The sequence below is a fragment of the Poecilia reticulata genome, chromosome 18 (genome assembly GCF_904066995.2).
Source record: "Poecilia reticulata chromosome 18, P_reticulata-male-v2, whole genome shotgun sequence".
In the NCBI taxonomy this organism is placed as follows: Eukaryota; Metazoa; Chordata; class Actinopteri; order Cyprinodontiformes; family Poeciliidae; genus Poecilia; species Poecilia reticulata.
In genome coordinates this window covers 7,102,549-7,163,662 of record NC_088847.1, presented here as the reverse complement: position 1 = coordinate 7,163,662, position 61,114 = coordinate 7,102,549, and the positions used below count along the sequence as shown (strand labels likewise).

General features: G+C 38.1%; 3 protein-coding genes and 1 long non-coding RNA gene across 4 annotated transcripts in view; 3 read left to right on the top strand and 1 right to left on the bottom strand.

The window, feature by feature from the left end:
• The window catches only part of LOC103480278 (solute carrier family 12 member 3-like), a 19,306-nt gene extending 1,079 nt beyond the window's left edge, over window positions 1-18,227 (top strand). Inside the window, exons 3-28 of the mRNA XM_008435171.3 lie at window positions 1,901-2,057; window positions 2,918-3,052; window positions 3,228-3,303; window positions 4,164-4,259; window positions 5,309-5,448; window positions 7,842-7,952; window positions 8,068-8,179; window positions 8,270-8,400; window positions 8,477-8,561; window positions 8,801-8,958; window positions 9,080-9,187; window positions 9,281-9,404; window positions 9,517-9,618; window positions 10,926-11,081; window positions 11,195-11,294; window positions 12,596-12,707; window positions 12,875-13,009; window positions 13,327-13,433; window positions 13,593-13,675; window positions 13,777-13,845; window positions 14,889-14,993; window positions 15,871-15,982; window positions 16,152-16,238; window positions 16,496-16,631; window positions 16,715-16,782; window positions 16,893-18,227. Of these exons, the coding sequence (XP_008433393.2) occupies window positions 1,901-2,057; window positions 2,918-3,052; window positions 3,228-3,303; window positions 4,164-4,259; window positions 5,309-5,448; window positions 7,842-7,952; window positions 8,068-8,179; window positions 8,270-8,400; window positions 8,477-8,561; window positions 8,801-8,958; window positions 9,080-9,187; window positions 9,281-9,404; window positions 9,517-9,618; window positions 10,926-11,081; window positions 11,195-11,294; window positions 12,596-12,707; window positions 12,875-13,009; window positions 13,327-13,433; window positions 13,593-13,675; window positions 13,777-13,845; window positions 14,889-14,993; window positions 15,871-15,982; window positions 16,152-16,238; window positions 16,496-16,631; window positions 16,715-16,782; window positions 16,893-17,031 (2,944 nt within the window). The 3' untranslated portion in view covers window positions 17,032-18,227. The remainder of the gene's footprint in view (window positions 1-1,900; window positions 2,058-2,917; window positions 3,053-3,227; window positions 3,304-4,163; window positions 4,260-5,308; window positions 5,449-7,841; window positions 7,953-8,067; window positions 8,180-8,269; window positions 8,401-8,476; window positions 8,562-8,800; window positions 8,959-9,079; window positions 9,188-9,280; window positions 9,405-9,516; window positions 9,619-10,925; window positions 11,082-11,194; window positions 11,295-12,595; window positions 12,708-12,874; window positions 13,010-13,326; window positions 13,434-13,592; window positions 13,676-13,776; window positions 13,846-14,888; window positions 14,994-15,870; window positions 15,983-16,151; window positions 16,239-16,495; window positions 16,632-16,714; window positions 16,783-16,892) is intronic.
• Window positions 3,430-16,518, bottom strand: LOC145548838 (uncharacterized). Its single transcript, XR_014084828.1, has 3 exons — window positions 16,404-16,518; window positions 15,894-16,007; window positions 3,430-4,229 (listed from the first exon to the last, which is right to left on the bottom strand). It is a non-coding gene; the product is annotated as an uncharacterized LOC145548838 (long non-coding RNA).
• A 7,883-nt stretch (window positions 18,228-26,110) lies between the features above and the next one.
• On the top strand, window positions 26,111-43,360 carry LOC103480277 (solute carrier family 12 member 3-like). Its single transcript, XM_081599855.1, has 27 exons — window positions 26,111-27,034; window positions 27,942-28,098; window positions 28,955-29,089; window positions 29,264-29,339; window positions 29,814-29,909; window positions 31,374-31,513; window positions 31,775-31,885; window positions 31,961-32,072; window positions 32,163-32,293; window positions 32,364-32,448; window positions 32,691-32,848; window positions 32,974-33,081; window positions 33,176-33,299; window positions 33,402-33,503; window positions 35,103-35,258; window positions 36,532-36,631; window positions 37,482-37,593; window positions 37,765-37,899; window positions 38,217-38,323; window positions 38,477-38,559; window positions 38,659-38,727; window positions 39,764-39,868; window positions 40,395-40,506; window positions 40,682-40,768; window positions 41,026-41,161; window positions 41,244-41,311; window positions 41,422-43,360. Exons 1-27 carry the CDS (start codon window positions 26,865-26,867, stop codon window positions 41,558-41,560), a joined length of 3,114 nt encoding a protein of 1,037 aa, XP_081455981.1. The 5' UTR covers window positions 26,111-26,864; the 3' UTR covers window positions 41,561-43,360.
• Window positions 43,361-52,587: 9,227 nt separating this feature from the next.
• Window positions 52,588-58,283, top strand: LOC103480317 (C-type mannose receptor 2-like). Its single transcript, XM_081599950.1, has 3 exons — window positions 52,588-52,997; window positions 53,068-53,501; window positions 56,892-58,283. Exons 1-3 carry the CDS (start codon window positions 52,588-52,590, stop codon window positions 57,227-57,229), a joined length of 1,182 nt encoding a protein of 393 aa, XP_081456076.1. The 3' UTR covers window positions 57,230-58,283.
• Window positions 58,284-61,114: the final 2,831 nt, after the last annotated feature.

Below are 61,114 nucleotides of genomic sequence, written 5' to 3'. Positions count from 1 at the left end.
CCACCCTGCTGTGTTTTACTTCCTATTGTCATGATTTGTGGTTGCGGCGGTGAGGAAAGACGCAGGAAGGCCAAGGTAGACATGAAGAAAATAATGGTTTAATGATAAATCCAAGTAGCTGATTCAGGAACACACGGTGTCAGAAGACACACACGACAAAGCACGACAAGGTCCCGACAAGAGACAAAGACAACAAGTGGGTTTAAATACACAAGGAGGATAATCAGGGAACGAGAAACACCTGGGAACAACCAGGACAGGACTCACAGGGGAACAGAACTAAATAAGCACAGCAAAAACCTCAAACTAAATACACAGAAAACACAGATCACAACAGTTACCCCCCCACCCCCACCCCCCTCTCCACACACACACCCAAGGGCAGCTACCAGATACCCAAACAACAAAAAGTAAACAAAAGAACAACTCATCACGGTGGGTGGAGGGACGATGGACAGAGAGCAAGAGTCCACAGCGAACAACACGGAAGAAATTCCAAACAAAAAAGAAAATCAGCATGGCCAAAGCAGGGTCTGCCATGGATAATCCAGGGCGGACCCCTAGAGGCGGGTCCGGCGGGCGTGGCCGTAGCTGGAGCCGCGGGGGGCGGCGACCTTTTGGGCCCAACCCCGGGCTCGGGAGTGCTGGCAGGGGGCGGAGACTCGGTAGCACCGGAAGGGGGCGGAGACTCAGGAGCCACATCAGCAAACTCCGGGGGCGGAGCCACAGGAGACTCGGGAGGAGCACAGGGAGGCGGAGACTCGGGAGGAGCACAGGGAGGCGGAAACTCGGGAGGAGCACAGGGAGGCGGAGACTCGGGAGGAGCACAGGGAGGCGGAGACTCGGGAGGAGCACAGGGAGGCGGAGACTCAGGAAGAGCACAGGGAGGCAGAGACTCGGGAGCGCCGGCAGGGTGCGGAGACTCAGGAGCCACATCAGCAAACTCCGGAGGCGGAGCCACAGGAGACTCGGGAGGAGCACCGGGAGGCGGAGAGTCGGGAGCACTGGCCGGGGGCGGAGACTCAGGAGCCACATCAGCAAACTCCGGGGGCGGACCCACAGGAGACTCGGGAGGAGCACCGGGAGGCGGAGAGTCGGGAGCACTGGCCGGGGGCGGAGACTCAGGAGCCACATCAGCAAACGCCCCCGGAGACTCGGGAGGAGCACAGGGAGGCAGGGAAGCAGCAGACGCCCAGGGGCCAGGATATTTGGTGGCTCAGGGGAGCAGTAATGGCGGGGTCCAACTCCGGGCGGGCAGATCGCCAGCCGCGATCCCCTCAACAGCCTCGGGCTGGGAGAAGCTCCTCCAAAAAACTCCTCTTTAGACCTCTGCCACGCCCTCAGTCTTTTGGCTGGGTCTTTTTTTTCTGCGTTCCTCACCTTGATCTGGTCGGGTCCTTCTGTCATGATTTGTGGTTGTGGTGGTGAGGAAAGATGCAGGAAGGCCCAGGTAGACATGAAAAAAAATAATGGTTTAATGCAGTGTTTCTCAATTCCGGTCCTCACGCCCCCCTGCCCTGCATGTTTTAGGTATTTCCCTTGTGCCACACACCTGGATTGAATCTGTGGGTGATTAACAGGCTTCTGCAGCACTTGATGGCCATGCAGTCATTTGAGTCATTTCATAGTGTAATTTTAATAACTTTACAGAGGAAACTAAATGAGAATGCCCAATAGAAGGTTGTGTTAATCTTCTGTTAATCTTCAGCAAGTAGTTTACTATGTTGAAAAGAGAAAGTTGTGGGTGTTTAACAGACTTTAACAAGCACCCATCAGTCACGCATCCTAGAAGATTTGCTCTTTACTCACCCTGTGCTTACAACAAACAGCATAATGGAGCTGGAAGATATCAAACAAAAGCCACAGTTTGACAGACATGGTTCTGCATCTTGTCATGCAGCACATCAGAGCGTCGCGGCTCCAGGGCAGAGCTGCGCAGGTCCTCCGTCTACAGTACCATGGACCTGGTGCCCCAGCTGGAACATTACGCCAATACTTTGCCACGCCAGACGACAAAGAGCAGGCCGACTCTTGAAACCCTGCGCAAGACATTTGAGGTACGTTTGTCCTTCAGTTTGTGCCATTTGGCAAATTTTTCCATTTTATTAAAGCATTGTTCTGCTATGTGTACTGAATTTCTTTACATCAGTGGCAGCATATGGGAGAACATAAGGAGTGCAACCGATGAAATGTAGCCCCTTTAAATGAAATATGATAAATAAGCTTTAAAAATGTATTATTCAGACTACTGCAGTATTATGTAAAATGTACTTTTTTTTTTGCTTTACATTATGTTATAATCAAAGTCATACTTTAAGTGTTGCCTTGAATCTTTCATGCATTTTTATGAAATCCTTGAACCTCTCATGGGAACCATTCAGATGTACAAAATGTGATCTGAACCTTTCTCCGCCTTCGAGGCGTGGCTCCTTTTTGGAGCTGAAGTTTCCAAGCTTCCACCTCACAAAGCAGCCCTCTATGTGACTCCCCCACTCAGCTCCTTCAGACTAGCCAGAGGCAATTAGCAAACACTTGATGGAGCATCTGCTAAGCTCATTATAGGAGCTACTAGTGCAACGGTGGTAAAAATGCTGTTAAAGGTTTAATAGAGGAGCCATGTTCTAATGACTTCCTGAAGGCAGATTGTTGGGAAGAGAAGAACTTTCTTAAAGAGACAGAGGCCACATTTTAAGGTGTTACCCAGAAATGTTTGATACACATAACACTTTCATAACAACTGAAGGTTGTTTCAACAATTGAATCTGTTGGAGCATGACAGATTTTAGAGCGTCTGTCATGCTCTAAAATATTTTGATGTACCTGGAAAACACCTAATATCACCCCTGTAAACAAATTATTTAACAGTTTAAGCCTGTCAGACGGTTTAGTTTCACTGGTTCTTTCCTTTGCATTAAAGGTTGTGGAGATCGGAATGGACGGAATGTCCACCTCTGACTCAGGCAGCCTGCCGGAACCAGATATGGAAAACGAAGAGTCTGATGGTTCTAAGGGATCAGCTCCAATTAGATTTGGCTGGATAATCGGCGTCAAGGTCAGATTTTGTTTCTTAATACTGAATTTAATCCGGGTAAAGGAAATGTTAAACATGCTACGTTCATGAAAAAAAAAAAAAATCACATTTCTGAATTGGCAGCTAAATTATCAGCACATTCACCTGGTCACTATGCAAATATCACCTGGTTGTTTTCATTGGTCTTTGGAAACAGATGCGCTGCATGCTGAATATTTGGGGCGTTATCATGTTCCTGCGTCTGTCATGGATCACGTCTCAGGCCGGCATTGGTGAGTCATCGCTTCCGGGTTTCTGGAACTCAGTTTATTTGATGGTCTAGCACTCACCGCACTAAATTTCTTCTTTCTTGTCTTGAGAATATATTGATTTTCTGGTAACACTTTATTTGAATAAACATGACATAACACCTGTCATAAACATGACATAACACCTGTCATGAACATAAAGAAGTCTTTATGAATGTTTATGACAGTTGTTATAAAGTGTCGTTCTGTAAATAATGACACTTTGAATGCAAAGTTGCTCTAAAAGTTGCACTGAAATTCCATTTAAAATACCAACTTTGCATGAAATTGTCATTATTTACAAAACCATGCAAAGTTGGCATTTTTAATGGACTTTTAATCTTATGCACACCCCTTCAAATAAAGTGTTACCGATTTATTTTATTGTTTAATTCATTTTACCATTGATATTACTGGAACTTTCCATGTTATCACAGGTAAATAAATCTGGGAATTTCTACAAAATCTTTCATATTCCATTTAAAAATGTAAGACTTAATTAACCCTTGTGTTTACAAATGGGTTCCAACCGACCCCACTCCTGTAAAACGTGTATCATTTGCCACAGTCCTCTATGTTTGCCTCAGTCCTTGCACGCACAAGGAAATGTAGGGCAGAAAACCCAAACACAATGTGGTAAAATGGTGTTACACATTTTTTAAAACTGTGAATGAATTATGTTTAATAATATGGATACTTGATTTGGCATGTACATCTTGGAAAGAAAAACAAAAAATGACAAAACAGGAACAGATTTGCTAAGTTGTTATTTTCTGAACATGTTCAAGAAGGAAATAAAATAAGTTATAATTATGACTAATAAATATGCATTCCTCTGATGACAGTGTTGACTTGCGTAATTATCCTGATGTCCGTGGTGGTGACCTCTGTGACTGCACTGTCCATCTCTGCTATTGCCACCAATGGGAGGGTGAGATCAGGTGAGTCCATGTGCAAAGAAATGAAATGTAAACATTAATTTGCATTATTGTAAATTAAAAATGATGCACACTTTGGGGAATACATAGCTTGGGCCATGAGTACAAACAAATTATACATCACTTTACTGACTGAATTTGGTGGACGCTTGAAATTTTTGTACTCAGCACAGAAATATGATGGGAACAATGGAATGATGCACAAAATGTATCTGTGTAAATAGAGTAAACAAAAACACTATTATTAATTAAATTTGTTATACAACAAAGTTAGCAATGGAATACAGAAATGCTTGAGAATTGCCTTGCAAAGATCCTTACTCTGTTTTATTCTGACAACCTGCTTTTACTGCTAATGAATGATAACAACAAAGACAAAAGTACTCACTTTCTTGTACAAATTTATATAAATTGGCAATGGCTGCCTTTCCATTGACTTGAAATTTGAGCAAATTCCGAAAATAAATTTCCCAATGTAAACATTAATTTAAAAAATTGGGTTCTTTTGGGTTCTTTTCATAAAAAACACTTATTACATTAAGACATTTTTTGAGCTGGGTTGAAGTGTGTGTCATTTAACAACTTATCGCATGACCAAACCTATTCACGTGATTTTAACTGTACTTCTTATTTAATAGAAACATTCAACAGTAGTGGTACATCAGCAAAGTTTTGCTCTCATTTGTTGTGGGATTTAGAAATAATGCAGGAGGTGCATTTACAAATCTGCCAGCAGTTCCATTTGTCGAACTAGACATCCTGATAAAACTCGGGTTCTTTTACTCTCTGGTCATTTTTGTTACCAGAAAAAAAATCTTTCTTTCCAATTCACAGATCTACACTATTTTGTGTATTTCAATCACACAAAATCGAAATAAGACACATTAAAGACTGACATGGCAAAGTGTAAACATAAGCAAAAGGATAGGAACAACTTTGAGAAGCAACGCAAATCTTATAGCTATAAACTGTTTTATTATTTTTGTATTCTTTTGTTAGTTTTCATAAAAATAATATTTTTTGTGTGTGTGTGTGTGTGAAACATTTTGCAGGCGGAGCATATTTCATGATCTCTCGTACGCTGGGTCCTGAAATCGGAGGACCAATTGGACTGGTGTTTGCCTTAGCAAACGCGATGGCCTGTGCGCTCCACACTGTTGGTTTTTCATTGGTGGTTCGTGATTTGACGCATGTATGTGGATCTGTTTCATCTTGTGTCCATACTTGTTTTACAAACAGGATTCCAAAAACGTTGGGACACTATGCAATGATGTGGAGGTGCCAACATCTAATATTTTATTCACAATAGAACACAAATCACAGATCAAAAGTTTAAACTGAGAGAATCTATCATTTTAAGCGAAAAATATGTTGTTTCAAAATTTTATGACGTCAACAAATCCCAAAAAAGTTGTGAGAAGGTCATTTTAACCACTGTGTGGCATCTCCCCTCCTTACAACACTCAGACGTCGGTGGAGAGACGAGACCAGTTTCTCAAGTGTAGAAATAGGAATGCTCTCCCATTCATGTCTAATACAGGCCTCTAACTGTTCAATCGTCTTGGGCCTTTTTTGTTGCACTTTCCTCTTTATGATGCGCCAAATGTTCTCTATACGTGAAAGATCTGGGCTGCAGGCTGGACATTTCAGTACCCGGATCCTCCTCCTACGTAGCCATGATGTTGTGATTGCTGCAGAATGTGGTCTGGCATTATCTTGTTGAAAAATGCAGGGTCTTCCCTGAAAGAGACGACGACATCTAGATGGGAGCATATGTTGTTCTAGAACCTGAACATAGTTCTCTGCATTAATGGGGCCTTCCCAGACGTGCAAGCTGCCCAGGCCACCAGCACTCATGCAGCCCCAGAACATCAGTGATGCAGCTTCTGAACGGAGCGTTGATAACAACTTGGGTTATCCTTGTCCTCTCTGGTCTGGATGACATGGCGTCCCAGTGTTCCATAAAGAACTTCAAATCGTGACTCCATTTTGCCTCACTCCATTTTAAATGACTCCTGGTTCCCAATCCGACCCGCCTCCACATTTGGTCCGGCCCCCTGTACAATACCAGAGAGCATTCATATTTTTTTTCATATATTGTAAATATGTGGATTTTTCTTCAACCACCTTTAGCAGGAAGTGGTGTGTCCTATAAACTGTGGGTGTTTTGTTTTGCATAGTGCATTGCTGCCATCTGTTGGACTTTTAGGGAACTGCTTGACTTTTATGTTATTTAATCAGTACGGTTGTTTGCTAGCGGTAGAGCAGATGAACACACGTGTTTGTTATGAACGCCGTATTCCAGGTCGAATTCTTCGAAGCAATGCCTGTAAGTAGCAGCTTATACTTCAAAACAAGCATTTATGTTAACATATGAGAAATTCATATGTTAAAGTTACTTTCCCTCAATGGAATATATGCTAGTCAGTCCCAGTGACCATTTCACTAACGGTTTTTGCTCATGTGCTTTCTGGGTAAAAATCAATCGAGTAAGGCTCACTCCCCCCCACCCCTCTTAAACAATTTCCGGCAGCGCAGGTGATAACCGTGTAACACTTTTTCTGTTACAAACTGACTCCGGCCCCCCACCAGAGAAGGGAAAAGTTATGTGGCCCTCACAGGAAAATTGGTCCCCCAAATTGGGGACCACTGCTATAGAGTTTCAGCTGGCAGCGGCGGATGGCACAGTGGATTGTGTTCACTGACGATGCTTTCTGGAAGTATTCCTGAGCCCATGCTGTTATTTCCTTGACAGTGGCATTCCTGTTTGAGGTGCAGTGACGTTTAAGGGCCCGAAGATCACGAGCATCCAGTAGAGTTTTATGGCTTTGACCCTTACGCACAGCGATTGTTCCAGAGTTTCTGAATCTTTTGACGACGTTATCCACTGTTGATGATGATAACTTAAAAGTCTTTGCTATTTTACGCTGGGTAACACCATTCTGGTATTGCTGCACTATCTTTCTGCCCAACAATGGTGGAATTGGTGATCCTCTTACCATCTTGGCTTCAGAGAGACACTGACACTCTAAGAAGCTCTTTTTATACCCAATCATGTCGTCAATTGACCTAATTGGTGTTAATTGGTCATCCAGCTGTTTGTTATATGTTCAGTTTCCTTTTTCCAGCCACTTATTTCTACTTGTCCCAACTTTTTTGGGATTTGTAGACACTGTGAAATTTGGAATCAACATATTTTTCCTTAAAAATGTTACATTTACTCAGATTAAACTTTTGATCTGCCATCTATTTTCTATTACGAATAAAATATTGACATTTGCCACCTCCACATTATTGCATTCAGTTTTTATTCACAATTTGTTTAGTGTCCCAACTTTTTTGGAATACAATTTGTATTCAGAGAGAGAAAAAAAAAATCATATTTCTAAGTTCAGTGAGTATGTTTTAAGGTGATTTTAGTGTATGGCAAAAGAATATCTGTGAAGGTTTTCATGCATATATTTTGGAAAATGATTTAAACACACATACAGGTAAGTATTTACATAAATGTTTTCATCATATTGCTTTCATATAAAACCCCAATGTGTTGTATAGCTTTTTTGAGAATCATGTCACTCATTTTAGGAATTTGGTGCCGTCATGGTGGATCCAATCAATGATGTTCGCATTATAGGCGTAGTCACAGTCACGATTCTTCTCATGATTACTCAGGCTGGAATGGCGTGGGAGTCCAAGGTGAGCCTATCCGTGGAAAATTTTGTGCGACAAAGTAACACTGTTTTGCTTAGTTCATAAAATGTTCTTTGACTTAAATATTGTTTTTAAACAACTTGCTTTGTGTTGCTTTCAGACCCAGATTTTGTTCTTCTTAGCGCTTATGGTGTCCTTTGCAAACTATATTATTGGCACCGTAATCCCTCCAACCGTTGAGAAGCAGGCTATCGGGATCTTCGGATACCGAGGTAAAGAACTCTTCACTTTTTCACGAAACACTTAGTTCGACGACGTAATTGGAAACGCAACTCCTGACTCGATGTCAACGCTCTCTACAGGCGATATTTTTGTCCAGAACCTCACACCAAACTGGCGGGGCGCTCAAAACGATTTTTTCCGGATGTTTGCCATTTTCTTTCCTGCTGCTACTGGAATTATGTCCGGGGTCAACATCTGTGGAGATTTAAAGGTTTGAATCTCAACAAGGCTGAAAGAAAAACATTGAGCAACAAGGAGCAAGGTGATGATCAGCTTTCTATTTGCAGGACCCTGCAACAGCTATCCCAAAGGGTACATTGATGGCTATTTTTTGGACAACACTCAGCTACCTGGTGATAGCAGTAACTACAGGTAGGTAACTTTTATAACATTACTACCTTCACCATGTCTAATTATTGATTGACTCAATATATCTTTGAGCTTGCTGAAGTTGGTGTTTGGCAATACTGACATAAAAATTGTTAAAATAAAAATGCAAGAGGTCATTTTCGATTTTAGAGTCCATGTAGTAAAGAAACTGTAGTTTTCCAAAAAATGTGATAAATACCAGAAAGCTCAGCTCAAACTCGGAGTATTTATTTTTTTTCCAGGGTCATGTGTGGTGCGGGACGCCTCTGGGAATGCAAGTCACATCCTGACGGGAAACAACACGAACGGATGCGTGGGACTGGCGTGTAACTTGGGTTGGAACTTCACAGACTGTACCCAGTCGCAGACCTGTCGATTTGGACTCGCCAACAGCTTCAATGTATCAATCAAACTCATTGTTATGGATAGATAGTCCAGTTTCACATAAGTGTCATTTATAGTCTTTAAGCATGGCTGTATAAAATGATCTCCTGTTGACTTTACTCAAATATTCTAACCAGGTTCTTGGACAACTCTCCGGTGTTTACTACATCATCATTGTGGGAATCTTTGCTGCCACTTTATCTTCTGCCCTGGGTTTTCTTGTCTCTGCTCCCAAAATCTTTCAGGTGAAACAACGTTCAACTAAAAGTATTCTGTTTTATACCACTAAATTGCGTGTCAACATTGAATAAAAAACAACTTTCCTGTCTTTTTTTCAGTGTCTGTGCAATGACAAAATATACCCGTACATCATTTTCTTTGCGAAAGGTTATGGGAAAAACAACGAGCCACGTCGAGCTTATATACTCTGCTTCTTAATTGCAACAGCTGTCATCCTGATTGGTGTGTGTGATGTGATCATTTTTTTTTTTTTTTTTTTTTACAAATGATTGTTCATATTTTACACAGGTTCACAGTGTAAGTTTACAGTTTGTCTTTTTGCTGCCCACCACAGCGGACCTTAACGCCATCGCTCCCCTGATCTCCAATTTCTTCCTTTGCTCCTATGCCCTGATTAACTTCAGTTGTTTTCATGCGTCCATCACCAATTCCCCTGGTAAGTCGCTTACCTTTATTTTAATTAATGTATTTGCAGTTAATATAATCTAAAATTTGTTATTAAATAATTGCTGGTTCTAATGACATAGTGTAAATAACAGAGACCCATTATGGGGTTTATTTTAAGAGCAAATTATATACAATGAAGGTTATTGAGGACAAAATAAATATTCATTAAATTTGGAACATAGATGAAACAAATCACCTTCTAAGAGGTTAAGAGGCCTTCTACTTTGTTCTAGTAAAGCTCATCTAAGTGAGCACATTAATATTTTCTCATGACGAAGGGAGATTTGTTTATTATGTATTTATTTACGTTTTTTGTTTGTTTTCCCCACAAGCACGCTCAAAATAGGTTTCACACTGAATCCTGGGCCACTCTCGTACAAAGAGTCTGGAACATTTTACTTGTTCTGACAGAGATTTGTAAATTTGAATAGATTTTCCGAACTATAGAGCGCACCATACTAAAAAGCCTGGAAATGTACATACTGTATATAAGCTGCTGGTATCTCTGCTGCTCTCGGTTTTCCATAAGGACCCAGCAGGGGGCAGCGTCCTAATAAATCTTCTGGATATATTAAGGACGCAACCCTCCATTTCCAAAGCCCTGTCGTGCCTGCTGCTAGCATGTGCTTGTTAAATGAAAATGAGCGTGTTCTTCTTTGATTTACAATTTTGACTTTGAATGATTCACTTCCTGCTAAAGAGCCCCCTGGTGGTTGAAGAAAAATCCACAGAAAAGCCGCACCAGGCTACAAGCCGCATGGTTCAAAGCTTAGGAAAAAAGTAGCAGCTTATGTCCGTAAAATACGGTAAGTAACAAAAAATAAATAAAGTCAGGCAAAAGAAATTTGTTCCAAATCAGTTTCTTTGTAAACTATATTAAACGTTAAGAAAAACTGCAGGTCTTTGTCTGGTGAATTTATGGTTAAAAAAATCTGTTTTCCATTCAGTGAGTAAAAAATCCAGAAATTTTACTCAAATAAGAGTGGAAAGACTTCATAATAAAATAAGTAAAGTAAAAGTCAGCATAGTAAAAATATTCCTAAAAGTAATTTTTTTAAGTTACTCAAGTAACTAAAAGTAACTAGTTATACTACCCAACTCTGCATGTAACAACCTAAAGTTCTGCCTCCTTATTCTCTGTATGAGTCAGCTGGTTTAGCATCTCAGTTCACAGCAGATTGGACAAACGTGACAACTCCTCTTAGAGAGGAGTATCAAAAAGTACATCTGGTCATTTTAGACAAACTTTAAGCCCCACATTTAAGGTAGACAACACTTATTTGTCGACTCTTTCAGGCTGGAGGCCGGCCTTCCAATACTACAGCAAATGGACGGCTCTGTTTGGAGCAGTCATATCCGTGGTGCTGATGTTCCTGTTCACCTGGTGGGCTGCTCTGATCACCTTCTCCATCATCATCTTCCTCTTAGGATACGTCAACTACAACAAACCAAGTGGGTGCAGCTCGTTGAAGCTGAGCTCAGTTCAGCTAAGAGACGAACTGGAAACAAGCAGAAAACGTTCTGCTGCATTTGCTCTTGCTAAGCCACCTCTTCACTTTCCACAGAGCTAAACTGGGGTTCGTCAATGCAGGCCGGCACATACAACATGGCTCTGTCTTCCTCCGTCTCTCTGACCGGAGTGGAGGATCATGTGAAGAATTTCAGGTGAGTCGTCATAAAGAATATTGCAGATTTTCAACATATTTTTATAATCCCAATAATGATCCTTCCTTTGTTTATTCATTTATCACATTTTCTTACACATCCAATTCCTGGATATCTTTACTTATTTTAATTGTACACGGTTCTTTAAAAGTCCTGTGAGTAAATATATTTGCCCATTTAGCCACAATAACAGGACTTTTCAATATCTAGCAAGCTATTTTTGCAATTTATTGTCTATTAAAAGAGTGCCACTCAGAATAATTTCACTCGATGCTATACGGGAGATAGCACAAAGTGTGGCAGAATTACGGTACATTTGACTGGATTGTTGCCGACATGTTTTGTCTGGAAGTGGTTCCCAAAGAGTGGTGGCACAGTGCAGCTGCAGGGGCGGCACGGGAAACAGTATGGACGAATGAAAGAAAAAAAAAAGTTGCACAAACGTTTTTTCACTGTAAAAATGGTTCGTAGTGTGTTTTGTTGCAACCTGAAGTGTGAAATAAACTTCAGTGGAGTTTGAAAACAAAATATGTGTATAGGATTACGTCTGGTTGAACGATGCGTTTGCCCAGTTATTTGTTTTTCTCCTTTTAGGGGGTAGAAGGTTTATGGTAATTCATAAGGGGGCCCAGAAAATCTTTTGGAACCACTGGGTTAACCAATGAACCAGTTTTAAATTAGACCTTTTTGCATTGCCTTGCACATGGCAAAACTAATTTAATCATAATTTTGTCAATTCGTGTAGCAAAAAAAGCTAAACAGGGAATCTGTTAATCATTAACAGATTAACTGTTCATTAACTGTATCAGTAACAATTAATGGAACAAAATAATTTAGTTTTAATAGAAAACTGTTTTAAATGTTTGAAATTCAGGCAACATGGACCATTTTTCAGGCTGTTTTGCTTTTTTCCCTGATGTGGAAAACAGTTTGAAACTATTCTCAGCAACAACAGTGAGAATTTTTTTTTGTGTGTGTGTGTTTTCTTTTATGGGCCTGGGGGGAATCTTAATGTAAAGAGTTCAATAAATGGGTGCAACATGTCTGTTTGTTAGTAGAAATCCCATTTAATATTATAACATAAAATCTAAAGGAGTGGCTTTAAAAAAGACAAACACATTCTATTTGAAGATGGTCAAATGGCCTAATAAAGTCCACACTTTATTAAATCCCCTCAGAGCTCTTTGGACTTGAAACGTAAAGAAATTAGGTTGATTTGAAACTTTTGTACACGCAAACATTCTTTCCAAAGCATTTACCAATTCCCATTTGTTTTTTTGCTTTCTCCTGCCTTCTACCAGGCCCCAGTGTCTCGTCCTGACTGGTCCTCCAAACCAGCGGCCCGCACTGGTGGACTTTGTCGGCTCCTTCACGAAGCACATCAGCCTCATGATCTGTGGCGATATTATACTGGTACTGGAGCTTTTGACCATATATACAAAGAATCCCTTTAAAAAATGAGCATAAAGCTACATTTTATAAACTCTGCAACTGTATAGCTGTATTTCTGGTTTCCTTCAATCCCATTTTCCTTCACTGAATCTTCCTATCAATGAAATTTATTTTTTTGCCCTTTCTAGGAGCAGGACAGGAAGATGCGTCCTCAGGACGACACAAACAGTTTGGTTAAGTGGATGAACAAGAGGAAGGTGCGGTCGTTCTACACTCCCCTGTCTGCTGACAACTTAAGGGCTGGAACTAAGCAGCTGCTTCAGGTAAGAAAAATTATTTATTTAATTTTTTTCACAATACATTTGTTGAAGGAATCCAAGAATACCAAAGATAAATATCGCAGTAACTACCAATTCAAACTTAATAGGACTCTAGAAAGGTGGAAAACCTACAAATCTCAGTTTATTTTGGTAAATGCTCCCCATAGAGTGTGTGTTGCAATGAGTGAGGCAGATATCCAGAAATAAACTGTTTAAAAAGGTTAAAAATGACAAACATTGTAATAAGTGTTCCATCAAATGAAGTGCTTTGACAATATTTCATCAAAATCTCATCGTATTAACTGTTCAATCTTTTCAAGGCGTCCGGTCTGGGTAAACTGAAACCCAACACTCTGGTTCTGGGCTTCAAGTCCAACTGGATGGACAGCGCTCCGGAAAGCATCGAGGACTACATCAGCACCATTTAGTAAGATTGAGAGTTTCTTTTCAACCAACTCAAAATATTTCATTTTGAGTCTTAACAGCTGCTGAACTAACAGCAGCTGCGATATGAATGTTAAAAAATTAATATGTTATACGATTTAAAAGATAAATTCAGATTTTGATTTTGTTGTTCTTTTTCCAGTGATACGTTTGACTCCAACTACGGTTTGTGCATCTTGAGGATGACGGATGGACTGGATATCTCTGATGATTTAGAATTTGAAGGTTTATTAATTTTTTTCACAAAATTATACATTTTTGGACTTTACCACATAACAATATAGTTTCTCTAACATGGATCTGACCATGTCGTTTAAACCCCACAGTCAACCAGGGCTTTGAGGCCGATGAAAACGTGGACAATCTGGACCAGCAGACCAACGAGGAGGAAACGGGTGAGGTGGCACGTCAGAGAAAATATAAAACTCTGTTTGTCTGAACTTTTCTACTTCAATAAACAAGGTGGAAAAATGAAATGAAATTCAAAGTAATGCAAGAAACAACTGTGAAGATACTGTGAATGCCAAATGTGTCCAGTCATTGTTTTTGGAGAACTTTCTCTGCCTCTCTTCTGTTTATAGTAAAGAAATTATAGCTGTTGTTGTCATCGCATGTTTTTCTGTTCCACTTTCACTTAAACTAAAAGTTACTCTACTTGCAAGTTACTGACTGATGCAGCAACACAAATTATTAGGCGACATTTTGTGTAAATACATACCTTACCTAGCTACTGTAAATATTGACTCTAACACTCTGTTTCAATATTTCTTGTGTGTTAAAACTCAACATGTTTTTACGATTCTTAACTTATCTTCACAAAGTTGCGACTGGCGTTGCGTGTTCGCATTATTGGTAAATGTCAAAGTTTATCAGGCGTTTGCAGTAAACAAATAACACAGCAACCGTTAAATTTGTCACATAAACATGTGTTACAAGTATTTTTTATCGGATTTTAACACCAAGTTGAATGAAGTTAGGTTCTGTGTTGGTAGTTTTTGTTTGATGTTTCTCTGGATTCATGACTTATCAGTACATACATCGATATCGGTTGATATCGGTCCCTTTTTAACATATCGTATCGCCCTGCCAAATATAATGGACGGATATTTATTTCCGTTTTGTCGCTGCTTGTTTCTGGAGGGGAAGTGGAAGAGGCCGGTCATGTGGTGTTTGTACAGTCATGTGATACCGGTGCCGTGTGGGGTTTTGCCACTTTCAGCAGCTGCGTTTCTATTGCAAATGTGTGCAAAACATTGTTGATATTCTGCTAATGTTTAAAAACAAACGCCGTTTTGCAATTCAGGTGTTTCCATAAATTAAGAAACGCAATTAAAATTGTTCGTGAATGAGTTTGCTCACACAATAAGCCGTTAAAAAAACACGTGTTGGTACATGTGGTATTGTTTTCTTTCCTCTAAAGCTCCTCCTCATCTTGCAGCTGATGACATGTCTGACGAAGGCAGCAGTGATCAGATCAAGACCGTGTTTCAAAACGACCAGGGAAAGAAAACCATTGATGTCTACTGGATCGCAGACGATGGAGGTGAGTAATAAAGACGAACGTCGGATTAGAAAGGGATTTAGCTTTAGATATTTATAGATAAAAGAAAAACATGAAACGGCTGCAAACCTTTCCAAGAGTGATCAGGTGAAGAGGAATAGTAATAATTAGGGTTTTCCAAAAGCAAAAACATGTCCAGACCAAAAATATCTTGAAAGTCTGTCTTACATTTTCCAAAAAACACATAGTGAAGATCTTTGGGAAAATATTCTGTGCACTGATGGGACAAAAATGAAACTTTTTCTAACGTGTGTCACATCACAACACAGCATTTCATAAAAAGAAAAAATATCCACTAAAAAGCATAGTGATGCTGGGAGAGTGCTTTTCAAACCTTCTTACAGTTGGACCAAGACTATGCAGTAGTTTAAAAAATTTAACATGCATTTTATTTCTGTGATAAAAAATGATTTTTTTAAAAATTATTATTTCTATTATCTAATGAGTTTTCTGATTCTTGTGATATAGAAATCTTTGTAGATGTTAAAGGAACAGAAGGTAATTTTGAATGAAAATTATTGACTGTATGAACATCTGTCTGCAAGAGAAGCTGCGAGACATGGATTAAGGATTTACTTATAAAAATAGTAGCTTTTATGTCCAAATACTTACATTTTTTTTTTTAGTAATAATCCATTACTGTGCTAACCCCTTTATCTTTAAACCAGGTTTTAAGATAAACCTGGTTTGAGGTTTTAAGATAAACCATTGTTAAAACCTTAAACCAGGTTTTATCCAGGTTTAAGATAAAACTTGGTTTATCTTAAAACGCCGTTTTAAGATAAATGCGTTCCCGTCACTTCTATTCAGATCAGTGGTGCAAACTGCCACCATTTATAATCACTTTGTCTGTTTTAAGGTCTGACTCTACTGGTGCCCTACCTGATCACCAGGAGGAAACGCTGGCGCCGATGCAAGGTCCGGGTTTTCACCGTGGGCGACGAACAAAACATGCAGGAGGCTCGCGATGAGTAGGTTTTCCAAGAGTGATTTGGACTCAGAAAAGAAAAGAAATGTTTTGCTATTCATCTCTTTGTCGAAATCAAGTTGTTTGAGCACTTCTATACACAGTTTCTTTGATTAGAGTGGATTAGAGAGCTGTGTAATGCAGGGAACATGATATTATCTTATATATTTCAGGATGATGGCTCTACTGAACAGGTTTCGTTTGAACATTAGTGATGTTATAGTGATGACAGACATTGAGAAACAACCTCATCCAAAAAGGTAAGAAAAATGTAATATGTCTTTTTTATGTTTATGAAGCACAAAAAAGTGGAATATACTTTTAGTAAATAATCTATAGCATTGGTGCTTTAACTGTTGGTTTAAAATGTTGAGAAAATCCATTTGTCTCAGATACCAACATAACGGTGTTCCAATAAGACTCACTTGCTTTCACAGGTTTCCATCTGTATGTGTTTCACTTTCAGGCAGTGTGTTTGTTCTTCACAGGAAAATTGACCTTTGCTTCCTCGTTTCAGCTTGAGCAGGTTTGTGGACAGCGTCGCCCCCTTCAGGCTACACGATGGACAGCAGGAAGGCATCTCAGTGCAGGAGCTGAGACAAAACGCTCCCTGGAAGATATCTGACAAACAATTTGAGGCCTTTAAGCTGAAGGTGGGCGTTTTTAGCAAACATTTGAGGCAAAAATATGTTGTAGTAGAATAAAAAATATCTAATATATTGTTTACCTTTTACAGTCTGAGCGAAAGGTGAGGCTGAATGAAATCATTCGGAAGAATTCGAGAAACACCGCTCTTGTTCTAGTGTGAGTACAGATTGTAAACACCTGAAAATGTTCGGATGAAGAAAGCATTTACAGCTAACTGATGGAATCATATGTTTACAGACACATTTATTTCTGTATTTTCCTCGCAGGAGCCTTCCAGTTCCTCAAAGCGATTGCCCCAGCGCTTTGTATATGGCCTGGCTGGACACTCTGACGTGTGGCCTTATCTGCCCCACCGTGTTGATACGAGGAAACCAACAGAACGTCCTCACATTCTACTGCCAGTAAAACTAGCGATGAACCGATCCACATTCTTTCACTTTCGATACGATATCGATATCTGAGGTTTAGCATCGCCCGATAAATTGACTACATTAGTGAAAAAGTGAAAAGTAAACTGCAACAAACCTTGAAGAATGACGGCGCTCAGAGCACAAAGCATAGAATTGGACTGAATAGATCAGCCCCTATGAACCGGACACATTGTCACTGATACCTTATCTAGAATTTTTTTTTTCAATATCTGAACCGATAAAAATATGCAATATCGGATCAGAGCATCTCTAAGTGAAACTTCATGTTTAGTGATGGGATTGCAATAGGAATGAAGAACTGTTCTGTAAATAATTATCCACAAATAATAACAAGATGAAATGTTGAAATATGTGTATGTCTGTAATATTACAAAAAGAGACATAGTTAACGGTATGAAAAAGTGTTGTAGCTCCTGCTGCAGTCAAACGAGTTAACAATGCATAGATATTAATTCATTTATTCTTTGATTGACCACAGATTAGTTTAGTTCTAATGATTTGCATGCATGTAAATATGTGTTGGTACCATTTATTGTTTTGGTGTTTGGTTTGTGTAAGTAGTATTTTTTTCTTGTTCTTTTCTGATCACCCATTTACTTGGTATAAGTGGTGAACTTGCCTCAGGTATAAATGCCAGCTTCTTTGTCTCACTTGTAACATAGCCACTATGTTTGTTTTTGTCTGAATAAATACATTAAAAAGTAAATGTATCAAACTGTTTTGTAGAAAAGTTGCTGTTGTATGATTGTTAAAATTATTCTGAATTTCCACTTTTTAAAACTGATTTTGCGCAGTATCATGCTGGTTTTAGGTATCATGCACGATCAGCGCCGCAGATCATGCATTTTAGAAACTCTTATCAGAACCTGCACCCAGGAAACGCCGCTTGGTGCGAGAGGACGCCACCGAGGGGAAGGAAAGACGCTCTCAGTGAGATCTGGACTTTACTTTTCTTTTTTGGTTGGTACCACTGTTTTTTTCCTCATCTTTTTGGGTTTTTGACATTTTGGATTTTTCATTCTGGATTGGGACGTTGGATTAGAACGGAGAAGTACTTCCAGGATTTTGTTGTTTTTTGAGGATATGGGACTCTTTTGCGGACATTATTCTCATTTTTTTAAAAACGGGAATTTTGGACATTTGTTTTAGAGGTGTTTTTGCTGACACAAACTGAGTCACTTAAATCTAACCTATAATTATTTGAGGGATTTTTTTGTTACTGATCTATTTATCAGAATAACTATTATTATTTCTTAGTATTGTGGTTTTTTGAATAAATCATTTTTGATAAAAATCAACAAATTTCATATTGAGTGTTTGGATATTTATTTTTGGATCAGCTGGCAAGCCTCGCCAAATCACTGATGCAGTCTCAAACTGCCAGAGATCAGCTGATTGAGAAGGAAGCAGCACGCCAAGAAATAAGATGGAAGAATTTACAACATCAGTTTCGGAAACTCCAGGCTCCTGTGGAAGAATTGAAAGGCGAACGACATCATGACGGTAACAACTTGGAGGAGGAGCCTCACATTTATGATGATGAACGAGACAGACAGGACAAACAACCATGCACAACACACCTAGGGACAATTTAGAGAAACCAATTAACCTGACAGTCATGTTTTTGGACTGTGGGAGGAAGCCGGAGTACCCGGAGAGAACCCACGCATTCACAGGGAGAACATGCAAACTCCATGCAGAAAGACCGGGTCCGGGAATCAAACCCAGAACCTTCTTGCTGCAAGGCAACAGCTCTACCAACTGCGCCACTGTGCAGCCCGGAACCATTAGCCACAAACAAGAAATACCTGGAAGGAACCTTCTCAGGAGTGGCAGACAATCACTCCAAGAGTGCAATGAAGACTCACAAAATAATTTAATAAGAGGTCACAAAATAATTCAGAAAGAGTCTGAATCCAAATTCAGGGCATCCTATACAGAACATGTATAATTTTCCTCCTACTTCCAAATCATTGGCTACTTTGTGCTGTTTATCACACAAATCTCAATCGTAAATTGACAAAATGTGAAACAGATCAAAGGGTTTGGATACATTTCCAATAGACTGCTTGTTAATGCCAGGTCTGAAGAGGGTCTGACATTACATGTTGCAGATTGTAAATGCCAAAGCCCTCATTGACATGAACAGGTATAATGTGTAACTTGGACAACACGTTCAATGCAGCAAAATTGCCCACAATCTAAAAGTTGCTGAAAACATATATAGAGCTGAAGAAGATAGCTGCTAAACACATCACAATATAAGCATTTCATCGATTTATCAGTCCTTTAAACCATTCAGACGAACACAACAGAGACACAATCAGATGACTTATTACCCCGCGATAATAACTCAGAAATAGTCCATGGAAAAACCTTACATAACCTTGTATTAAAGCAGAAAGAATGGGGGCCACCGTAAGAAAGGCTTATAGTATTCAATTATGCCGCATGAACTGACCAGTAGATTATTGCGAGGGAACGCAAAAGAAAAACAATTCCCCATGTCCCCTGGAGGGCTCCGTACGGATCAACCAACAGGGGAGCGTCAGAGTTTTGGCCGGGCTTAAGTTTTATGTTGTTGTTTTTGATTTTTTGAAAAGAGCTGGCTGGACGCTAAAGGCTTATTGGACCGGGTAGTTCACACGCCTGCTGTTACTAGCCACCGACAAAGTCACATTTGTTGTGTTTTTAGGAAAAGACAGGAAAAAAAAACAACTATATATCTAAAGAAAAATAATAATACGAAGGAAAAAAAGCTACTGAACTGAGGGTCTGACGGACGAAGGACTCTGCGTGCTGGCCCTTCTTAACGGAACGTTAGCTCGTTGAGGGACAACGTTTAAGGTAGGTCCCACCTCATGTGTTCCGCCAGGTGCCTGTTTTGTGTATTGCTTTTTCTCTTTTTACGAGAGTAAAGCCTATTGTTGCGGGTAAGCAAATAATTTACATTTGTGAATAAAATAAACTTTGCTAAAAATATAATAATTATATAGGCTAAAAAAGATTTGTATTAGTTGTAAAAGCCAAAGACAATATGCTCTCAATGTAAACCGATAGACATCTCTGCCTCAGGCCCCATTTTTAAAAAATATAGGTATAAAACAATCCATTTTAGCGTTGTGCTGCTTTCAGTTGTTTACCGGAAGTGAAAATAAGCTTACAAGTTCATTTCCTGTCGCGAGATGGAATTTATTTTTACTCAGCAACAGGAAAATTGCGACGAAAATTTGCAACAACTACATATTAAATAAGATGAAATCTAAATTAATAATCTGATATTTTCCTGATATCCTCCAGGGGGAGCTATTGCACCACCTAGCGCCCTCTTGGGTCACAGCTGAGGTTTAGTTCTTACCATCTGGTGATCCGGGCTGTTTCTGTTGTCGATAGTGTCGTACAGAGAGCAGGGCTTGTCAGAGGGACTCTGCAGGTTTGCATTCACATGTATTAAGGAGAAAAAAACTCAGTTAGGAAACAATACATCACTGTAAACATTTGCTCATTTTAAGGCTTGTGTGTTACAACTTCAGATGAAAAATCTTAGATATCGGCATGTGAGTTTGTTTGAATCACTGCCTGCGTAAAGAAAACTAAATTACAGAAATGACTCAGTGGCTGGTATAAAGTCACAATAATGCGGTAAGAGAGAGAGAAAAAATGGCACATTAAAGAGTTTCTTACCAGACCTTCTTCTTTTGCAGAAACATACTAGGACTGGGACAAAGCAGGGAGTGACAAAAAAAGAAAAGATGATCTATCTCCAAGTTGCAAAAGTTTCAATGCATATGTAGTAGGAAATCTGCCGACACAGCAACACAGAAACATGCAGAACATGACTCTTAATATTGAACAACAAGATGCCCAAAGGTTATAGCTGCCATCTCAGACAAGGAGGATGAATTCAGATCGTCACGTATCTTAGTGAGAATATTCATTTTCATTGGGATGTTCCAATTCCCAACTTATTATGCAACTTCAGCTTCAAAAGTAGACAGGAGTTAATATTTCAGCAAAACCTTCTTAATGATAATATCTTGTATTATATTGAAAAATCAATTACGAAAAACAAAACATTACGAGGAAAGAATAAAAAAAGCATTAAAGAAGCAACACCTCCTTTTCCAAGGAGGTGTGCAAATATCCCGTTCTAAGGAACCGAATCGTAATTCTTTGTCAAAGTCACAACTACAGAAAACCGGGAGGTCGATCACCATCCATGGCAGTAAACATGAGGGCCAGACCAGGTCACGTACCGTGGCGGGAGACCCTGAGAAGCAGCGCGGCCGTGTACGCGAGAAGGCAGCTCAGGCAGCGAAAGCGACCACCAGCCATCTCTGTGGGGAGCGGAGCAGAGTCTGTTTCCTCTTCTGCTCGCTGCAGTCAGCAAAGTTAGAAAAAAAATGGAGGGAGGGAGGGAGGGGTGGAGGAAGCTTCTGTAAATGTAGAGCATGAAGCAGTTTTAGTATATAGGGAAATTATTTTATTTGGAAAATACCAAAATAAAATTTCAGTATTGACCGTATTAATAACACTTATCTAGATTTGCAAAACAACTTTTCAACAAGAACATCAAGTTGTTGGATCATTTTAAATCCATGTGAACGGATATAACCAGATGTAAGTTTTGTCTTTATCATTGTATGTTTTATATTATTAGAAAGGGATTTCTGGAAATTACGTTTATTTTTTGATGGGTTTTTTTCTTTAGTGTTCATCTGCAAAATAGATGGATAAAGTGGATTCTGTTTCTTTTTACTGTAATGGGCGAGTTTCTCTAAAGTATCATTGAGATTTTAACTAAAAAAGTACTAGAGATTTTATGAGTTTAATGTGCCCTCACGAAATTATTGGGTGAAAACAAGACTTTGGTGATGGTGTACTATGCAGTAAACTGTCTTGTGGATAACTTAAAACAAGTTTGTTTTTGTTTGATTGTTTTGTTTAAAACTGTTTTATTTCTGATTTGTTTTTAGCTCAGAACAAAGAGATTTCTGACATAAACATCTGAAAACTTTCCATTAGGGATTAAATATGATGTCAATATTTCACTATTCAAATGCTGCAAGGGCGTAGGAACAAGTTTATCATTGGAGGGGGGACATATCGGAAGCCTGACAGATCCGTAAATAGCTTGAGCAGAAATGTCAAACAATGGTGTCATCAACGCGTTACTGCAATCTGACATCTTGTAATGCATAATCTAACGCGTTAGCATTACTACTTACAATCCAATAATCAGATTAAAGTTACGTAGTCAGTGGTGCTCAGGAATGAATCACAATCCTGATCTGATGAGCTCTTATCCTCATCAGCAGTGTTGAAAAACAGGAGTTAAAGTGTTTTCAGCAAGCTGTAGTCACACCACCTATTCATGCTGAATTTATTGAATTTATTTCGATTTATTAACCCTGTTAATAAATCGAAATAAGGAAACTAAAACATCTATTTGTAGAAACGTTGTTTATGTGGTGAAACATGTCAAAGTTCTACTGAGACCCGCTAAGAAATCAAAATTTTGATCCGTTTATGAGGAACCCAGGGGAAGAGCTAAAGTATGCAGAATACCAGACCTTGAGGGCTGGAGTGGAAGAAGAGCAGAGCAGAGCACACTGCCTTTACTAAACAAGACAAGACAACAAGCTAGAGCTAACCACTGTTCACCAACAGGAAGCTGACCTCTAATGTGGGATGTGTGAATCCACTTGCTTTGTTTGGACCCTTATGACCCTTGTTGTCATAAAGGTTTGGTTCAGGGTAATGAGCCAAGCTTTCATGAACAAACACATCAACAACAGACAAGTCGAGAGCCCAGGGAGTGCAGCGTGAGTCAGAGAGCGTGGGAGAAACTGTAAAAGGATGATTAAAAGAAACTCACTGTAAAGTAAGATGTTTTGGAATTAACTGGAAAGTTTCCTGCTGGCCCTCGCCCCCCAACTCAACTCTACACTCATGATTTGTACGCATGAAGATGTCTGCAGCGGACAGATGCGCGGCTGTACGACGCCCCATCTTTGACCCAGAGGCAGAAGAAGTGGAGACTCCTGCACAACCATCAAAGATGCAACAAGTGTTTTTTTTATAAGTCAACAACAAAACACTTCCAATCATGAAATGAACTCTTCCAGAGTCTGCACTGGAGACATAGAAATAGACTGAGCCTGAAGAGATAATTACAGGCCCCTGTTTGAACCTTTTAGCCTGAACACACTAAGAAAAGAGGAGACAAAGGTACGTTTATAACCATACATCTAAAACTAAAGACTTGCTAAATTTGTTTTAGCTTAACGTAGCAAACCAGCCATTCAATTACACTCTTACAAATTTCTGTAAATCTACGGCAGAATTCTAGCAGTAACATATTGTTATTGTAAAGTCCAGTAGAATACTGTTATTTTATGTTTTTTCTTTGTTATAATCAAGAATGATGATGCCAGCAAACTACTGTAAAATAATGGTGTGATACAGTATTTTTTCTTGGGTGGACATTTTTCCTTCAATATTTGTAACTTTCACAATCAGCATTCATCCTCCAATTATAAAGCATCAATGGAGTAAAATCATTATGGATAATTAAAATTTTGTTTTTGTATGACAGAAAGTGAATTTAGACCAGAGATTGTGCTGTTATGTCATTTGTCATTGATTTTACTTTGGATAATCGCGTCTTGGGTCACAGTCAAGTAGTAGAAATTGCAAAGTGGAAAGTTAATAATTTGTTTGTAATATTTAGCTATAATACAAGTATTTTGTGCCTGAGGTCTATCTAATACAAAAACAACACAGGACCACATTTTTTTCTCTTTCATCTTTCCATATCTGTGAATTCAAGCTAGCATTTGTACATAACCGCACCTTTGATTAACAAATCTGTTCTAAAGAATGTTATCTTAACCTCTATTATGTGATATAACTTAGTGATCATTACTAGTAAATTACTTCATTTATGATTACTCTCACATCTGCCTGCTCTTTTTGGACTTCTCCTCAGCCTTCATCACCATCATCCCACAGACCTTGGTTAAATTACTTATTGCTTATTTACTTGTTTACTTTTTAAAATATTTTTGTGTAGTTAATTTCTTCATCTGGGATCTGAATTGGAATTTTGTACCACAAACAAGCAAGGTGGTATGACAATAACAAACCCTTGAATCCTTGATTATGCATTTGAAAACTGCACCAATTGTAGCACTTTTATAACTTCTACTCTACTGTCAAACTAAGACTGCTCAACATTTCTCTTTTTACAGGAGCTCACTGAAGAAATGCATGAACTAGTGAAACTAAATGTGAGACACCACATTTATCACAGTCAGATCACATATGAATATGCTGTTTATGTGTATCATAGTTCACAGATACCCCACCCAATTTGTTTTGTTTATTATAATAAATTCATTTTTCATTGCAGTTTTTCCATTGTTTCAGAACTTAGTTTGTCTGTCTGTCTCCTGCCTTAATCACCTGAATGTCTGCAGGGGCCCGTAGCAGACTTCAGTGGGTGGCTTCCGAAAATGAAGTCATGCAGGCCTTGCAGTTAAGACCAGGACATGCGATGAGGCATATGGCAAATGTCTGCATAACTTAATGAGATAAGGCAATACAGTAAAGGGTGAGCCTCGATTCCTTCTCAAAGATATAAAGTCTCCTATGGAAACATTCTCATCACCATGTCAGTATTTCAAATCGCTTCAGTAAAATCTGAGTTTCAAAACTTATAAAAATGAAAACATATTCTGTTCTTTCGTTTTGCACCAAACCAAATATAAAAGGTTGATAATTCAATTTCAGATCACCCAAGATGTACCTGACTTTTTCTTCTTCTTCCTGCAGCGTGGGTGCAATGAGGGCCTTCAGCTGGAGCACAAAGGCTTTGTGTGCAAGTCGGGTATTCAACGCCTGACAGCAAGTCTAATTATAGCAGGGCTATGGAGAAGACTACAGGAAAAGTAATAAAAAAAAATCTCCACTGAAAAGTTATTATAATGTTGTTACTATAAAGTTATTATAATGTTGTTGTTTTTTTTAGTTAGTTGGGAATTTTTTTTACCAAAACCTCTTTGTTAAAGGACAATGTAGAACATTAACCACAATGCAAACTCAAGCAGCTATGTGTTTTTTGCCTCAGTGTATCTGCATTACGCAATTCTTAGTTTCCTATAACACCTACTACGTATGCACATTATTGAAATCTTAAATATGAACTAGTTTTTGAATAGAAATTGATCAGTGGGGTTTTTAGCATCATTATGATGGCATTTGGCTGACGTTCCTGAAAACAATACTTGCTTGGACTAAAATGGAACAGGGAAGCATAGGGGACCCTGATACTATTTTTACTATGGACAGTGACAACGCAGAGGAGGATCTTCCTGTTTTGTATTGATGTAGAAAACACTGCAAGGCCATGTAGTGGCAACAGCTCTGGAAAAAAAAAAGCATTATGGTTCAACTCCTTATATGGATTCATTTAAAAATGTTTTAACAAGTTAAAATTTCAAACTAGTTTTCAAAATTAAAAATGAAGAACATTTCCATCTGAAATGGAAATTTTTTTTATCTAAATTTGTGAATTTGCGGTGCAGCTCTGTTTTTTGTGGCATTCGTACACAGCTCAGGTAAATGTAAAATTGCAGCTAAAACAAATTTTGGGGGAAAAAAAGTCAATTGATTTCACTTTGGGTAGCAACATAAACATAAGTATTAATCTTTCAAAGACGCCATGTGCATGTTCTCCCTTTTTATTCCAATAACTTTGCTGCTATCAAACCAGTGGCTCACGCTTCCATTGTTTTGTGTCTAAAACTCGCATTTCCAAATACTGTCTTCCAGAAACTAGATGTGGAAAATTGGAAACCATTTGTGGCTCAAGAAGAGCCATTGTAGAATTGCATTTGCATATGTGTGACTGTGCGCGCGCATATCTTTCCGTGTGCATGTGTCTGGGTGTGTGGCTGTTTTCTGAACACCCACACACCCTCATAGAGTGTGAGTGTGACAATGTATGAAGTGTGTGTGTGTGTCTGAGGGGGAGGAAAGTACATGAAGTAAATGGGAGGGATGTACTCCTCACCAAGGTATAAATTACAAGAGTTTTGCGGTGCGTTGATAAAAGGTGTATGTTTGATCTGGGCACAGATCAAGCCGCTCTTTCATCAGCTACAGAATCACTTGTGAGTATAAGATTTTTTCTCTTTCTTTCTTTCAACATTTTATTTGACATTAGACCAAATAACTTTTTTTCAAAGTCAAAAATTGGAACGTGGATTAAAATTTGCTCTTTGCTTCTCATTTGGGAGAGACTTCAGATTTCATAATGTCTTAAATTTGTGTTTGCCAGAATTTGTCATATTGTTATTACCAAGTATGATGCGAGTAAAATGTTACGTTGCTGGGGGAGTTCACACCAAAATAATATATCATAAACCATATACAAATTTCACTTATTTTGTGCACTTAGTCAATGTACAGTAAGTTAGAAAAGGAAAACTACACTATGTGCAATACGGACTCTTCATAGATGATGTCAAAAAGATTTAAAACTAAGGAAAATATAAATATCTGCTCCATATTGTTTATTTTGTGGCATTACAAAATTCTATTTACATTCTAAAAAAATTAGCAATATTTGCAGTGTTTCTTTAAGGTTTTTTACTCTCATGTCTCTCATTAATAATGATTTTGGTCAGAAAGTCTAGCATGCTGATAAAAAATATATAAAAAGTGAATTTGTTAATTTAGTGTATTCTAGTCAAATAACTTAGTATCTCTCTATCACTCCACAGGAAGCACAAAGACGCGCTGATGGGGCAGTTTGCGTCCAAACGTAACTTAACTGCCAGGGGGGCGCACTCTTCCACCAATGAGGAGGGACCTCCCAGGTACTCCTCACACCACTTTGATGGCAGCTCCGTGAATGGAGGCAATGGGCTCCGAATCCCTCCCACCATCGTCGTCTCCGATGAGGAGTCCAGGTTGGTGCCGTCATTAAGAGTTCACTTTCACATTTTGGACAGCCTTTTTTTTTGTCAATAGGAAGAGCACTTTTGCTTTTGAATTGGGTTAGGAATGGATGATTATTTGCCCGTCCTCCCACCCTGCTGTGCTTTACTCCAACGAAGCCATCAGGAAATAATGAAGAAAATAAATAGAGCTCCTTTCAACAAATTGAAGAAATGCTAATCAGCTGTGTAAACCAAAAAACTTTACCTTAAAATAATATTGACACACTTAAAAAAAAAGAAAAAATACAGTACTATTTTTCTCATCATCTGATATAAAATCCAACTTGACTTTTATTGTTTGAATTCTGATGGGAATATCAATGTTTTTGCTAAATACCAGAGTAATTTGTGGCAATGATATTAGAGATGTTATAATTATTCTCTTCAAAGTCAGAGGCCAATACAGACCATCAATCCCAGAATAAAAGCAAAATACCTTCTGAAGTAGATATTAGCCTGAGCCTAACCTCTAAACCAGCCCAATATTAGGGCCGGTTTGGGCTGAATGATATGTTTGATGGTGAGTTTGGGTCAGAGCCGGGCTTTGAAAGTGTGTTTTTAATAACCGTACAGAGAAAGCTAAATGAGAATGCCCAATATAAGGTTGTGTTAATCTACCGTTTATAGTTTAGAGGAGCAGGTAGTTTGCAATGTTGAAAAGAAGAAAGTTGTGGATGTTTAACAGACTGTAACAAGCCCAGAACATTACACCACTAATGCATATTTGGCCTTGCCCTGCAATGCTCCCATCAGTCACACATCCTAGAAGATTTGCTCTTTACTCACCCTGTGCTTACAACAAGCAGCATAATGGAGCTGGAAGGTATCAAACAAAAGCTACAGTTTGACAGACATGGTTCTGCATCTTGTCATGCAGCACATCAGAGCGTCGCGGCTCCAGGGCAGAGCTGCGCAGGTCCTCCGTCTACAGTACCATGGACCTGGTGCCCCAACTGGAACATTACGCCAATTCTTTGCCACGGCAGATGATAAGGAGCAGGCCGTCTCTTGAAACCCTGCGCAAGACATTTGAGGTACGTTTGTCCTTCAGTTTGTGCCATTTGTCTAATTTTTCAATTTTATTAATGCTTTTTTCTTTAGAACATTATTGGCAGCATATGGGACAACATAAGGACCAATGAAATTTAGCCCCTTTAAATGAAATGTAATAAATATGTATTAAAAATGTATTAATATTGAGACTCCAGCAGTATTATGTAAAATGTAGTTTTTTATGTTTACATCTTGTTATAATCAAAATCATTCTTGGAGTGTTGCCTTGAGGATTTCATGCAAGTTTAAGAAATCCTTCAATTTCCCATGGCAACCATTCAGCTGTCCAAAATGTCTGAGTGGACCTAACTCCGCCTTCAAGGCACAGCTCCTCCTTGGACCTGAAGTTTCCAAGTTTCCAAGCTTCCACCTCACAAAGCAGCCCTCTACGTGACTCCCACATCCTACTCCTTCAGACTAGCCAGAGGCAATTGGCAAACACTTGATGGAACATCTGCTAAGCTTATTATAGGAGCTACTACTCAGTGCAACGGTGGAAAAAATGCTGTTAAAGATTTAATAGAGGAGATTAAATGGAAATTAAATGTAACACCTATTAAATGCATTTAATAGAGGAGCCATGTTCTGATGACTTCCTGAAGTCAGATTGTTGGGAAGAGAAGAACTTTCTTAAAGAGACAGAGGCCACATTTTAAGGTGGTAAATGTTTTTTAAGTCACACGTAGCATTTTTATAACAACTGAAGGTAACATTTTGTACTGTAAAATAATTTGATGTACCTGGAAAACACCTAATATCACCCCTATAAACAAATTATTTAACAGTTTAAGCCTGTCAGATGGTTCAGTTTCACTGGTTCTTTCTGTTGCATTAAAGGTTGTGGAGATCGGAATGGACGGAACGTCCACCTCTGACTCAGGCAGCCTGCCGGCACCAGATATGGAAAACGAAGAGTCTGAAGGTCCCCAGGAAAAAGCTCCAGTCAGATTTGGCTGGATAGTTGGCGTCATGGTGAGATTTTGTTTCTTTCTTTCTGAATTTAATGTGGGTAACGGAAATGTTAAACATGCAACATTCATAGAAAAAAAAAAATCACATTTCTGAATTGGCAGCTAAATTATCAGCACACTCACCTGGTCACTATGCAAATATCACCCGGTTGTTTTTATTGCTCTTTGGAAACAGGTCCGCTGCATGCTGAATATTTGGGGCGTTATCTTGTTCCTGCGTCTGTCATGGATCACGTCTCAGGCCGGCATTGGTGAGTCATCGCTTCCGGGTTTCTGGAACTCAGTTTATTTGATGGTCTAGCACTCACCACGCTGAATTTCTTCCTTCTTATCTTGAGAATATATTGATTTTTTTTGTTTGTTTTGTTTTTATTTTACCATTTATATTACTGGAACTCTCCATATTATCAAAGGTAAATAAATTTGGAAGTTTCTACAAAATCTTTGATCTATTTAAAAATGTAAGAGTTAAAACAAATGTAGGGCAGAAATCCCAAACACAATGTGGTATAATGTTTTTTTTTAACTATGAATGTGTTGTTGTAATGATTTGGATACTTGATTTGACGTATACATCTTGGAAAGAAAAGGAAGAAAAGAGAAAAATAACAAAACGGCAACGGATTTGCTAAGTTATTATTTTCTGAACATGTTCAAGAAGAAAATAAAATATAAAAATTAGCTGTAATTATGACTAATAAATATACATATTCCTCTGATGACAGTTCTGACTTGTGTAATTATCTTGATGTCCGTGGTGGTGACCTCTGTGACTGCACTGTCCATCTCTGCTATTGCCACCAATGGGAGGGTGGTATCAGGTGAGTCCATGTGCAAAGTAATGAAATGTAAAAAAAAATTGGATCATTGTAAATTGAAAATGATGCACACTATGGGAAATATGTAGCTTAGAGCAGTGTTTCCCAGCCCTGGTCTTCAAGGCACACTGCCCTGTATGTTTTAGGCATTTCCCTGCTTCAACACACATGATTTCAATTGATGGCTGATTAACAAGCTTTTTCTGAACTGCAATCATTTAAATGTGGTGTGTTAAAGCAGGGAAACATCTGAAACATGCAGAGCAGTGTGCCTTGAGGACCAGGGTTGGGAAACACTGGCTTAGAGAGCCATCAGTACAAACAAATTATACATCACTTTAATGTCTGACTTTAGGACTCTTCAATGTGTCACAACAATTTCAAATTCTTGTACTCAGCAGAAAGATCTGAACGGAATAATGGCATGATGCATTAAATTTGTCTATATAAATAGAGAAAATAAAGACACTATTTCAAAATTAAATTTGCACATCAAAATAAGCAAAGAAAGACAAAAATTCTTATTCTGATCCTTATTCAGTTTTATTCCAACAACCTGTTATTTTAAACAAAATATAATATCAAAGACAAACGGATTAATTTTCTTTTGTAGGTTTATATAAATTACATTTTCACTGACCTCAAATTTGCACAAATTAGAATTAAATAACGTAAATGGCAATTTGGAGAAAAAAAAAACATGTTTAGATCTAATAGTCATGAATAAATTTTTACGCTGTGTTCAGGTGGTTTTTCAGCTGCATCAAAAGTAACGTATTTCAACGGAAATGCTTATTTCACATCACACGAGCAACATAATCACCAACTGGATGTTACTCCTAGCGAAAAAGGTGAAAAAGACAACAAGTTGGTTGGCATATTCTTAATGACTTATCGGGTGACCAAACTTATTCACGTGATTTTAACTGTATTCCTTATTTAATGGAAACATCACGATTGCAATTTTTTATTTTTTCAACATTAGTGAAATACCAAAAAAGATTTGCTTACATTTGTGGGATTAAACACAGCCAGAACTATGATAGAACGGTTTGAGTAAAACATGATGTGTTAATACGACATGGTCAAGTGTTGATAAAAAGTAGAATCCATGTCTAGACACTTTGATAAAGCATGGGATTGTTTTACTTTACATTTCCCCAAAAGGCTTGCAGCTTCAGATTTTTGTCACCAGAAAAAAATAATCAAATTTATGATTTTCTTTCCGCTTTACAATTGTACACTATTTTGTGAGTTCCAATCACAAAAAATCACAATAAAACATAATAAAGTCTGACATGACTGTGTAAAAAAACAACAAAAAAAACTAAGTTGATGGGATAGGAATCATTTTGAGAGGCACCACATGTCTCATAGCTGTAAACTGTGTTTTATTATTTGAGTATTCTTTTGTTTATTTTTATGAAAAGCTGTCATTTTGTGTGTGTGTGTTGAAACATTTTGCAGGCGGAGCATATTTCATGATCTCCCGTACGTTGGGTCCTGAAATCGGAGGACCAATTGGAGTGGTGTTCTCCTTTGCAAACGCCCTGGCGTGTGCACTCAACACTGTTGGTTTCGCAGAGGTGGTTCGTGATTTGATGCAGGTACGCCGATCTCTTTCATCTTGTGTCAATACTTGTTTTATTCAGACAGAAAAAAAAATCATACTTATAAATTCAGTGAGCATGTTTTAAGGTGATTTTAGTCTATGGCAAAAGAATGTGAAGGTTTTCATGCATATATTTTGGGAAATATATGCATGATACAGGTAAGTATCTCCATAAATGTTTTAATCGTATTACACCTTTCATATAAAACCCCAATGTGTTGTATAGATTTTTTGAGAATTATATCACTCATTTTAGGAATTTGGTGCCGTCATGGTGGATTCAGTCAATGACGTTCGCATTGTGGGCGTAGTCACAGTCACGATTCTTCTTATGATTTCACTGGCTGGAATGGAGTGGGAGTCCAAGGTGAGCCTATCCATGGGAAATTTTGTGTGACAAAGCAACACTGTTTTTAAACAATTTGCTTTGTGTTGCTTTCAGACCCAGATTTTATTCTTCTTAGTGCTTTTGGTGTCCTTCGCAAACTATTTTGTTGGCACCGTAATCCCTCCAAATGTTGACAAGCAGGCTGTCGGCATCTTCGGATACCGAGGTAAAGAACTCTTTCCTTTTTCACGAAACACTTAATTCGACGGCGTAATTAGAAATGCAACTCCTGACTCGATGTCAACGCTCTCTACAGGTGATGTTTTTGTCGAGAACCTCACACCAGACTGGCGGGGCTCTGAAGGAAGTTTCTTCCAGATGTTCGCCATTTTCTTTCCTGCTGCCATTGGCATTCTGTCTGGTGCCAACATCTCTGGAGATCTAAAGGTTTGAATCTCAATGAGTTTGAAACATGGAGCAACAAGGAGCAAGGTGATGATCAGCTTTCTGTTCGCAGGACCCTGCAACAGCTATCCCAAAGGGTACATTGATGGCAATTTTTTGGACAACATTGAGCTACCTGGGGGTAGCAGTAACTGTCGGTGGGTTACTTTTATCACATTCCTACCTTTGTCTTGTCTAATTATTGATTGACTCAGTAAATCTTTGAGCTTGCTGAAGGTAGTGTTTGCCAATGGTAACTGTCTATCATTAAAACTGTTGAAGAAAATGTTCTGGTTTAGCGTCCATGTAGTAAAGAAACAGTAGTTTAAAAAAAAAAAAAAAGCAATGCGAAATACCAAAAAGCTCAGCTCAGACTCGGGAGTATTTATTTTTTTTCCAGGGTCATGTGTGGTGCGGGACGCCTCTGGGAATACAAGTCACATCCTGATGGGAAACAACACGGACGGTTGCGTGGGATTGGCGTGTAACTTGGGTTGGAACTTCACAGACTGTAGCCAGTCGCAGACCTGTCGATTTGGACTCGCCAACAGCGTCAAGGTATTAATCAAACTCATCGTCGTGGATAGATAGTCTTGACTGTTTAACTTAAATGTCGTTTACAGTCTTTAAGCATAGCTGTACAAAATGATCTCCTGTTGATTTTACTCAAATATTCCAACCAGGTTCTTGGACAAGTCTCCGGTTTCTACTACCTCATCACTGCGGGTGTCTTTGCTGCCAGTTTATCTTCTGCTCTAGGTTTTCTTGTCTCTGCACCAAAAGTCTTTCAGGTGAGACAGCATCTTGCTATAAAAGTACTGAGTTTTATAACACTAAATTGTGTGTAATCATTGGAAAAAAAATAATTCCTGTCTTTGTTTTCAGTGTCTGTGCAAGGACCAAATATACCCTTATATCATTTTCTTTGCGAAAGGTTATGGGAAAAACAACGAGCCATTTCGAGCTTATGTACTCTGCTACCTTATTGCTATAGCCTTCATCCTTATCGGTGTGTGACATGTTATATCTCTGCAAATTATTATTAGTATTTTACACAGGTTGACGTTGTAAGTTTACATTTTGTCTCTTTGTCCCCCATGTGCCAATACAGCTGAGCTTAACACCATCGCTGCCCTCATCTCTAATTTCTTCCTTTGCTCCTACTGTCTGATTAATTTCAGTTGTTTTCATGCATCCATCACCAATTCCCCTGGTAAGTCGCTTACCTTTATTTTAATTAATGTATTTGCAGTTAATATAATCTAAAATTTGTTATTAAATAATTGCTGTTCCCAGTGTCTGAAATTAGTCCTACCTTGACATAGTGTAAATAGCAGATACCCATAATGGAGTTTATTTTAAGAGCAAATTATATGCAATAAATGTTATTTTGGGCAAAATAAATACTCATAAAAATAAGACTTTATGCATAAAATACAAATATGTCAGATTACAACTGTGTTTCTTTCAGCAAGGAGGATTGTTTAAGTTAGTGTCTAGATAAGAAAGTCTATTTTTCTTGGTTGTTAGAGGTGTTTTTGACTGATAGTTTGAGAAATTAGAAATGCAGATTTTGGATCTGGTTATCACTTTCTGGAAAGGAGAAAATTATTTAAAATTGGGAACAGATATAAAACAAATCATCTTCCAAGAGGTTAACAGGCCTTCTACTTTGTTCTAGTAAAGCTAACCTAAGTGAGCACATTAACATTTTCTTATGACTAAGGGAAATACTTATTTACTCTTTTTTTGTTTCCCATGAGCACACACACAAAAAGATTTCACACTGGGCGCTGGGCCACTCTTGTACAAAAAGTCTGGAACATTCTACTTGTTCTGACAGAGATTTGTAAATTTGAATAGTTATGAGCTATTTTAAATAGTCTCTGATAAAAAAAGATCCAAAATTTAAAACATGTTTAGACATGCAAAACAGAAAAAAAAACACTCTGTAAGTCTAAACACTTTGATTCCCCAGAGATTTTCCTATCTTTGCTAAGTCATTAATGACTTTTGCTACAAGTAACCAGAGGTGGATGGAGTACCCAATAAAATGTACTCAAGTAAGAGCAACACTACTTCAACGTCGTTTAAGCCAAGTAAATGTAAACGTTTTACATTTACTTTCTAAGGAATGACTCAAGTAATAGTAAAAAAGTTTTTGGCAAAAAGTCTATTCAAGAACTGAATGACTAAAAAAAAATATATAAAAAAATACATAATCAGATGGACCAAAATATAAAGTTATGTGGAAATGTTGGTATTTTAAAGACAAAAATGACAATAATTTGTATAAGTAACAAAAAATAAATAAAGTCAGGCAAAAGACATTTGTTCCAAATCAGTTTCTTCCAATAGAAAACTTATGAAACTTTAACAAATCCTGCAGGTGGGTGTCTGTGTCTGGTGAAAACATGTTATGGTTTAAAACATGGTTAAAATGTGTTTGTTTTCATTCAGTGGATAGAAAATCCACATGTTGTACTCAAGTAAGAGTGGAAAGACTTCATAATAAAATAAGTTAAGTAAAAGTCAGCATAGTAAAAATATTCCTAAAAGTACATTTTTCAAAAAAAGTCTCTCAAGTAAATGTAGCTAGTTATTACCCAACTCTGCAGGTAACTACCTAAAGTTCTGCCTCATTATTCTCTGTATGAGTCAGCTGGTTTAGCATCTCAGTTCACAGCAGATTGGACAAACATGACCAACAACCCCTCTTGGAGAGGAATATCAAAAAGTACATCTCGTCATTTTAGACAAACTTTTAGCCCCACATTTAAGGTAGACAACACTTATTTGTCGACTCTTTCAGGCTGGAGGCCGTCCTTCCACTACTACAGCAAATGGATGGCTCTGTTTGGAGCGGTCATATCTGTGGTGCTGATGTTCCTGTTCACCTGGTGGGCTGCTCTGATCACCTTCTGCATCATCTTCTTCCTCTTCGGATACGTCAACTACAACAAACCAAGTGGGTGCAGCTCGTTGAACCTGAGCTCAGTTCAGCTGAGTGAGGTTGAACTGGAAACAAGCAGAAAACGTTCTGCTGCAGAGGAAAATGTTCTCCTAAAGAGGAGCGAACTAGAATCAATGCAGAGCTTCAGTTATTACAACTAAAGACCAGCGATCAGGCCCGAAACATGGGAGTAGTGATGGACTCTGACCTGAACCTTCAGAGCCACATTAAGACAGTCGAAGTCGGCCTTCTATAACCTGAAGAACATCTCCAGGATTAGAGGACGTATGTCTCAGCGAGATCTAGAGAAACTCATCCATGCGTTTATCTTTAGCCGCATTGATTACTGCAACAGCGTCTTCACAGGTCTGACTAATAAATCAATCAAACAGCTGCAGCTGATCCATATGCTGCTGCTGACGTTCTCACTAAAACCAAGAAGATAGAGCACATAACACCAGTTTTAAAGTCCCTACACTGGCTCCCTGCAGCTCAAAGAATAGACTTTAAAATACTGATGTTAGTTTATAAATCACTGAACGGTTTAGCACCACAATACATTAAAGATCTGTTATTACTGTACCAACCGTCTAGACCCCTCAGATCTTCTGGTTCTGGTTCTGCTCTGCATCCCCAGAACCAGAACCAAACGAGGAGAAGCAGCATTCAGTTTCTACGCACCACAGATTTGGAACAAACTTCCAGAAAACTGTAAAACAGCTGAAACACTGGGTGCTTTTAAATCTCAAATTAAAACCCACCTGTTTAGAGTTGCTTATGGCTAAATTAGGGTTAGAGTGTGGGTATTGATGTCTTTGATGTTTTTATCTTTACTTTTCATCTAGTTATTAACTTCTTTTTATTTCTCTTTCACACTGTTTATGCAAAGCCCCCCGGAAAACGTCCCAGTTAAACGAATCTATATCTAGGGGTGTGAGAATCCTTGTTAAATGACATCTTAACTAAAACTCTGAGGTGTGAGACGTTTAACTGAAGTCCTACAAGGGGTGCGGGTTTTAATGTTTTTATCTTTAACTATTTTTTTAACTCTCTTTGTCTTTCTAACTGTTTATTCACTGTCACATGCTGTTTTTATTTTAATTATGTAAAGCACTTTGAAATGCCTTGCTGCTGAAATGTGCTATACAAATAAAATGTGATTGATTGATTGATTGATTGATTGATTGATTGATTGATTGATTGATTGATTGATTGATTGATTGATTGATTGATTGATTGATTGATTGACTGATTTGCTCTTGCTAAGCCACCGCTTCTCTTTCCACAGAGATAAACTGGGGTTCGTCGGTCCAGGCAGGCACATACAACATGGCCCTCTCTTACTCCGTCTCTCTGACCGGAGTGGAGGATCATGTGAAGAATTTCAGGTGAGTCGTCCTAAAGAATATTGTAGATTTTCAATTAACACAATAATGGTCTTTCCTTTGCTTACTCATTTTTTAAAATGTTCTTACTCATCCAATTTTTGTTTATTTTAATGGTATGTGGTTCTTTAAATGTCCTGTGAGTAAATATATTTGCCCATTTATCCATAACAACTGGAACTTTTAATATCTAGCAAGTTATTTTCTCAATTTACCATCTATTAAAAGAGCGCCACTCAGATTAATTTCACTCCTTGCTACGGGGGGGATGAGGTTACCGCAACAACCCAATATTGGCTGGAAAGCGCAACGTCTCCCCATTCAAAAACCGTTGGAATTTTTCAGACAACGCCAAGTGTGGCGGAATTACCGATCTGCAAGTTTGGTAGAAAACCATTTTAAATGTTTGAAATTCAGTCAACATTGAAAATTTTTTCAGGCTGTTTTGCTTTTTTTCCTGATGTGGAAAACGTGCGTCTATTCTCAGCAATAACAACGAGAAATTTTGTTGTTGTTGTTTTCTTTTTTTGGGGGGGAGGGGGGTGGAAAGGGATCTTAATGTACAGAGTTTAATAAATATATACAACATGTCTGCTTTTTAGTAGAAATCCAATTTAATATGATAATATAATATAAAAGCTAAAGGAGTGGCTATAAAAAAGACAAACACACTCTATGAGAAGATGGTCAAATGGCCTAATAAAGTCCACACTTTATTAAATCCCCTCAGAGCTCTTTGGACTTGAAATGTAAAGAAATTAGGTTGATTTGAAACTTTTGTACACGCAAACATTCTTTCCAAAGCATTTACCAATTCCCATTTGTTTTTTTGCTTTCTCCTGCCTTTTACCAGGCCCCAGTGTCTCGTCCTGACTGGTCCTCCAAACCAGCGGCCCGCACTGGTGGACTTTGTCGGCTCCTTCACGAAGCACATCAGCCTCATGATCTGTGGCGATATTATACTGGTACTGGAGCTTTTGACCATATATACAAAAAATCCCCTTAAAAATTAGCATAAAGCTACATTTTATAAACTCTGCAACTGTTTAGCTGTATTTCTGGTTTCCTTCAATCCCATTTTCCTTCACTGAATCTTCCTATCAATGAAATGTATGTTATTTTTTTGCCCTTTCTAGGAGCAGGACAGGAAGACGCGTCCTCAGGACGACACAGACTGCCTGGTTAAGTGGATGAACAAGAGGAAGGTGCGGTCGTTCTACACTCCTCTCTCCGCCGAAGACTTAAGGGCTGGAACTAAGCAGCTGCTTCAGGTAAGAAAAAGACTTAATTTAATTCATTTCCAAAGATTTTTGCTGAACGAATCCAAGAATACCAATGAAAAGCACCACAGTAACTATCAATTCAAACTTAATAGGACTCTAGAAAGGTGGAAAACCTACAAATTTCAGTTTATTTTGGTAAATGCTCCCCATAGAGTGTGTGTTGCAATGAGTGAGGCAGATATCCAGAAATAAACTATTTAAAAAGGTTGAAAACGATAAACACTGTAATAAGTGTTCCATCAAATGAAGTGCTTTGACAATATTTCATCAAAATCTCATCGTATTAACTGGTCAATCTTTTCAAGGCGTCCGGTCTGGGTAAACTGAAACCCAACACTCTGGTTCTGGGCTTCAAGTCGAACTGGATGGACAGCGCTCCGGAAAGCATTGAGGACTACATCAGCACCATTTAGTAAGAATGAGATCTTTTTTTTTTCAACTGGCTCAAAATGTCATTTCTGAACTAACAGCAGCTCCGATACGAATGTTAAATCACATAATATGTTATGTGATTTAAAAGAGAATTTTTGATTTTCTGTTTGTTTTTTCCTTCTGTTTTTTCCAGTGATACGTTTGACTCCAACTACGGTTTGTGCATCTTGAGGATGATGGATGGACTGGATATCTCTGATGATTTAGAATTTGAAGGTTTTTTTTTTTACTCAACAATATTTTATTTTTTAACTTTACCACATAAAGTGATGATTAAAGTAACATGGATCTGACCATGTCATTTGAACCCCACAGTCAACCAGGGCTTTGAGGCCGATGAAAACGTGGACAATCTGGACCAGCAGGCCAACGAGGAGGAAACGGGTGAGGTGGCACGTCAGAGAAAATATAAAACTCTGTTTGTCTGAACTTTTCTACTTCAATAAACAAAGTGGAAAAATGAAATGAAATTCAAAGTAATGCAAGAAACAACTGTGAAGATACTGAGAATGCTAAATGTGTCCAGTCATTGTTTTTGGAGAACATTCTCTGCTTCTCTTCTGTTTACAGTAAAGAAATTATAGTTGTTGTTGCCATCGCATGTTTTTCTGTTCCACTTTCACTTAAACTAAAAGTTACTCTACTTGCAAGTTACTGACTGATGTCATCATTTTGTGTAAACACATACTGCAGCTAGGTACCGTAAATATTGACTCTCATACACTGTTTCAAGATTTCTTGTGTGTTAAAACTCGACATGTCTTCATGATTCTTAACTTCTCTTAAAGTTGCGACTGGCGTTGCGTGTTCGCATTATTGGCAAAGGTCAAAGTTTATCAGCCGTTTGCAGTAAACAAATAACACAACAACCATTAAATTTCTCCACATAAACATGTGTTACAAGTATTTTTATCTGACTTTGACACTAAGTTAAGTGAATTTAGGTTCTGTGTTGGTAGTTTTTGTTTTGTGATGTTTCTTGGGATTAACGACGTATAAGCATAAACTTCGGTATCGGTTCATAGTCCTTTTTTTAAAGTATCGGTATCGCCCTGCCAAATAAAATGGACTGATTTTAGCAACTGATATTTATTTCCGTTTTGTCGCTGCTTGTTTCTGGAGGGGAAGTGGAAGAGGCCGGTCATGTGGTGTTTGTACAGTCATGTGATACCGGTGCCGTGTGGGGTTTTGCCACTTTCAGCAGCTGCGTTTCCATTGCAAATGTGTGCAAAACATTGTTGATATTCTGCTAATGTTTAAAAACAAACGCCGTTTAGCAATTCAGGTGTTTCCATAAATTAAGAAACGCAATTCAAATCATACGTGAATAAATTTGCTCACATGATAAGTCATTAAAAAAACACGTGTTGGTACATTTGGTATTGTTTTATTTCCTCTAAAGCTCCTCCTCGTCTTGCAGCTGATGACATGTCTGACGAAGGCAGCAGTGATCAGATCAAGACCGTGTTTCAAAACGACCAGGGAAAGAAAACCATTGATGTCTACTGGATCGCAGACGATGGAGGTGAGTAATAAAGACGAACGTCGGATTAGAAAGGGATTTAGCTTTAGATATTTATAGATAAAAGAAAAACATGAAATGGTTGCAAACCTTTCCAGGAGTGAACAGGCTAAGAAGAAAGTAATAATGAGGGCTTTCCAACGGCAAAAACATCTCCTGATCAAAAAGAACTAGAAAAGTTGATCAAAAAATGCATATTGAAGATCTTTGGGAAAATATTCTGTACACTGATGGGACAGAAATTAAACTTTTTTTGAATAAAAATATATTGACTGTCTGAACACTTCTACCTGAAAGACAATTTGTAACACATGCATTAAAAAACATAAGGGTTTACTTGTAAAAATTGTAGCTTTTATGACCACATTTGGCTTTTATGACCAAATGTGTTAGTAATAAATGTGTTAGTAATAATCTGTTACCATGGTAATCCCTTTATTTTAAAAACGGGTTGAACGTGTTCCCTTCACTTCTATTCAGATCAGTGGTGCAAATTGCCACCATTTATAATCACTTTGTCTGTTTTAAGGTCTGACTCTACTGGTGCCCTACCTGATCACCAGGAGGAAACGCTGGCGCCGATGCAAGGTCCGGGTTTTCACCGTGGGCGACGAACAAAACATGGAGGAGGGTCGCCACCAGTAGGTTTTCCAAGAATGACTTAGTCTTAGAAGAGAAAAGAAATGTTTTGCTATTCATCTCTTTGTCGAAATCAAAGAGATGAATAGCAAGCACTTCTATACACAGTTTCTTTGATTAGAGTGGATTAGAGAGCTGTGTAATGCGGGGAACATGATATTATCTTATATATTTCAGGATGATGGCTCTGCTGAACAGGTTTCGTTTGGACGTTAGTGATGTTATAGTGATGACAGACATTGAGAAACAACCTCATCCAAAGAGGTAAGAAAAATATTAAAAAAAATTTTTTATGTTTATGAAGCACAAGAAGTGGAATATATTTTTAGTAAATAATCTATAGCATTGGTGCTTTAACTGTTGGTTTAAAATGTTGAGAAAATCCATTTGTCTCAGATACCAACATAACGGTGTTCCAATAAGACTCACTTGCTTTCACAGGTTTCCATCTGTATGTGTTTCACTTTCAGGCAGTGTGTTTGTTCTTCACAGGAAAATTGACCTTTGCTTCCTCGTTTCAGCTTGAGCAGGTTTGTGGACAGCGTCGCCCCCTTCAGGCTACACGATGGACAGCAGGAAGGCATCTCAGTGCAGGAGCTGAGACAAAACGCTCCCTGGAAGATATCTGACAAACAATTTGAGGCCTTTAAGCTGAAGGTGGGCGTTTTTAGCAAACATTTGAGGCAAAAATATGTTGTAGTAGAATAAAAAATATCTAACATTTGTTTACCTTTTACAGTCTGAGCGAAAGGTGAGGCTGAATGAAATCATTCGGAAGAATTCTCAACAGACTGCTCTTGTTCTAGTGTGAGTACAGATTGCAAACACCTGAAAATGTTCGGAGGAAGAAAACATTTATAGCTAACTGATGGAATCGTATATTTACCGACACATTTATTTCTGTATTTTCCTCGCAGGAGCCTTCCAGTTCCTCAAAGCGATTGTCCCAGCGCTTTGTATATGGCCTGGCTGGACACTCTGACGTGTGGCCTTCACTGCCCCGCCGTGTTGATACGAGGAAACCAACAGAACGTCCTCACATTCTACTGCCAGTAAAACTAGCGATGAACCAATCCACATTCTTTCACTTCCGATAACGATACCGATATCTGAGGTTTAGCATCGCCCAATAAATTGACTACATTAGTGAAAAAGTGAAAAGTAAACTGCAACAAACCTTCTTTAACCCTTGTGAGTGCGAGGACTGAGGCAAACGTAGAGGACTATGGCAAATAATACAAGTTTTACGTGTGTGGGGTCGGTTGGACCCCATTTCCACATATAAGGGTTAAAATGGTTCAGAAACTGCACCTTGTAATTTTAAATGCAATATAAAATTAATATAATAAAGAACCACGGCGCTCAGAGCACAAAGCATAGAATTTCCTGAACTATGAACCGGACACATTGTCGCCGATACCTTATCTAGAATTTGTTTTTTTTTTTTATATCGGAACTGATACCGATATGTAACATCGGATCAGAGCATCTCTAAGTGAAACTTCATGTTTATTGATGGGATTGCAATAGGAATGAAGAACTGTTCTGTAAATAATTATACATGAATAATAGTGAGATGAAATGTCGAAATATGTGTATGTCTATAATATTATTACAAAAAAGAGACATGGCTAACACTATAGAAAAGGTGTTGTAGCTCCTGCTGGAGTAAAATGAGTTAACAATGCATAGATATGCAGTAACTTCATATAGTGAATTTATTTTTCTTCTTGTGGATCTTAATTTTGGATTTCTGTTCAACCAATAGTTGAGTTTCTTGGTTCTTAAAGAGGAAGAGATGAGAACCAGACTCAAAAATACACAGGAGTGTTTTATAGGATCCCGTTTGCCTCACATTCTAGACTTAAAATGTAAAAAAAAAACACATCCTGAAGAAGCTTGAAAAGAAGTATCAAAAAGTCAAAAAAATAAATATATGTATAGAAATGGTTAGGTCATGAATAAAATTAATCAATACCTACTTCATACAAGATTTTCCTGACAATCTTTGGTCCTGATTTTAAGGAAGTTCTGATAATCTTGGTGCTCTTGAGACAAACTTGAAAGATATTCCTGCCGTCTCGTCTTGAGCCAATACTGCAGCAAGTGTTCTTTGAGCAATAGGAAGGTTATTATCACTATAAAAACTGAAATATATTCAGGGAATTTGGCTTCCATTCTCTTTAAATGCCACATAATGTGACTCCAGAAGTCATACGGTTTGGTTGGCAAAAACATTTTATTTTTTTTGCCATTTTTTTGTTCAAATATTTTTTTATTTGAATTGTTATCAATTGAGCACATACTGTAACTGTAGCAATGTATAAATGTTCATATTATAAGTACGGTCAGGGGTTGTGTCTTTAATTCGTATATGAAATACACTTTGTTGATGTGAAAGCTCTGCTAAAGGAACAAAAATGATTATTCAAACAATAGAAAATGTCAGTTAATTCAACAGTTAATGGCTTTATGTGTTTTTCTGTTTCTAAATTTATAACAATGCACTAGTACTTGTACATGTATATTTTGGCAGTGTACATTTTTTTTAAAAAATATTAAATACAGAGACTTTTTGTTGTGTACACTTTATATTACTGATGGTGAATTAAAAAAAGTTTAGTATCTTTATTTGTCTCGTTTGGGAAAAATTCTTTCCGGACTGGGGAAAACCGCTACAACAACCACATTATACGCAATACGACATGAAAAATGATCAAGTAAATTGTATTTTCCAAAAATAAAAATTAAAAATCATTAAACTTTGGTCACAAAAATATTTATCAATGATCTTCCCACGATTATTTCAATATATTCATTAATCCCAAACATCAGTATAGATTCCAGTAAAAGGAATTCATCAATAGGCCTCCTGCGATCCAGCTCATCTACTCAACGGTCGTATGCAAATATCCATGTAAACATGGGTTGATGTTTTTTCAGGCAAGGTATAAGATTAAGAGCAAGTATTCAGTTGGCAGAGTCCATTCAACAGAAAATAGTAAAACCTTTGATAACACAGGAAAACGTGTGACTGTTTACGGGAAAACAAACTGCTCTAGTGATGAGTCGCCTTTATAGAGTGAGAAAACAAAAAACGGGTTTAACCAAAACAAATGAGAAAATAAGTAGTGAAATGAACTCTGTGTCATGAATGGTGAGTTTATGGATGGACCACAATGCAGACAGGAGCTGGGGGCATGGAGCGTGTTGAATGTTTTGATGAAAATAAACTTACAAAAGAACCCCCACAGGAGCACAGGGAGCCAGAGCATAACAAAAACAGAAATCCAGGGAAAATAGACAGCAGGGTAACACGAGGACGAGACCGGATAAAACTGGTAACGGGGTTTAACAGGAGGAACCAGTAAGGAGTGTCAGCAGGAGAAGGGTTTCAATACTGTGAGGGTGAAAGCTGCACTGTAAAAAAAAAAAAAGTGTCTCTAATTTATATGAGCAGCTGTGGCAACCAAAAATTTTACAACATAAATATGGTAAAATTCTGGCAATCACAGCTGCCGGTATTTTATGGTAAGATGTTTTTTTGCAGTGTGGAACAAAAGACCTGGGCTGATTGGCTAACGGTGACATATTTCAGGTATTTGTGTTCCGTTATTTTGACTGCGCCAGTCTTCTTTTTACAAGAAAACCTTTCTGTTTCAAACTGCGTCAAGATTTGACTCTGTAAAAAAATACTGACGTTCACCAGAGAAATGCATGCAATTTCCCAGTTAGAATGAAGATAGCATGTTTTTTCTAAATCATACTGTGACTAGAAACTTATCTTCAGTTAAATTTCTAACTGAATAAATGCTCAACATGATTTAAATATGATTTATTTTGCTTTCCATAGGAGTCATCCAGCCACACTAACATGCTGTCAGTGTGTTTTCCCTTCGTAAATAATCAACCTAAGTTACGGCAATATTTTAAATGTTTGTTCATTCAAATGCTGCTGCTGAAAAGGGGGTCTGTGTTGAGCTGAAGTGAGCATTTGATTGTGTGGAAACGGCACACTGAGATAGAGCACCGTTTCAGCCCGACGAAAAGGACGTAACCAGATGTAAGTTTCTCTTCTAGATAAAGTTTGACATTATATCAGCTGAAGTGATGCAACTGTATGTGTATTTATTTTCTACTTGTCTGTTATTGTTCTTTTTTCTCCAAATGTTACATTTACAAAATCCTAAAATCAGTTTAGATTTTGAAGAAGTATGTTTTTTTTTCCTCCTAAGATCTGCAGCTTTCAACTATTTTTATTAGAGACATTTATAATAATAATAAAAAAAAGGCAAATATTTGGGAAACATTAAGACAAAGAGAAGGATAAAATGATGCCTTGGGACAGAGAAAATACGCAGTGGATCGTTTTTCTGCTCTTTTCGATGGGTGAGTGGCTCTACATAATAAAAATAACTGATGAAAAAGTAACATCTGATATCTCAATCAATAATAAAGTTGTAATATTATAAGAATAAAGTCATAATATTGTGAAAATGAAGTCACAATTTACAAGAATCAAGTTGATATGAGAACTATGACTTACCACTGCAGTAAAATTAAGACGTTAGTATTTTATGTAGTTATACTCAGCATCTGATGATCAATAGCAGAACTTCAAAACAATTGACATGGCTCTGCCCCCTTGCGGAAGTAGAGCTGTCCTCCGACAAGCCAGCTGTTATTAAGGCAGGGTGGGGTGTGGGGGGGCATGAAGAGAGAGAGACTGCGGTGGAAGCGTGTCGGTGTTACCCAGAAAGCAGTTGGGCACAATATGGCAACCATAGACCGCAACACCATGAGTGAAACAATGACTGGGACAGCCTACTATATAAAATATTCGGGGACCACATATTCATTATTACACATCCACATTTGTAAAATACGGAACATATCGAGTCCCTTATCGATTCAATACGTGACGCTACATTTTACAGTCAAGTACGGTATGGTTCCGTATTTTAAGGGACGGGTGGCAACCTCATTTCAGACTCCTTTTTGATTTGGTAAATATAATAAATTGTATTCCACCCTCTACACGTTCTGGGTAACGGCTGTGGGGAATTAATATTACCCACTGACAACTGTAATTATTTATTATTTTCCTCAAAATCTCTCTGACTGCAGCGTGTTTTCTATGATAGATACCGTCAATATTGTTTAATTACTGTACTTGGAACGCTGATTGGTCAGTTGCTGACAAGTGCCCTGGAATGATTGGGGGAGGATTGCTTTACGTCAGCATGGGGGCGGAGCCGCCGTCATGTCAATTGTGCAAATGACTGTCTGTTCTGACCGTCTTATATATTAATATTAATATTACCTTACTTTGGAATTAATATGACTCTATTCTCCTATTGTTTCAATTTTATATTTGTAATTATATGAACATATTGTCACAATACTGTGACTTTATCCTTTTTTTGGTTTGTTTTACTTGGCCCAAATACACCATTGTACAAGTGCTAGTGGGATTGCTGAAGTTTATTTTCTATTCAAATTAATGTTGGTGGTGGAAAACCATTTTGAGATTAATGCAACTCTGATTATGCTCTCTATAAATAGCATTTTTATATCCTTGCAATTAAGTTAAATGACCACATTTTTCTTATGCGTAGGTCATTGTTTTCTGGCAGTTTGTCAACTCTATAAGTATCACTATATTGAAAAGAAAGAGAACTGGACTGAAGCTCAGCAGTACTGCAGAGAGAAACACACTGACCTGGCCACAGTGACTAACATGACGGACATGGAGAGACTCCTCAGTTCAATGAAGAAGGGAAAAGATGGAGCTTGGATTGGTCTGTTCTACCAAACAGATGGTACTAGAACATGGTATTGGTCTCTGCCTGGAGTGGAGCTCAATGAAAGTGAGATAATGTGGAACGAAGAAGAACCGAATGACAGAGACACTGAAAATTGTGGGTTTTTACGCAAAGACCTCCAAATGGGAGACGTGTCCTGTAAAGGAGAAAACGAAGACACAAGCTATTTTGTTTGTTTTGATGGTGAGGATAATTTTAATGGATGCTAAATTAGTTTTAGAATTATAGTTTTTGTTTTTTTGTGTTTTTTAAAAATAAAATAGGTTAATCCTGAATTTATATTCAGCTTTCAAGTGGTACTGAAAAAATAAGAGTTGTGCTTTGACATTCTTTCCTCCACAGAGAGTAGGCAAAATAAGAAATTTCAAGTGATCGAACAAAAGAAGACCTGGCTCAAAGCTCAGAGTTACTGCAGAGACAAACACACAGATTTAGTCAGCGGTACAAACCAGCTCAAGGATCCCCAACTCGAGAAAGAGATCAAGTCCGTGAACACATTTGTGTTTGTCGGCCTGTTCAGGGACGCCTGGCGCTGGTCAGATGGAAGCAGTTTCTCTTTCAGACACTGGCATGAAGAGTTTGATGATGAGCAGGAAAATGACGGTCAGTGTGCCATGACTGTGTTTGATGATGAAGGCAGATGGGAAACTGACAGCTGTAATGACAAAAAACCCTTCATCTGTTATGACGGTGAGATTTTTGTTCTTATTTTTAAAATGTCCTGGCCACAAAGCAATCAGAATTATCGTCTAAGTGCCAATGATTAGCCTGACAGATTTATTTTCAAAAGTGGAACATTACAGCTTTCTATATAATGTTCCACTACACAAGACATAAAACAGGTGCATACTCATTTGACTTTACACCTATGTAGACATGTGATCATACCTGAAATTTGGAGATATTCTTTTCAAATAAATCTTTTGACAAGCCATTAGTTCAGAGTAAAAGTCTAAACAAAGACAACAGTGAGATTATCTATGGGTATTCATTTTTTTTATTAATTCAGATAAAGTGATCCTGATCAAAGAGAAGATGAACTGGGAGGACGCCTTGTACTACTGCAGAGATCACCACCATGACCTGGTCACCATCACCAACATGGATGATCAGAGATGGATCCAGGAGAAAGTCAAGAACGCATCGACTGATTATGTCTGGATGGGTCTGCGCTTCACCTGCACTCTGGATTTCTGGTTCTGGGTCAGTGATGAGGTGGTCAGCTACAAGAACTGGGCTTTAGATGGACCGATGGACGACTGTGACATGTCTGGAGCCATGGAGATGGGAGGAGAACATAAGTGGTTCAAAATGAATGATAATGAGGAATTTAATTTCATATGTTCAACATCCTAAATCTTAAAGTAATTTTCATTCATTTGACCACTTCTTCACTTCTGTTGGAAGCACTTTGTTCTTCAGAGTTGTACCCACCAAATCTCACTACCGCCTCAGACCAGATCACCGAGAATCACTTTTTGTCTTTAGACAAATTTACTCCACATCATTTTTGACACAAACTTTGATCTTAGGTTTTAAATCAGGTTTTAAGCGATCATAGATAAGCTGACTCCATTCTTTAACAACACAGAGGTTGTTCTCATTTCATGTCCTCTTAAAGATGAGTTTTAAGACGGAAAATAATGAGAAATTATTTTGATTGGTGTTTTTCACTCAGTAACAGCTCATCATTTAGCACAACGATCTGAACAGTAAATTCATCCATTTATGTACTTCCTATTTATTAAATAAAATAGACTGTCTTACTTGTATACTATCTTGTTTGTAAACAACAATTTCTTATATGTCTTATAAAACGACGATTTAAAAGGCAAGGAGTGTTTATTGGCTGCATTAAAAAACGTAGCAGTGCCTGTTCAGTGCCAGTGTTGTAAAGGTCAAACGCTGACATCTATATCTTACATTCTGCACCTAGGAAACAGGCTAAATAAACCATTTACTGAATCTTATCAGCAGTTATCTGTTAACACCAGGAAACATTATGTAAATTAGAGAAACTGACATTACGTTCATTGTACCTCAGCTGTTCCCAGGAAGCCTGCTAATACAAAATCTAAAACATAATAGACACAGTCAGTCTAAGAGCCGGGTTGGCCAGCAGCTGTTACAAACAGGTGTTTCTTTACACCAAGGTATCAAAAAAAACAAAACATCAACATATCAAATATGTGCAAAATAAATATTTCTTTTTAGAAATATTTATTTGCAAAAAATATATATTTTGAGTTGTTTTCTCTGGTGAAATTACATTATCACTCAAATATACTTGAGTGAGTTATAAATATCTCAAATTTATAGCATTTGCTTCTGTCATATTAGCTTAGCATTGATATTATTTTGGTATAAGTGGATTCTTAGATGTCTCTAAGACTTAGGGACATCTTAGTCTCTAAGCCAAGACTAAGCCATCTTAGTCTTGGTTAGAGTTTGCTACTCTAACCCAAAGATAGCAAACTCTTCTGAACGCTGATAATATCCTGGTTAAGCGGGAGTAAAAGTGTGGCCTTCTCCCTTTAAGTGAACTCTTTATTGTGGATCCTCCATGTTGTATTAAAAGCCTCACATAGCCTGAAAGAAACTGTTGGTTGCTGAGTAAAACAATGAATTTTTTAGGGGTTGAAACAGCTTTCAACATCTGACTTAGAGACTTTGCCACTTAGAGACTAAGTACCAACATTGACTTGCTTACCAAGTCAAGTCAACTCTGACTTAAAAAAATCACGGTTCCCCGGCTATTTACCATTTCTTCCCACGGCGCCACTCGATAATGGCTGCGTAGGTGGCAATATGATTCCCATTTTGGTCCCTCTTGGAGTCATCATTCAAAACCCACTACGCTACTGGTTTTTACTTCTCCAAACATCCCAGAATCTTCCTGTTCACTTCGCTGCACCACTGCAAACGTCCTCTCCTTGAATTCTGTGGATTTAAGCATGGCAATGGAAATATACTCAACTCTTCCTCCTAAACCAGTGTTTCTCATCTTGGACAATGTCCTCTGCTTTATCCAAGCTATTATTGAGACTGTCCATATTTGGTGGTCTCAATAATGTATATTTTTTTATGTGGTTAAGGACAAAAATTCCACACATAATAGCAAAAGTTCTTCTGTTTTTTTCCTAATTCTACCAAAAGAATTAGGAAAATTATGAAAACGATTAAAGTTAGTTTTTATTACAGGATTATTTCTATTCTGTTTTTACTAAAATGGAAAATAACTAGGATCTTGCTTTTCATAAGGCAAGATCATTTTTTTTATTTTCATTTCATAAAATGTTTTCCATATAATATAAAAAATTTATGTAATTTTATGTTTCGTTTTGACACTACGTTCAATAAAGTGAAGTGTTTGTTAATGTTCAAAACTTTCCCCCGTGTGATAAAAATCTTTTGACTGTCGCGTTTTGCAATTCAAATGCTAACATTTCTAACTTTTTGCTTATAATATATATAAAGACCAGGATGTTTGTGAAAGTCCTGTGTGATAAATATGAAAAACAGGACAAATATAGCACTGAGGGCATCTCCAGCAACAGCTAAGAAATATAGTTTTCATAATAGCAGGAGACAGGATTCAAATAATTTATGTTTTTTCTATATAACACCAACCTTTGCTGCTAAATTTAACTCATAAATAGACTTATTTAGCTCAAGAGACAAGTTTGGCTTAAAGAGCAACCAATAAAAACAGTACTACACATTTTCTTTGTCTGATTTAACTTATCACACAGAGTGGCTTACAAACACGTCCGTGCGTTTTAAACATGCCAAATGCGTAGGGCGAGAATAGTGCAAAGCTAGCACCTGTGTCAGCCAATCACAATCCTTCAAAACAACCACTGACTTTCTGTTAGGAATGAAACGTGACGCCAGTAGGTTCAGACCGAGAGGCTGAACTAGTTCAAAGCGAGTAGACGGACATATTGGTGCTTTTACAGTATCACCAGAGTCCTCAAATGAGTTTCCCCACCTGAAAAGGGAAACTATGGTGGAAAATTAAAAAAATTAAAATGAATGATATCCGAGGTAAATATTACCAAGCTGTTGATGCTTTGTAGTCTAATTGAGGATTCTAAATTAAGCTGCAATTTGAATGAGAATGGCTGTGTGTCTGTTTATTGGCTATAATTCAAGTCACCAGTCTATTATTCAGAATAATAATGTGGCCAGAATGACTTTCTCTGCTAGCCCTTGAAAAGTGAAAAGAAAAAGCGTAAAATGTCTTAATCATATTTAACTTGATCTATAATATAATTTTTATTCTACAAACGAGTTGCTTATTGGTATTATTGAGTTTTCACTTTAATTTCCTACTTTAAAAAGTGCATCATTTTAAAGAGTGTAGCTATGAGCGCTAGGCGTGGCTAACAGCTAGCTCTGAGCACAACAAGCTATTTTGCTGGCCGTTTTTACTTTTCAACTCAGGACAAATACATGGATATTATTTACAAGCAATTATTTACAAGTGAGTGTTACTTTTCTATTACTTTCTCATACAGACTCTACCTAACATTTTTCCATTTTAATTGTTCACATGTGCTTTTTGAGCAGTTTGGATTGATGTTGAGCTTAACATAGAAACGTTTTGCTAAATTTCTGACTGTTCAATTATGTGGCCCTGTTGCCTGTGTATTTTGCTTAAATATAAGTTGAGATATGTTGCTTGGTATATTCATTGTTGGGCTGCATTGGTGTTTTACTTGATGTATTTTTATGTATTTGCACATTATTGGATGCCTTTGGCTTGGTGTGGTGCACAGGTTTTGCATTGTCCTGACGCCTCGCCCCTAACTGAAACCCGATGGCGCACCACTGCACTAACATTAAATATAAAAAAACAGATACTACACAAAAATTATATCTAATTACATAAAATATAATAAGAAGGACAAATAGAAATAGTTATGGTAAATATAAGACTAATATTTTACATAAGGTTGCTTTCCTCCTCAACTCTCCTAATATTTCAGGACTTGCTCTCGTTCAATCATGCAAATAAACAGCACGCCTGCATGACATGGTATTTTCATAAGGGAATATTCAAATGCAGTTCTTGAGCCATCAAAAGCGATCTCCGTTACAACGACTGGGCATTTTGCAGAACCCTCCCGTCAGCAGAACAAGAGAAAAGTCAACCATCCCAGCAAGAAAGGGAAAAACGTAAGTTTTATCTCTGTGGAGGAAGGAAATATAATAGACACGCATGTATGACTGTATTAGCAGCAGGATGTGTATGTATAGTTGTGGAGTTTTCTTTTTCTATTTACAAAGACAGAAACATTTGAAATGGATTTAACATGGTTCCTAACTATAATTGAAAATGCATAATTTGCATGTAAATATTGCAGTTTCCTGTAATTACAAAACATACATAAAAAAATTAAGCATGTGTAAGCAAGCTGATTATAAAAGAACCTGATGGATGAATTTATTTTCAGTGTACAAACTATCTAAATATTTGAATTTGTCCTATTGAGACAAACCTTCCTTACATTTTAAACAAAACTCTCTATAAATCCATCTGACAAAGCAAATATGGCTCTGGGTTTGGCTTTAGGTCTATCACAACTGCTACTGTGACAAGTATTAATCCTGAGATTGAAAGACAGATGACTGTAACATGTCTGGAGCCGCAACACAAGTTGATCCAGCTAAATGGTGGAGAGAATTTCAAATACCACCAAGCCTCTAAATATCGTATGTAAACCGGTACAATTATTTGGTCGTGCGGTCAATTTACTTTCTCTTTGCCTAAAAGTGACTTGACATGGTACACAGCTGCACTCATTTTGTCCTTATAATCTCTTTCATTGGTTGATGAGTTGTAGGTTAGTAAGAGTTACAAGAATTAAACACTAATCCCTGCTTCAGCCAACAAATGTACTATTTGCACTTTCTGAAGTGAAGAAATTAGGGAAATATAAAACCCGTTAGTTTACACAACTTTTCTAAATACGTTAATTGGTCCAACAGAGAGCAACCTTCCTGATCCCTGAACCAAAACAGTCTAAAATCGTCTGACAGAGGAACCATGCAGCGGAATTTGCTTCTGTTTGTTTTGATGGGTAAGTGACCACATAACTGCAACGGCTTTTAATTAGAGGTTAGTTTACAGTCATAAAATTCCTCATAAGGTAATTATAAACACATTTAAATTTCTGTAAAATTGAAACTGAAACTAGATCGTCTTGTTGGCTCATTTTGTGCTTTCTTTCTATTTCAGGTCAGTGTTGTTTCATGGACTGTCAGCTCTATCAGTTTCACTACTTTAATGAGAATAAGACCTGGACTGAAGCTCAGCAGTACTGCAGAGAGAAACACACTGACCTGGTCACAGTGACTAACATGAAGGACATGAAGAGACTCATCAACATCTCAGCTGGAGATCAGAGTGAAGCTTGGATTGGTCTGTATGATCAAACACATGGTACCAGAACATGGTACTGGTCTCAATCTGAAGTGGAGTTCAATGAAAGTGAGACAAACTGGAATCCCTCAACAAGGGAACCAAATGATTCTGGAGGGGTTGAAAATTGTGGGTTTATGTGGAAAACCCTCAAGTGGGGAGATTTGTCCTGTAATGATCGTTACATTTTTCTGTGCTATAGTGGTAAGAATATATTCCCTTTGTTGTTAGTTTATTATTAGTGAACGTATAATGAACTGAGCTAAAACTGCGGCAGGAATGGAAAACTAATTAACTTTGAATTGTTTACTTATATTTACCAACATTTTCACTCTCTTATTTAGAAATGTAAAGCGTTCTTTACCTTTTTTTTGCTCTTTTCACTGCATAGAAACAAATGAATCAAAGACATTTCACTTGATTCAAGAAGCAAAGACCTGGCTAGAAGCTCAGAGTTACTGCAGAAAGAATCACACAGACCTGGTCAGTGGAACGAAGCAGCTACTGGACCAGCAGCTCAAAAATGTATGCAGCTCTGTAGGACAAAATCAGTACATACTTAACGGTTTATTCAGAGACACCTGGAGGTGGTCAGATGGAAGCAGTTTCTCTTTCAGACACTGGAATCTGCAGTTTAACAATCAGAGAATCAACAGTGGTCAATGTGCCGTGACTGTGTTTGATGATGAAGGCAGATGGAGGAATGAGAACTGCTCTGTGAGAAAACCCTTCATCTGTTATGATGGTGAGATTTAATTTGAATTGGAATGATAGGGATTTTTGGTATTATCATTTTGTTGTTACTTTCAGTCAGTTTAAAATGTTTTCTTCTTTAGTGTGTGTATTAACTGACCTGGGGGTCACAGCTGCCTGTTCATCTTCAGGTGAAACAGTTTGACCAAGATTTGAACCGGGCTCAGGCCGTAAATCAGATATCGCATCTGGAACTGGGTTGCTAGTTGTTTAGGTAAATTGTTTTACGACCTTTGCTGTGTTTAGGTAAAATGTTTTACGACCTTTGCTGTTTTTTCTCTGCTGTCTATCTTGCCTATCCTCCCTCTTTGAAGTTTGATAATAAAAGACAAGCTGTATCCAAAGATTGGCAGAACACTCTGTGAACAGCTCTGAGAAGCAGTTGACAGAGTCTTCTCCTTTTGCTTGCAGAAGTTTAGTCATAAATTCATATACGTTGTCTGTGGTTCTTTTATGTAGGTTCTAGGAAAATACCTATCAGGAAAGTGTTTTAAATATTAATCTGATTATTTTTTGTGTTGCTGATAGGAGTCTTAATGTTTTCTTAATGGGATTTTTGTGGGATTCACTGTTTACACGCTTGTTTACACACAGGGCATTTAAATGGACACGCCCCTTTAAATCCGCCAGCTGCCTTTAATTAGCCGTAAAACTAAGACATTTAGTGCAAAACTTGTAAACTTGTATGCAGGATAGTTTTCGAATGATAAAGGCTCTTCTAGCAGACAAATAAAACTTTTTTTTAAAAAGTCACATGTCCTGGTTGTTTACGGAGAGAGCCGAAGGGTAGCAACATTTCTTATCTTTCAACAGAGTGTTATTTAAGCACCACTGCCACTTTCCCTTTTTAAAATCTAATTTAGGGTTCAGCAACACAGGAGCATGATCTGATATGTGAATATTGTGGTATTTGCAGCTTGATACTGATCCTAGCAACCTAGAGTCCAACAAGAAGTAATCAATCCAAGAGTAGGACTTATGTACTGCTGAAAAGTATGAATAATCTCTCCCGGTAGGATATAGCAGTCTCCAAATGTCAACCAAATTGTGGGATTGTAATAGATTTTTAAGGGACTCACCGCTCTTGAATGAACTGGACTGAGGGCGTTGTCAATCTAAAACTGGGCCCAGGATTAGGTTTAAGTCCCCACCAACAATTATATTAGAGCCCACCCAATCTGGCACTACATTAAAAAGGTCTTGAAAAAAGATGGGATCATCAAAAATAGGCCAGTCTATATTTATTAGTGTCACTGGTGCAGTATTTAGCAGCTCACTTACAATCACGTACCTTCCCCTTTGATCTGAAATTGTCTGCTTATGAATGAATGGTAAATGTTTTTTAATCAAAATTGCCACCCCTCTAGTTTTTGTGCTGAAATTTGACTGGTATACATGGGAGGCCCACGAGGGACTAAGAACTTTAGCAGCTGTTTTCTTAATTTGGGTTTCCTGGAGAAAACAAATATCGGCCTTCAGTGAATGCAGGTGTGCATAAACTTTACCTCTTTTTAGAGGACTATATATCCCGCGGACATTCCAGCTAATCAAATTAACACCGCCCTTACTATGTTTATCTGGATCAGTTGTCATTAATTTGTGTGCATTTTAGTAACTGTTGCATGACTGTGAAGATAATTTTAAGATATTCAGAACACGCCGATGTGTAAGAAACAGCCCTCCGTTTGGTAGCCCTCCCTGCTACCAAACGGAACCCGGAGCGGTGTCTCCATACCCCCAACTTAAAGCTAGAATTAGCCGTTCACCAGGGGGCGGACAAGTAACACAGCTCCCCATCTTTCCAACTAGAGTAGCTGCTCAACCCTACACAATGAACGTATCAAAATAGATGATTTACATTTCTCACCCAATGGCCGAATCCTTAATTGCTCGCTTTCTCAAAATTTTAAGTACAACATGAGGATAGTCTTACCACCTGCTTCATTTAGTCCCAGACTGCCAGTCCTCGATCTCCCGGTGTTCTGTCAGACAGCCATACATGCCAGAATAGCATACATGTAGTAAGCACGCATGCACATTCTGCCAGAGGTCAGCGATACTGAGAGGAGTCATCAGCTCGTCATACGCGAGAACTGAAAACAAGAAGACCCAATAAAAAGTCATACAGAATAAATATAAAATATTGTGATCATAGCGTATAATTGTCTGACAGAAATAGCCGTAAGTTTGTCCTCCGTGTATGACGATCTGACAACGCATGGCTATCTGTCAGAACAGATAACAATGCTATCTGCCTATCTGTGGCTTCCAGTGGAAGCTTCCAGTGGATAGCATGCTATCTGGCTATCTGTGGCTTCCAGTGGCTTCCACTGGAAGCCCCTGTGAAATGTATCGGCTTACACTGGAGTGTTGAACCTAACGGTATTGTTATTCACAGTAACCAGGAACTGTGCAGGGTATCGGAATCCATAACGAATCCCCTTGGACCTGCATTGCTCCCTGATAGCTTGGAACGCCTGGTGATTCTTCATTACTGCTGAGGTCAGGTCAGGAAAGATGAACACCAAACCACTGTCATACTGCAGAGGACTCTTCTCCCTCGCCAAATGTAGCACCCGTTCCTTCTCTTGAAAATAATGCAGCCTGACAATGATGGCTCTCGCCTTCCCGTCTTTAGCCTGCATCAGTCTCCGGTGTGCTCCATCCACCTCAATTGGCCGATCAAAGTTGTCTACAACCAGCAGTTTAGGCAGCAGGTTGCAGACAAAGTTTGTCGGTCTACCATTCTCTGCTTTCTCTTGTATGCCCACAATATCCTGCTAGCGCGCGCGCGCCTCCAAATCATCCAGTTTAGCTTGCTGCTGAGAGCATTGGGCAGCTAGGCTATCATGTCGCTTCTCCAGCTTAAAAATCCATCTATCTTGTGACACGACTGCGGCCTCGGTTGATGTCACACGGTCAATTATATTGGAAAGCGCCACTTTGAGACTGGAAATTGATCCATTGAGCTCCACAAACCTCATGTCGACCGTGCTGCTAAGCTTGCTTATGGCTGCTAGGACGTCCTCATTTGTGGCGGATGGACCCGGAGGGCACGTGGGGCTTGTGTTAGCATTAGCCACCTCGACACCTGCTAGGTTATTCCTAAGGTTATGTCTAAGATCTCATCCCCCGAGTCTTTGTCTTTCCTATTACCTTTGGGCTTCGTCATCTTGTTCATAATATGATGGGACACTACAAATATGCTAAGCAGAAGTTTAAATATTATTTAGGGTGAAATACTGGTGAGGCATTTTTTTTTACTTTCTGTGATTTTGCAAATAGATTACCTTGATATTAGCATAAACTTTTAAATTTGGTGACACTGTTTATGTGCTTACACATAATAAACTAGTTATTTCATGTTTGTGTCATGAAACAGATCAAGTGATCCTGGTCAAAGAAAATATGAACTGGTCAAAAGCCTTAAACCACTGCAGAACTCACCACCATGACCTGGTCACCATCACCAACATGGATGATCAGAGATGGATCCAGGAGAAAGTCAAGAATGCATCGACTGATTATGTCTGGATGGGTTTGCGCTTCAATTGTACTCTGAATTTCTGGATCTGGGTCTGTCCCGGGATGACCACCTTTAACATCTCAGATGGAGCGACGGATGACTGTAACATATCTGGCTGTATGGATGTCAGAGGACAACATAGATGGTTTGATAAAAATGCTTCAGAGGAGTTTAATTTTATCTGTAAGGTTTAAATCTCACTAAATGCTTTTACAAGATTACTTGGTGTTTCTTGTTTTTAAATTACTGACAGTAAAGTGTAATTGCAGTTCTGGTAAGAACCATACTTTTTTTATATTATATTGACCCAAATGATCACATAGTTTGGTGGAAACTTTACACTTAAAGTACTCTAAACAATTTGCTGTGAAGGTTTACAGTGAAAATTATAATCATGTTTTGGAGACTTTTAGTGAAAAGATGTACATGTGCATTTTTCTGTAACACTCTGTTCTATAACTGTTTTTATCATAGCAGGAGTGGGATCAGTTTTCAATTTATGTCAGGAAATGGTAGAAGGTACGGCCATACATCTGTGAGTTTTAACATTGGTAAAAAAGTAATTCTTGAAGAACTTCCTTTACACTCTGGCCAACCGAGATTATGTCATAAGTAATTTGTTGTTATTTTTATTATAGGTGTGGGCATTTCTAATTTGTTTTGTACAGAGTTTATGCTTTAATGTACTTCCTTTCAATTTTAGTTGATTTTTTTTACATTTTCTGATGCTCATGTAAACATAGTCCCAAGTTCACTATGGAAAACAGAGTGGTGGAATAGAAATCAAGTAAGAACGAGCTGGAAATGGGTGTGGTGCTTTGCTGTTCATCAGCTATTGGAATAAATAGTATGATGGTAGTAAAGTTTTGAGAAAATATTTTAAACTCACCCTGAGTGACTGCACAGTTACAGATTTAATTTATGAATCAACAAATTTTCCAAATGTTATAATCATTTTCCACTGGCTATTGACTTAAATTGAGCTCTCATATCGTTCTATAAAGTTACTTGTAAGTTTTGTCTTATTTCAAGTATGCTGAAAACTTTGCACTAGAAACTAGACCAAAAATACTTTGTAAGATTTACTGTTTTTGCAGTGCAAAATAAACACAGGCAACCTCTATTTGTTGTGATTTTATCAGCAAAAAAACTCCAATGGGTAAAACATTTCTATAAGATGTTTGAAGTGAAAAGACTGAAATAAAATAATGAGTCACTAAATAAGAATTAAGAGGGAAAACTGACATCTTCTGCATGTTCAATAAATGTTTTTTCTGTTTTTCTGAATCATTTCATCACTTCAGTTGTTCTTGTAACGTTATTCCACATAAAGCCACCAGAGGGCAGCGGTCAGATTAGTTTTTTTAGTCAAGTGTATTTTTATGACACAAGAGAGGAAAATACATTTTAATATTGAAATGTTAACCAGTGGTGGGAAGTAACGAAGTACAAGTACTTCGTTACTGTACTTAAGTACAGTTTTCGTGTATCTGTACTTTACTTAAGTAGATTTAATAATGGGGACTTTCTACTTTTACTCCACTACATTTTACAGTAAGTATCTGTACTTTCTACTTCACTACATTTCTACAAAACTGTCGCGTTACTGTTACATCCAAGTCTCGTTGCTCTTTTCTTCCGTTAAAATGTGAAGATCAGGGACTTAAGGTGGCGCCGTAAAATCCGAGCAATAACGTGACTTAGTGTCTGTTGTCACCCATCGCCTCCACCTTTACTCGCACTCGGAGCTCCAGACATGCGCAGTGGTTTCCTCTGAGCGGGAGGAGATGTTTGTCTATAATATAATAGCGCTGCATAAATTGATATGGCGACATGTAAAATCAGCAGCGCTTCGCTTTCACAGACGGTGGGGACTTCGTCCAACTTTTAGCGTCACTTGGAAGGAAAGCTTAAAGAAAGGTAAGATCTGTGCTAGCAAAGCTAGCTGTACTGAGACACATGTTGCATCTGATGAAAAAAAGTTGTCACTCATGCGCTGAATTATTGTGTGGAGGTGTTGACTGAGGCATATATGGGACAACGCTGTGACTAAAGTCTGCAATATAGTGATATGACATTCAGGAACAATCCAATTCTTCTGGACGGATCTTTACTAAGTCCTAAGGACTGAAGCCTCACTGAGAGCCGTTCTTTGTTCTTGTGTACACTGCGGTGTCTATATATATATATATATATATATATATATATATATATAGACATTCATTTAATCGCCGAATAAGTAAAAGTTGAACGTATGAACATAGAGCATGCTCATTGCTCATTGATTGATTTCCTCTCCTGTCATGGTGGCAAACATCGCAGTGGGAGGGAGAATGAAAACAGTCACGGTGCTCATTCTGCTTAGTTACTTGTTGTGCCGTTGGACAGTGTTCATAGTTGAACGTTATTTACTGTTAATTGCGATGTTTCAGTTGTGGTTTCTGACATGTGCAATATGGGCAACCGCCCAGGGCGTTATTTTTCTAGGGATAGCAGGAGACATCTGCGGATTGTAGCACAGCGATGAAAGCAAAACAGAATGAAGTGAGTTTTAATTGATACTGGTTAAATATATTTCAGCTCTAAGTATTTAATATCTAGGTGTTTTTATGGGAATGTGGATCTTTCAGATCAATCTGAAAACCAATTTTGATAGGTCAACTTAATGTTATTGTGTCATTTAGCGCGGGGCGCTGGTCTTGGTCTCGGGTTCGGTGGTCTTGACTACAACTCTGCTACATGGCTCCTTGGTTGCATGTCCTCCACCCCGCCCGCACCTTCTTTACATCCCCTTTTAGTTAGATTTCTTTCTAAATAAATGTGACTAATGAAGTTCATGCTATGTTAGGACAGGAGACAAAATGTTTCCATCCCTGAAATTATGATTCATAGAATCACATATCTAAGTCTAAACTGTTACAGAGAATAAACACAATAAGAACATGTTTAATCTGTGGTAGTGTTAATTAAAATGGCACATTTCTGATGTATTCAAATTAAATACGATCGGCACACTTAATGATATTAGCGATTAGGTAATGCATTCAGCGAGTACTTTTACTTTTAATACTTAAGTATTTTTAAAAGCCAGGACTTTTTTACTTTTACTTAAGTAAAATGTTAATGTGGTACTTTGACTTTTACTTAAGTACATTTTTGACTGTGTATTTGTACTTTTACTTAAGTAAATTTTTTGAGTACTTTCTCCACCACTGATGTTAACACAGATGTCTCTCAACTCGGTCCTGTACTGCAGCATCAAATGTCTAAAGGACTGTTATGTGCTTGGGCACAATATGATTTATGTTTATTTATTTATGTTTATGGAGACGTTAGGATCTTTTGTTAATACGATAGGGCTTGCGTAATGTTTTGTTTTGTATTAATTAGTTATGTTAATTAGGGGCGCTGTTGGCCCGCCTATATATAGGTGGGCTGATGGCATCGTGGGAGAGCTGCCTTCCCTCTCGCTTGTTTGTTTGTCTCAGACCCCGGAACGATGCCGACCGGTCTGGCGGCCGCTGGCCACAGCCGTTTAGGGTATTTTTGTTAGTTTTGTTCTTTTTTGGTTTTGGCCTGGTGTGACCGGTTGTCCTGTTTTCGATTCTTTTTTTTGAAGTAGATTCTTTTCTTTTTCTTAGTCCGGTATCCGCAGAGGCTTCGACGGCCCTGTATAGGGTTGGCCCTCTGCGGTACCGTTTTGTTTCTTTTGACTGGCTCACCAGGTCCACCTTTTCGTTGCTACTTTTGAGTTTCTTTTATTTTTATAGGACACGGGATTTGAGGGTTGTTTTTTTCTTAACCCTTGTCTTCTCCACAGGAGACAAAAGACCCAGGAGGAAGAAAGAAATTATAAATAAAATCCTGTTTAACCCTCATTTTCGTTTGTCTCGTGTCCCTAAATATGTTGAGTCTCTGGGGGACGTAACAAGGACAATAATAAGTTACTATTATTTTTTTATTATCATTTGTCTTTATTGTGATTGTACAGAAGCACATCAAGACATCTTTTCAGTACAGTCAATTTAAACCTGGATTTGATCACTAAGTCAATTTTATTGCACATGTGCCTACATGTG

Bases quoted from the DNA above. Each gene is read 5' to 3' on its own strand.
- LOC103480317 (XM_081599950.1), top strand. From the start codon at position 52,588: ATGGACTGTCAGCTCTATCAGTTTCACTACTTTAATGAGAATAAGACC. The intron at 52,998-53,067 runs GTGAACGTATAA...GAATTGTTTACT, and splicing joins TTGTTGTTAGTTTATTATTA to TATATTTACCAACATTTTCA. The intron at 53,502-56,891 runs GTGAGATTTAAT...GTCATGAAACAG, and splicing joins ACCCTTCATCTGTTATGATG to ATCAAGTGATCCTGGTCAAA.
- LOC103480277 (XM_081599855.1), top strand. From the start codon at position 26,865: ATGGGGCAGTTTGCGTCCAAACGTAACTTAACTGCCAGGGGGGCGCAC. The intron at 32,073-32,162 runs GTAAAGAACTCT...CGCTCTCTACAG, and splicing joins CGGCATCTTCGGATACCGAG to GTGATGTTTTTGTCGAGAAC. The intron at 40,769-41,025 runs GTAAGAAAAATA...TCCTCGTTTCAG, and splicing joins AAACAACCTCATCCAAAGAG to CTTGAGCAGGTTTGTGGACA.